This window comes from Camarhynchus parvulus, chromosome 2, assembly GCF_901933205.1.
Source record: "Camarhynchus parvulus chromosome 2, STF_HiC, whole genome shotgun sequence".
Lineage (NCBI taxonomy): Eukaryota > Metazoa > Chordata > Aves > Passeriformes > Thraupidae > Camarhynchus > Camarhynchus parvulus.
Window position 1 is genome coordinate 122,378,610 of NC_044572.1, and position 72,089 is coordinate 122,450,698.

General features: G+C 38.9%; 2 protein-coding genes across 2 annotated transcripts; one reads left to right on the forward strand and one right to left on the reverse strand.

The window, feature by feature from the left end:
* Nucleotides 1-9,889: 9,889 nt before the first annotated feature.
* On the forward strand, nucleotides 9,890-45,129 carry ZC2HC1A (zinc finger C2HC-type containing 1A). Its single transcript, XM_030971155.1, has 9 exons — nucleotides 9,890-10,004; nucleotides 22,235-22,308; nucleotides 23,038-23,154; nucleotides 23,330-23,465; nucleotides 26,450-26,598; nucleotides 27,384-27,483; nucleotides 28,175-28,283; nucleotides 38,919-39,026; nucleotides 39,687-45,129. Exons 1-9 carry the CDS (start codon nucleotides 9,989-9,991, stop codon nucleotides 39,871-39,873), a joined length of 996 nt encoding a protein of 331 aa, XP_030827015.1. The 5' UTR covers nucleotides 9,890-9,988; the 3' UTR covers nucleotides 39,874-45,129.
* A 3,397-nt stretch (nucleotides 45,130-48,526) lies between these two features.
* On the reverse strand, nucleotides 48,527-58,066 carry IL7 (interleukin 7). The gene is made up of 5 exons (XM_030943606.1): nucleotides 57,993-58,066; nucleotides 54,101-54,243; nucleotides 50,921-51,007; nucleotides 50,004-50,156; nucleotides 48,527-48,673 (listed from the first exon to the last, which is right to left on the reverse strand). The coding sequence occupies exons 1-5, from the start codon at nucleotides 58,000-58,002 to the stop codon at nucleotides 48,527-48,529; spliced, it is 540 nt and encodes a 179-aa protein (XP_030799466.1). The 5' UTR covers nucleotides 58,003-58,066.
* Nucleotides 58,067-72,089: the final 14,023 nt, after the last annotated feature.

Consider the following 72,089-nt stretch of genomic DNA (forward strand, 5'->3'; position numbering starts at 1 on the left):
TAATGGGAACATTTCATAAATAAGCAATGCTTTTTGTTAAAATGGCATTTCCTCAAACTAGGAATGGCAGGAGTTTCAAAGGTGCAAACAAAAGCCTTGAGAGGGTACCAGGAAAAAAAGAATTTCTCTGCAAACAAAAATTTCTCAGCAAACAAAAAAGGGGAGAATTTGCCTTAAAGGGTGTGCATATGCTATGTTGATAGCAAGTCCAGATTTCTGAATTCACAGTGCAAACAGAAACAACACAGAGCTCTTGTAAATCACTGTATCAAGTAGAATACTGCATGCTGATCCATATCTCCATAGATATGAAACAGTGACCTCATCCCTTCTACTAGAATTATAAAATCTGTTATATACAAAAATAGCTACACAGTAATTGTAAGCCATTGGCAAAGAAAAACCCAATTACCTCAAAGAATGTCAGTGGTAGCATTTGCTTCTAATTCTTGTTTCTGTTTATGACAAAAATAATAATCATTATGTTAGGAAACCAGATGTTTATGCATCAAGCATATTAACTGAACTGGCACGCACACAGCTATAGGATAACATACACAAAAGATGACTGATTAAGATAATGGATGAATAAACACATCAGCTGATGGAAATTACATTTGAGATTTCTGTGGAGGACTTTGAGGGAAGTACAGAACTGGAAAAAGCTAAAATGACAATTCAAATACAAGGTCCAACATCCAAAAAGTTTGAGGTCTGAACGTAAGGAAACTGAATGACCTAAGAAATATCTACTCATTCATATAACACTGTAGTTCTGACAGAGAAATAATAGTACAAGGGGATGTTCAGGTTCTGCCAGGAACTGTGCTGGACTTTTGTGTTTGAAATGAATTATAGAATCACAGGATGGTTGAGGAGGAAAGGGACCTCTGGAGGTCATTTGCTCCAACCCCCTTGTTCAAGCAGGGCCACATACAGGAGGCTGATCATGCCCATGTTCAGTTGAATTTTGAATATCTACAAGAATAGAAACTCCACAACCTCCCTGGGTAACCTGTGTCAGTGCTCAGTCACCCTGACAGTAAAAATCTCTTTCCTGATGTTCAGAAGGAACCTCCTGTGTGCTGGTGTGTGCCCACTGCCCCCGGTCCCATCCCTGGGCACTGTGGATAAGAGCCTGGCTCTGCCCTCTTTGCCCACTCACTTGAGGTATTTCCACACATGGATAAAATCCCTCTGAGCCTTCTCTTCTCCAGGCTGAGCAGCCCCAGCTCTCTCAGCCTTTCCTCATCAGAGGCATGCCCCAGCTCTCTCAGCCTTTCCTCATCAGAGGCATGCTCCAGTCCCTTCAGCATCCTGCTGGCCCTCCACTGGAAGGCCCAGTACATCCATATTTCTGTGGCAGTGGGCTATCCAGGATGGGATGCAGTACTCTAATGCCGGTATTCACTGGTACCGAGTACCAGTGCTGAGCAGAGCAGCAGTTTCCTCCCTTCTCCTGCTGGCAATGCTTTGTCAGTGCAGCCCAGGACATCGCCCCCTCTCTCTGCCATGAGGGCGAAGACACCAAGACTTGAGGTAACCTATCCTGTAGGACTGGTCAGCAGGGAGGGCATGCCTATTTGTAAATATGGGCTAAAGGCTATATCCAGCAGGTATGCAAAGTGCTGACTTGTAAGACATAAGTGGGGCTTGCTTTACGGTGACTCAGTCACCATGCTCTAAGCAGATCGCCTCACTTGTCTGCTTGTACTGCAGGCACTTTGAAACCCACTTAGTCACACATCTCTCTGAAGTGCAAACAGCCCCAGCCCCTCAAGGCATGGCTGAACATCCTCCATCTATCCCAACTGCATACGGTGATTTTATGTAGGACGCTGGATGGGTGAGAGAACTTGGGGTACTTTGAGATGCCCAAGAATGTCCTTTCACAAGGTCAAATCACATTTGTATGCATCAGTTTAGTTTCAGGAAAAGGTAAGTAGTTTCTACTGACTCTGCTGTCCCAAATTTTGTTTATGGTGCATAAAATGCATACAAGGGATAATACAGACATAGTCATCCAAGCCAGATCAGAAGTGCAAATGAGGCACTGGCCTCATTCGATTCTGCTTACAATACAGAAATCAGTGAGGGAAATAATAATGAGAGGGAAGAACCTGAGGTTGCAGGAGCAATTCTTGAGAGCAAAGTTCTGGAAACAGATGTTTGAATACCTGGAGAGAGTACTTAGGAAATAGCCTAATCTGAAATACTGAGAGAAAATCAAGCCATGAAAGTAACACAAGAGACTGATTTTAAAGTGTTCAGAGGAGTAATAGAATTCAGTGGGGTTTCTCCCTGAACAGCCAGTTGCACAGCATTGCTAAGCCAGGTCTTTCTGTTCTATTGCTAATGAATTAGGGCCACCAAAAGCAAGAGTTTCACACTGGTGGAAATTTAATTAAGTGGCCCTAGAATCAGAGGGAGGTAGACAGAGATGGAGGTAAGAGGACTCTATATTGCAAATTTTCAGGAAGTGTAAGCAGTATCCAGAGCTGTAAAAGATTTTTGCTGGCTTAGTTGAAGTTAGATGCACACAAAAAGTATATTTGAAAATACAAAATGGGGCTTGAAGCTCAGTTTCAGTTCCTTGTTTCTCCCTTCAGTTTTAATTAGACTTTTTATAGAATTAGTTCTCCAAAAGTACTTAAAGAAAAATCAAAGGGAGGGTTCATAAGGAAAGAGACAACCAGCAGTGCCTGCCAGCAAAACACTATTCTTTCATTACTCCCTATGTTTGATCTCTGACTGACACCTTTGCATTTTAATTGACAATACTTGGCACCACCTGATATGCTTATAATCTAAATGGCCTTCCCAAATGGACACAAAAATCCACTAAACACTTAAAATGTGTTTATGTGTTAAAGACTAAGGAGAGGCCCATAAGAAATATTGATGTACAGAGACACAAAATAAAAAAGTACTTATTGGAGGAATTTTGCCCAGCCCATTTTATCTTATTTTATATATAATCTGTTGAGAAAATAAAATTGAATGCAACTTAAAATCAACAAAATTCTCACAAATATCACAGAAATGACATCAGGAAAATGAAAGAAACAAAAATTCCCTCTTAAGGTGTTATAGTCAATGAGGAATACATTGATTCTCAAAATCTCCTTTGTTAATAATCTGCCCATTATTCAATGAAAGCCAAAATCATATACTTGTTTTTATTTTGTAAATATTTACCTCTCTTCAAGCAAAAGGAAGATGATAGTGAGCAAGAGGCAGATGGGACAAATTCACCTCTTCATTCTGCTTGTGGTTTTTTATGCCTTCATTTCCTCTTTCCATATCTTACTCAGCCAGTGTCAGTAATGGCTTGAGATCAAGAAACTTCCATAGTCGCTGGATATTATTTTCACAAGTAACAGCTTCTATATATAAATAGTGGTTTTTTACACTCAGTATCTTAGAGCAAATATTACTTTAAGCAGGCTCTGATTTCAAAGTGTGTCTCATGCTGTTGAATAAAAGCAGAAACCTTGACTCAATTTCTGAGATCAATGTATGTAAATTTTTTAAATCAATATGAAATATCACAGTAAGCCAAAGAAGAATCAAGGAAAAGCTATGTCTAATCAAATACTAACCAGTGGATCAAATAATTAAAGATTTTTTTTTAATCTTTAAATTCTACAGCTTGATCAAATGGCATGAAATATTTAAAAATACATTGTGAAAATTATTCTGACCTAGCATATGTCCCCTCTGTTTCTGAGATTAAAAATAGAACTATGCCACAGCCCAGTTGCTGATATATTCCAGTGTGGTTCAGTTTGATGGGCCCATTCCCCAGAGTGAAAGCATGGACTAATATTTCTGTGTTTCTTGCCCAAGCCTGTGTATATTTGGTGAGTTTCATAAAGACATGGAAGACTTCCTGCCAGATGGCAAATTAGAAAATAAAATGCAACATTTTTTTCTTTATATTAAAATCTACAGTAATTATTAAAGTCACTCATGAGCAACCATTCATCACCACAAGTAATGTTTTACAATCTACTACGTGACAAATGTGTCAAGATTCTTCCATAAGTACTCACATGAAGCTGGAAAGATCAGTGGAGTTGTATCATATGGTGAAATTATTTTATCCAAGCATTTAATTACACAGCAAAGCAAACATATACAGGTGAATCCATCTCACAGTAGCTCAGACTGGGGGCCACCACATTTGCCACAATTATTTTCAGTCTGCTGCAAACTTCTAGTGTATTGATCTATACTTAAAAAGAAATTGATTGCAATACCCTGTTGAGCTGGGTGTTAGAGAGGCTGGAGCATCAGTTTTCATCCCACACTCTTAACAGATGTAATCCCTGACACATTTTAATAAGGGATGATGTGCACTGCATAATCTGTTCAGGTTGTTGTTGAAGAACAGATGGATCACAAGATCACATTCTGGGAAAGAAGCTGAGTATCTTAGGTGATAAAAAAAAAAGGAAACTTTTCCATCTACCCCTTCAGAATATTTTATACTGAAAAAAATCTAAGTTCAGCCAGAATTTCTAGCCTTACCATGATCTAATATGACCTGTTCCTCTGCATAGTGAAGAAATAAGCCATCAAATTACAATATAAATGTAGATTAATTTATAAAGCCATTTTAATTTCTTAATTTAAAAAATTTGCCTTGAAGGGTGAAATCACCTCATCTCATCAACAGAATCATGGTATAATATGTATAAGCTTAATTTTATTCACCGTGCAAGTCATTTGGAGGGTTCCGAAAGAGCAGAGTATTTCACCAGCTGGGTGGTCAATTTGGTCATAGAGTACATACAAGCACCCAAGTTTTACATGTCTGCCTAGCAAAGTCCATCTTCTAAGTGAGCATTTAGGAAAGACAAACACATAAAGTGCTTTGTGGAATTCTCTGGCTTTGCAAAACCAACTTTGCAGCATTGTTTTGTTTCTCAGTAATCTCTCACTTTTGGCTTGTGTTGTGCCTTATAAAACAGATTGTGTCCTAAACCAGCAAGCTGAAGCATGGAAGTGTGTTGGAAAATAAATACAGTCCAGGGGATTTACCAAAAGTCAATTTGTTTGACTTACACATTCTGTATTCTGAATTTCCCTCTTATTTTTTAAGAACTACCCTGCTAGTAGAATTGTAAAAGATAACATCCCAACATATAAAAGACTGTTATACAGGTTGCAAAAGCCAATATATGGAAATAAGAAACCAGCAGAGATACTACATCCAGTGATAAAGTCACAGTCCCTTGTCTTCTTCTATTACTGGCTACTCAGTTTAGGAAGACCTGGCCAACTAGAATTTAAACTCATATTTTCTTGGTCTTTTGGGCATTACTATAACTCATTTACTCTTATTTTTTCAGTTTAGAATCAGCTTTATAAACTGAGCAGTTCATGTTCTGAGAGAGCAAAAACTGTTTACTCCAGTAGTGCTTACCAAGTTTTATTGTGGTTTCTGCTGTCGTTCTGTCTAATCTGGGACAACCACACCAAACAAAACTATAAAACTGTACTAAAAAAAATTGGGTAGCTAAAAAGATTGATCGCAAAATCACAGTACTCCATTCCTGAATATAAATTCTGACTATAACCCACAAAAGAACAAAAGGCATTCTTGCAGGAATTCAACTGAGGAATTATTTTAGTAGGAGACTAATCATTCTTGTCTGTAGTCCTCAATTAACGTTAACTGTAAGAAAAAGCTTATTAGGAATATTTAAATTTTAAAGTCCCCCTGTGCAAGCATATCTGAATTCCCAGAAGCTAGTTACAGTGCTAAGTGTATTAATTAAAATACTGCTCTGGGAGATCCTTCTTTATCCAGTGTTCATTATTAACATGAAAGATAGTGGAAAGGTTTTGATTTTTTATAAAGATTTTAGTCATTGTGACAGGGATTCAAATGGTGAAAAAGAGCATTTGAAATGTTAATGAAATTCTGATCGTTTTACAGGACTTAGTAGTTTTTTGGCATTTCCACCCCAAACAAATTATTTGCGCTGCTTTGCAAAAACCAGGAGCAAGGTATTGTCAAAACTCTGGATCCCGGAGTGTTTTTCAAAAGTGACTAAAGATTTGGAATAATATAGTATAGGGATTTTTCTATATTGATATATACAGGGAGACATATTTATTCCACAGCTCCTCTTGGCCTGTCTAAACTGCTTATAAGATTCATAGCCCATTTCCTACAGCAAACCCCCTTTATTTGGAGTGACTGTTGAACGTATGATTATTTCTAAATGTCAGAGTTTTTGCATTGCATTTTACCAAATACATCCTTTACCTTTCCAGGCATCTCTCACACAAGAGTGGTTACCTGACAAACAGGGCTTACACATAGGAAATCAGTTGAGTTTATTGTTGCCAGTCAGGCTGTGCCAGCCATAAACTTCTGCTGGTCACAAACAAGCAAAAAGACAACTTTATGTCTCAGTAGTACACCTGGACCTGTGAGGACAGTCCTCCAGTTCTTCTTCAGGAAGCCTTGACAGATTCTGGCAGAAAGATTTGGTATCACTGCTTCCCTAAGTTTTGAAATTCAGGACATTTTCAAATCTTAGACCACAACTCCATGTCTCTAAGCACTTGAAAATGACTGACTTATGCAACCAATGATCTAGACTAACCTGTAACTTATATCTGTGCCCACAAACCATAGGGGAAATGGGTTTTTCTAATATATCACAAACTCATAATTTATCTCTTGCAATTTATCTCTTTTTTATCAATAAAAAATGAAAAACTGTCCCTTTACTGGCCAGCAGAAGGAGACCTGAGTATCTTTGGAAACTGTGTCACCTGCTTAATATCTGAGCAAACCTCAGATTGACTTTTACCTCTCTTCTTTGGAACTCCTTCTGGAGTTTGGGCACGGGTGAGTATGGCTGGGCTAGTGTTTGTATGTCAATTCTTTGAAACAAGTTTGAGTAAGGAAGACACAGCTTTTGCATTTAGGGCTATGTTTTCCTGATTCTTCTCAGAGACACTCAGGACTCTGAACACTCAGGATGGAAGGCATTCAGACTGCACTACTTTTTAGAGGCAAAAATTTCTATCACTATTGCTGACTCCACAAAACAACTGATACGGAAGCAGAGCTAAATATATACTGGTGCCTACAGGCTTACCATAGCATAGCAAATGTAACCTAAGATGTATTCATAGAAACATTCCCAGTAGAGGCAAAGAGGTCTCATGATGTGATAAGATCAGCTCTCCAGGACAGTTTAAGATTTTGATCAGACATGAAATATGAACTAACATGGAATAGGCCCAATAAAGGGTACCATGGTGGCTATGGAAAAGGGAAGCATAGCTTCTGAAGACAGTGCAGAAGTGTTCTATTTTGTTTAGGCTAACAAGCCAATACTGAAACAGAACGGATGCTAATTTCCTATAAATGTATCAAAGAGACAAACAATAAAATACGTAAGCCAGAAATAAATGTTGGCACAAGTACACATGATGCTAACTAGCAATTAATAAATTTAGCATATGGTTTGGAAAAAAAATCCTAAATGTTATAGGAATATCATTGCATCAAAGACTTGAGTTTGGCACAGTAAGTCTACAGAAGGAAAACATGGGCTTGGGGTTTTTTTCAGTGAAAGGTAAATTATGAAGGTAAATTTGTGAAGGCATTCATGTAGCACAGTGGCTGTGATCACAGAGGACTTGTCCCCTGCTCCCCACACAGTCACCACAGCTAAAAGACAGCTCCTTTTCAGCATCAGGAGTCCTTTAAACTGTGCTGTCCACAGTAATAGTTGCATAACTCATGTTCAGACACCAGCCACAAGAGCCAGAAGAACCTTTTAGTTTTGCAGAAGACTCCTGCTCTGAGGCAGGTATGGATGATTCACTTGTCTCTTACCCTGGAACAGACGATAATTTGGCAAAGCAGATCCCATAGACCATATCAACAACAGGGACAAATCTCTACAGACTGTCCTGGGGAAGTTGACAGTTACGTCAGATGTGAACACCACACTGTAGACACTTGAAGGTAGGTGGCCTGAAGTTATTATGCCCCTGTTATATATACATATATAACAAAAATAACCTGAAATTTCAAAGAGAAACAATAAAAAAAACCAAACAAAATGCAGCTCTAATAGGAAACCCTTTGCTAAACTGAGAACATCTCCTCTGGGTTTGAATTTGCAATCCACATATGGAAATATCATGAAAAGAAGTGCACTTCTGATACACATTCCAAATTGTAAGTTTATCAGGAAATGCTTGCTAGCTATAGGCTTATTGAAGTTCTGTGTCAAAGATTTAAAGGATCATTTGCAAAGTTTAGAACTTTGCAACTTGGTGGCAAACTAGTTACTTCTGGCATGGCCTGTAATTTTATAAACATAAACTCTAGAGACCAAAGGCAAATCTGAAATGTACTTTTACTAAATTAACTAGAAAGAATTGCAGCTGGAACTACCATATGTACCCATGCTTTTGGTCTCAAATGATGATTTTAATCATATATTAGTCATGATTTACATGCTGGCTATTTGGCATGCAGCATCTGGATCTATTTGTTCTGTGCTAAGGGGATACAGAACATGACCATAATCTCCAATTTAATGTAGTTTTAATGTATTTGTTTCTTTGTGCTGCATTCACAGATGTGCTGTGATAAGGACGGTAACTGTGATTCTATGGACAAGTGAATCTGTATCAACCAACTTGTCTAGCATAAGAAGAGAAATTATTTGCATGTGCCTATAAAGACAGCAGTAATTTCTATAAGATTTATTGTACTTTAGAAAAACGTTATTAGTTGCTCATGGCATATTGCCTCAAGAAGGACAAATAAAAGTTCTTAAGAAGTAATTCTAAAATAATGGCTTGAAGAAAGAAAGATTGAAATGCTTTGGTTGCTAAAAATGTGGAGACCTTTTGTAAAAGAATCAGAAAAATTTCCATATCTATCAAGCATTATTTATATTCATTAGCCAACGGCAATTTAGCAGCACTATTTTCCAAAAACATCCATACTCAAATGTTATCCTGTAGCAGGAGATTCCATCAAGATAACTAATCTTTAATTAGCATCTCTTTCAGTTAAGAAAATAACAGGGGGGGAAAGAGTGGGGGAGTGCATTGTCTGCAATTATTTTCAGGACATGAACCTGAAAACATTTTTTTCTGTGTTTTTCCTGTAGTCGTCCTAGTTTTCTCATTAGCAAGGGGACACCCAGTAAGGCCATACATCAGCACCCATCTGCGCTGCTACTGGGTGCTGAGGGTGGAGGGACCCTGACGCCATCCGAGCCGCTGCCCGTATCCATCCAGAGACGCTGGATACTTTGTCGACTGCACGATCATTTCTCCTCATGTGCTTCGCTTTGGTCTTCGTGTTCAGGGAGGGTCGGGAGTATCCCTCTCTGGAGATATTAAAAATCCACTTGGACTCGTTCCTGTATCACCTGCTCCGGGTGATCCTGCCTCGGCAGGGGTTTGGACAGGATGACCCCCAGAGCTCCCTTCCACCCTAACGGATTCTGTGATCCTGTATTTCATGGAAGGAGATCCCTGATCACAGCATAACCTCAACAGGAGGCTTCAGGACCCGTCAGATCGCACCTGAGTCAGAACACGCCAGGTTTTTGCAGGGAGATGCCCGGACCCGGTGCCCTGCTCCCTTGGGAACCCAACCACGGGCGCAGCCTAAGGGCGGGTGACATCTCCCGGGCCCGGCGAGGCGGAGCGGGGTTGGCGACCCCCGTACCGGGCGGGGGGCGGCGGGGACGCCGAGCGGAGCGAGGTTTGCGATCCCCACACCGGGGCAGCAGGCAGCGGGCGGGGCCGCCGGGGCGGTGCCGGGGCAGAGGCAGAGGCCGCCCGCCCGCCGGGGCCGTGGCCGCCGCCCGCCCGCCTGCCCGGCCAATGGGAGCGGCGGTTGTTGGCGGGCCGGGCGGTGGCGGCGTTGCCACAGCAGCGGCGGTCGGAAACCGAGCCCAGCCCCAGCCGGCGGTGGGGGCGCGCCATGGAGGGGCTGGAAGGTGAGCGGCAGCGGCGGGGCCGGGGCAGCCGGTGGGCGCCCGGGGCCGGGCGGGTCCTTTGTGCTGCGGCCGGGGCGTGCTCGGGCGGTGGCGGCGGTGGGAGCGGGGCCCGGGCGCCGCCTTGCCCGTTCGCGGAGCCCCCGCGGCCGGCAGTGCTAGGGGCGGCGGGGCTGAGGCGGGCGAGCGCCGCGGGAGGGGGCAGCGGGCAGGGGCGGGAGGCGGCGGGGCCGGGCGGCGGCAGGAGCGGGCTCCCCGCGCTTTGTCTCCCCTCCGCTCCGCTCCGCAGCGGCCCCGCCGGCCCCTCCCTGCGGCGGCCGCGCTCCGAGCCCGCTCGCCGGGGCCCTGCGGGCTGGGCTGGGTGCGGCGCAGCGTGCGGGCATCTCTGCCAGGAGCCCGTGGTTTGTTTTTTTTCCTTGCTAACAGATGGCTAAGGTGGGTGTTGAGATCCGCTTATCGTGCTAGGGAAATGTTCGGTGCGGTGAAGAAAACTAGGTATGAATTTGCTGACAGAGTATTTTCAACTTTATCCTGTGTCGGTTCAATTCATAGAAACGTTCTTGCTCTCCAAAATGATAACATAATTTTCACAGATCATGTTATCCATCACAACACGGATATCAGCTTGGAATTCATGAAGTTACAACTTGCAATCTGAGCATTTTTGTAGGCCTGTCGTTACTGCATTTTGCAAGCTGCTTTAACCATACTGCTTTAAAAAATACCTGTTCTGAATAACTATACAACACAGTCACTAAGTCTTCCATGCTCTACTTCTCTAGAGGTATCTGAGTGCTTAAATAGGAGTAAGCACAAGCTAGCTTTTGTTCTTCATCCCTTCTAGAACAGTGAGAACTGTTCTCCAAGATCCCTTGGAGAACTGAAGTAATTTTCACAGAATACCTGTGTTCTGTCTTTAGTAGATTTTACAGTAATCAGACCCTGTTCTTGAGCCTAGTGACTTCATCAAGACTCTAAATTTGGACATAACTTGGCGTTAAAATCCCAAGAGCTTTCTTGGATTCACTTGGCATTCTTTGCTGACTATTAATGCCTTTGAAATTTGAAACATGGTGTCCAGTGTTTATCAAATAATGCCTTATCAGGCATTCCAGCTCTCAGGACAATGGTATGTTACCTCTCTAGAAGGGAAGAGCTTGCCTTTCGTTTTGAGCAAGCTGTGCATTTGGCTGCATTTGAGACTGCACATCATCTGCAGCACATCTATCAATTGATTTGGCTGTGGGCTAATTTACCAAGACTAGCTATGCTTGCTGTGTTTTGTAAGCTCTAGCACATTAATTACAGGGGGTAGGAGAAAAGTATCTACAGATAACAGAAGAATCCTGAAAAAACTTGTGATTTTTTTCATAAAATTTGTCCAGTTCCTGACTTTATTGGAAATGGCTTATATCTTGTTTGTATTTCAGAAGGTACTGGGAGTGGAGAGAACTGCTAAATCATAGGTGAAATCTCATGTTTTACTGAACTTTTTCTTGAAAGTTCTTTCAAAAGCTAGAGCTTGTCAAAGCATTTTTTCCATCATGTGAAATTGTTCTTCTGAATGCTTGAGATTAGTTTCAGACTATCACAGGACATAAGTTATGTCTAAAACTCCAGTTATCCTTGCCTTGTGAACACTTATATCTCACACTGTTATCCACTGTCCTTGAATGCAGAAGTTTTTGAAACTGAAGAACAATTTTCTGCATTTTATGGGTCATTTTATGCAATGTTTTTATTTTTTTTAAACCACCACAAAATAAAATACTTCTCTTTCTGCTTCAAAACATTTGAAGCAAGTGGGTTTGCTTATATTTGCAGTTTTTCAGTTTAGGCTGTCTCTGTTCATGTATATTAGCTTAGGCTCAGATTAAGTTTTTGTAGAAAGGTTGCCCTAGGACAGATGAAATGTAAGCAAAGCCAATAACAACAGTAATAAATTATTTCATTGGATATTACACTTTTATTCAGTCGTTGCTTCATTGGCGACTCAGAAGAGCGTTGCTGGTTGTCATCTTGGATTAAATTTATATTTGGATGTGCAATTGCACAGTCATACCCATCTGACATAGAAGTATGGGCAGCTTCTGAAATCTGGCTCAGCCTGCTGCCTTGTTATATTAGTGCTTAGTAATGTCATTTCCCAGAGCTGGCTGGTGCAGTAGGTGCTTGGCAGCTGTGCTTGTGAGGGTCGTGGTCATGGGGAAGGGCAGGACTTTGTTGACAGCAATCTCTTGGTGTGTCTGTGATGGTGGCAGATCCCCTCAGGCTCATGATGCTTGTCCTGGACTTTTCAGCCTCAGAAAGGCGCTGGTGCTTTTCGCTTTGCTGAGGATCAGCATTATAGATGAGAGATCTGTTTTACTTCGGTTTATATAAGCATGCTATTAAAAAGAAAGAGCTCTACCCAGTTTATAATGATCTTTCCAAAAAGTGGAGAGATGAATGTGTAATGGTTGGCATGTGGGCCTGCATTAATGACATTTAAAAAGCTAAATAATATTTTCAGTGTCACCGTTGCATTTTCTCACTCTGTGCAAGTTTAAATGTTCTGTGAAATGGCAAAGTATGTTTCTATGTCGCTTTAAAGTTCCTTCTAAAATTTACTTTTGTTGCTCCTTTAAGGCTGTTGCTCTATTAGGTTATTTTTTATCAGTATTGTTATATAACTAGATTGAGTCAAATTTGTACCTTTAAAAGTTTGTAAAAGTAATGAGTGCATACTTATCATTAGACATGACAAATCTGATATTAAGTCTAAAGTTGCTACCTCAACATTTGTTACTTCGCAGTTTGCATGCTGTTTGGTTTTTAATTTTCATTTAATTTACTGATGAAAATAGAGCCACAGACTGGCTCTGTCTGACAATGTAGTGATCTCTAAGGTGAGCTTAAAAATCCGTTCATCAGTAGTTCACCGTGTGGTGAATCTCAGGACCGTTTTTGATGGATTAACATGTTCTCGTTGCTTTCACTGCTGGATGTCAGGAAAAAAGCTGTCACACTGGCGTGTTTATTGCTCTCTGTTTTGCTTGAGTGAGATGGAACCAAGCACTGAATTCCTGACTTAGTCCAATGGTGGTGTTTGATCGGCTTCTCTCCAGTCTGTTGTTTTTGCTGGGAGGATGCCGACAACAGCTGCTTGAGCCAACTAAATTCTGCTTCCCACACTTTTTCACAGCCCATCCCAGCCTGAGGAATAAGGGGCAGAGGGGCAGCCGTGTCCGAGGGCAGAAGGAATAAGGGGCAGAGGGGCAGCCGTGTCCGAGGGCAGAAGGAATAAGGGGCAGAGGGGCCGCTGTGTCCGAGGGCAGAGGGGCTGCTGTGTCTGAGGGCAGAAGGAATAAGGGGCAGAGGGGCTGCTGTGTCTGAGGGCAGAAGGAATAAGGGGCAGAGGGGCAGCTGTGTCCGAGGGCAGAAGGAATAAGGGGCAGAGGGGCTGCTGTGTCCGAGGGCAGAAGGAATAAGGGGCAGAGGGGCAGCTGTGTCCGAGGGCAGAAGGAATAAGGGGCAGAGGGGCTGCTGTGTCTGAGGGCAGAAGGAATAAGGGGCAGAGGGGCTGCTGTGTCCGAGGGCAGAAGCCCAGCTCTCTGTGGTAGGTGATGGCAGTGCTTGCCCAGCCCCAGCTTGAGCAGCCAGGGAAGGCTGGTTGTGGTTGGAAGGGGCTGGCTGGCTGCTGGGTCAGGAAATAGCCTGCAGTGTCAAAGCCAGAGCTTTCCCTTGCTGATCTGCCTAGGGACTACACCCTGAGCAATCTGGGTGTGTTCTCAAAGTCTCTCTGTACAGCGTCTTCTCCTGAGAGCTGGGGTCTGTGCTGTGACAGCAGTTGTCCCTACACCCTTCCCTGATATGGGGAACGTCTGAGGATGCCTTGCTCCACCCCTAACAGCACAAGATAGAGATCTTTGGGGGTTTGTGTTAGTAATGTGACTCTTGACAGCAAGTGCTTATTCTTGCTTTGTCAGGATTTCTGAATGCCCAAGCTTATTTTTTTCCTTAATAGTGTAGAAAATTATTGGTTTTTAAAACAAAAGTAATATTAATGTGAGTGTTCTTTTCCTTTTAGAGTTGATCTCTGTCTTTCCTCACTGGATCCATGCAGCAGCTTCCTTACTTTGGTGGCCATTTTCTTTAGCTCCATTTGACTTCAGACTTCAGCTTTTATTTTTCGTAATAGGTGTATCTTTTGTCCAATAGAAGAAAGAATTTGTTTTGTTGTACACTGTTCTTAAATCAGCAGCTTGGAAACTATGAAAGATTGAAATGCAAAACTGATATTAATGTACACAATTTTTAATAAGTTTTTTTTAATAAGTTATTTGTCTCTGTTAGCCATTAAAACACAAACATAAATGTGTCTGTACTGAACTGATGCTTCACTGGGCATACTTGAACCTCAGTTAAGTGATCTGAATTTGACATTTAGCACTCTATAACTGGTCAATTTATTTACTCTTTTTAAAGCCATCATGGTTTTATTTTTTTAATTAATAGTTATTTTACTTAAGGAAAAATCCCAAAAGCTAGTTTAGGCTGATACGATATGGAGAAGTGCACTACCAGAATATGTTTCACCTTTAAAGGAGAGGAAGGAGACAGGAATGTGTGTAGACAAGAATTAGAATGTTTCAGATTAATTTCTTCAGTATCTTAGAAGTAATAGATTTTATGCCCTTTTCTATAGTTTTTTTAGATTTCTTGTATTTTTAACTTAAATTGCAGAAGCTAGATTGATCTACTAATTGACTTCAATTGGTTGAATATAGTGGAAAGATGAACACGTTTTACCTGCACACAACATGGTGTGGTTGTCATCAAAAGCAGGTGTTGCATCTCAGTGAAACCTGGTTTCAGGAGTATGGTAAGCACTTGACTGGAGCAGCTGAGGACTGGGCTTACTTTCTAAAGAAATCCTGAGGGAGGGGGAAAATAGGAATCAATATATTATAAATTAAGTTTATTATCAGATTTTTTTAACACATCATATTTTGCCAATTAAGATTCTGATAAGCAAGCAGAGTTAGGTAGGGATTGCTCTGTCCAATTACGCTTGTGTTGTAGAGTGCATGAGCCCAGATTTGCTTTGGGGATCACTATGGCAGAACAGTCTTGGTTTAAGGCTGGTGTGAGAAGGCAAGTGTTTGCCTGACTGCCCTCACATCAGCTCAGTGCCTGTAGCCTAATACAGAACAGTGTGTTTATGAAGCCAGAGCAGAACTGTGTAACATTTACATAGGTTTTGCAGGTCACATGCTTTCTAGTGCTTCTAGTTGATCTTAAAGCTTGTTAATAGAAAGCCAGATGATGTATCTGGAATTCAGATCTGTCAAATAGTGCTACTTCGCCTTTGGTTGAGTTGCATTTCCTTAGGCTTTGCAGGGGAAGGTTTCATAGATTTTTCTGGATGACCGTCACAACTGAGTGACTCTAGAATGCCTGCACATTAACCCTCAGTATGGGAACAAATGGGAGCAGTCAGAGGTCTGCTCTCTGTTGCAGGGCTAGGATCTGGTTGGGATCATGTGTAGGTGGTAGGACAGCTCACAGGACTGCAGTGCTGTGGTGGATGAGTACAGGCTCTTCAGGAAGAACCAGCTGGACAGCATGGGACGAAGTTGCCCTTTATGTGGGAGAGCAGTGAGAATGCAATGGAGCTTTGCTGTAGAACCACCTAGGGGAGTATGAATCAGGGTTGACAGGCAGACCAGTGTGGGAACAGCTGTTGTGGCTGTCTGCTAAAAGCCACTTGATCAGGAAAAATATGAAGTCTCCCTCATAATTGGAAGGATTAGTGTATTCACAGGCCTTGGTGCTCATGAGAGACTTTAACCTGTGAAGAAACTTTTAATCTGCCGGACGGACAAATCAGTAAAAGGTGCAAGTAGCTGGGAGGCTTCTGGTATGCATTGATGACAAACTCCTGACCCAGGTGATAAAGGAGATGGCAAGGGGAGGCAGTCGTGCAGTACTTCATATGTACAGATATGTGAGATGTAAAGGTGAGGGGCAGCCTTTCCTGCAGTGACTGTAGGTGGTTCAGTTTAGGATCCTGGGAGGAGGGAGCTGGGTAAATAGATCTCAGCCCCAGAGTTCAGAAATGTTGTCTGTGACTTTAGGGATCTGCTTGCAGGAGTCCCATGAGAAATGGCCATAGAGAGAGATGGTTATTTTTAAGGATGTGTGATGTGACTGGCACGTTTTCACATTAAAAGTTACACTTCATATGAGGAAGGAAGCAAAGAAGGACAGACAGTTATAGTAAAAGGTATAGTAAACTCACCATGATGTGAATTGTGTGTGCTGCTGTTAGAATCATTCTTGACTGCATGGAACTCATTTCTCAGTCACCAAAAAAACCTATACAGAATCCTCCTCCAGGCTGTCACTTTGAGGCAATGGGTCTCACCTTGATGTGTTATTTTCAAGAAATGCAAACGAAATTTGCCATCATCAGACTCATTCATGTTCAGTGCAATAACAGGGTTTTTGAAATATAATGCATTTTCATTGTCAGACTGAAAAGCTGGTACAAAAATGTGCAGAGGTACTATGAAAGTCTTTTCAGCTTGAGGGAATGGATGCTACAGTGCTAAGGTGTTATCTTTTGGAAACAGAAGTGACAGGTTTATACAAGATTGTCAATGCAGGAGTACAGGAGAATTCATGAGGCTTTCCTATAAAATTGGGAGTAGATAGATAAAAGTAGATTGATTTGCTATTTGTTAGACAATTGTCAAAACTTAGCTGCTTAAAAATTTCAAAGTATATGGGTGGTTGAATACTAAGAAGCAGGACTTACTATGATTTCCTCTTCCTCTGTCTCTTTCCTGCAAACTGCAGAATAGCACAGGTGAGAAGGGATGTGCTTGGTGGGGTAAAACATGCACAATATCATTTATCAAGCAGACTTGACCAAAGTATAGTAAGTACTGCCTGTTGTTAGGAATTACAGTCAGTGCATTCGCTTTACTTGCATTTTCATTTCAAAATTCGTTTTGGCAAAATAATGCAAATTTCCAAAACTTTGATCGTAATTGGAATACTTTTTTCCTACTTTGGTACATTCATATTTCCATTATGTTATTTAATTCTCTTCAAAACTGCTTTTTAAAAATTAATGCTATAATTTTAAAAAATTAATGCTCTAATTTAAAGGAATGTTCAAGGGTCTGTGCAGCCTGATCTAGTTGAAGGTGTTCCTTCCCACAGGAGGGAGGTTGGAACTAGATGATCTTCAAGGTCCCCTTCCAACCCAAACCAGTCTATGATTCTGTGAAGTGTTCCTTACCTGTGTTACTGCATTGGTTTAATTTTTAGGTGGCTCTTGCTTGTAGTATTTGCCATTGGTTAGGCTATGGTTACTTAGTGTGTTGATTAAAAAATATAACCCAGTTGTTATTGATTATTGGACATATGTTAGAGACTAGGCAGTCCTCAGAGAACCAGACGCTGTGGCTTGATGATACAGATTCTAACTAATGTGGGGAATGAACAGCATTTTTTTATTGTACTATAAATAGGTGGAAGTCTTCAGTGACAAATACCTTGCTTTTGGAGATGAGAATAGAGTTATGCTAAAAGCAATAAATACAGTTTAGTAGAATAATTTGGCAAGTGCTCTTCAAGTGATGACTTTCAACACTTGCAGATTACTTGCTGGTTTCAAATAGTCCCAAGGCAGGGATTTGTACCAGACTGTTTCTGCATGTTTGAATTCAGAGAGGCTTGATGATTCTGATTATCACTGTTGTCTGGCCTAAATAGTTTAGTACTGTCGCTGCTGGGGGTAAATAAAAGGTTTTGAAAGGTACTCAGATTTTACAACCTGATGAAATACTGTTACAAAGTGCAGTCTTGTTTTCTGCAATTTGTATCTAAGTTCACCCACATTCTTGGGTATATAGAGCTCTCCAGATGAGAAAAGGGTAACAAAATTTCAGTTATTCAGCGATACTGGAGGCTTCTACTCAATGTAGTGTGAAGTCTATTTACACAACTCCTTTTTCTGTAAACATGACATCAAGAACAAGCCACTGTGACAGCTATGGCTGTGACTGTGTCAGATCAAACTGATATGTATTGATGGGTCCCCACGTTGTACTGAGAAAGATAAATAGAACTGGCAGCTTGCCCTTTCTGCTGTAAATCAATTGTGCTATTTGAATATGAGAGAAGAGAAAGAATGAAGTTGTTCTCTTGAAATCTTGGTTTCAAGGAAGTCTGAGCTTATCTATAATTCTGAAAGCGCCGTGATACTGTATAGCTGTATTGTCAGACTTAGTGGTCCACCCAGACTTTACAGCTGAACTCCTAACTTCAAGATGAGAAAGTATAGGCAACTAGACAGTAGCCATACTCAGAAGGGATGTGTGCAGTAACTTGTGTAGGTACAAACCCAGTGATTTGGAAGTAGAGCTGGAGGAGGAGGAGCCCTGACAGGGGCAATTAACAAAGATGAACGATAAGATTTATTGTGGTCCTGCTAATAAGCTTCCAGTCTGGTTAAGTTGGATACCCAGCATCATAGTAGGTTGTTCACTGTGTTTTTGTCTGAGACCTGGTCTCAGGAAGGCAGTAGAATAGGATGTAAAGATCAGCAACTTCTGAGCTTATCTTCTGAGCTTATCTCAGTATTCTGTGGTATTCACATAACAATTTTGATAATGTTATCTTTTCTCTAGATGTGTTTTGATTAGTAAACAGTAATAAATATTTCAGTCTTTCTCCAAGTTAACTATATTCATTCATGTTTAATACAAGCATCTAAACTGCTGGTGATTAGTGGTATTAAAGCTGATAAAAAGGAAAAGAAGTGTAGCTGCTGTATGACTAAAATGATTTTAAAAAGCCTGCATTGTTGCCAAATTTACAGACTGAAGAAAAATGCCATGACACTATCTTACTACCAATTTCTATTCTCAGACCAATTTCTCAAGCATATCTTCCTTCTGATTCTTGATTTGAGTGTTCCTTTTTTTTTTTTCCCTTAACCTCCTCTCTGCAGGGCATCCCAGATAAAAACCATTTCAGTTAACTTTTTCAGGAAAAAAATTGTAGTAGATATCACACATAAATGTCTTTAAAAAAAGATAAAGCCAAAATTAACTCAATTGCAACTTTCACAATTTTATTCACATGCCTTAATTTTAAGTTGTCAAATTTCATGTGGATAACATTGCTAACCTGTCACAGACATTTCTTTTATGAAAAATCCTCTCTTAGGATTTTTCCTGCTGAAGCTGAGAGTTTCAGCAACAAGACATAAACAATAGATTGTCTGCTGCTGTGGAATGCAACAGGTGGATCTGTGATTGGTCTGGTGTGGATGTTTTGGTTCAGTGACCAGTCACAGCAGAGCTCGCTCTCACAGTTTGTCAAGGCCAGCTCATTTGTTATCATTCTTTACTTTTCTTACTTAGCTTAGCAGCTTCTGGAAACTCTCTTTTTCTTTTTTAGTACAGTATAGTATATGTATATATCATAAAATAATAAATCAAGCCTTCTGTAATGGAGTCAAGGATCTCGTCTCTTCCATCACCCCAAAAACCCTTGTGGCAACCACCACACTAACCCTTCTGTAAGGAAAGACTCATGGACTCCTGGATTTGTGGTTTTGATTTGTTTGGTTTTTGGGTGTTTTTGCTTTGAAAGCGAGGAAAATCACAGAGGAATTAAGCTGAAGGGGTGAGTGTGCCCCTTCATAAAGCACACTTGGCTTCCCATTTTCAACAAAACTTCAGGAACTTTCATTTTTTAAAAATAACTTCCTTATGTGCTTTGGGTCAGTGATTTGTGTTACATGGGAGGTGTTGGCAGTAGAAATAGCTCTAGGCAGATGTGATTACCTGCCAGCACCAGGGGAAGGTGGGAATGCTGTGAGGAAATCCAGCTCTGTAAATGTAGCTGCACTAAGTGGTAATTGGCGTTCCTTGTGCTTTGGTATGTCGCATGTAAATACTGCTCATTCAGGTCAGCAGGTCTCAAGTCTGCCTCTTTTCATGTGGAATTTAAACACCAGCTCAAATTCTAGAACACAGAAGAAAACTGTGCCATGTGTAGCTTCTTTTACTAAGGCAGATATTTGAAAGAATTCTCTTCTCAGCCAAATTCTTAATCGCATACTCTACACCTTGTGTCAAGACCACTAATTCTGATTTATTTCAGCTAATTTATTGGAGACACAAACAGTGTCACTGCATATTTTTGGAAAATGTCTCTCCCACTTGTTTCTGCAAAGCTGAGGGTTGTATCAGAATGATGTCATAAAAAGAAGTTGAACTCTTTAGCAGAAGTGAGTTTGCAGTGATGTAGGTTATTTTTAAGAGTGCTAGGGACTCTGAAGAATGAAGTAATAAAATAAACAAATCCGTGCATATTTTGTATTTTTGAGTGGGCTAATCGAGAAAAGGTTAAAATCATTGCTGCTTACCCTTCATTCAGATCAGTGGTGAGGGCAGGTTCCCAGCCATCTAAGCTTTTTACCAGTGTTCATGAGCTCAGGCTTGTGGATTTAAGAAAACAGATCTATGGAAAAAATTTCAGACACGATTTCTTAAAAAAGAGTTTGAAAAAATACAGTTAAAAAACAAGTTCATAGTAAATCCTTATTGCATTCAAGCACACTTAAAATGCAAGAATAGAAAAAAACCAAGATTCATCTGCATGTTTTGCATTTTTCCTACTTCTTGTACTTGTGTAGTTACATCTAAATGCAGAGATATTTAGATGGTACGAAAGGAAACTTGATTATGGCTTCCATTTGTAAAACTTGGTTACTGTAAAACTTGGTTACAGTGCAGTCCTGCTGTGCTGTGGTAAGGAGAGATGTATTCATATCTACATGGAAAAGGTATATAAATTAATTAAAGGTATGAACTAAATGTTTTAAACTGCACTTTTCATGTGATTTATGATTCTTAAAATGCATTGTGCTCCGTAGTATGTTCATACAACTATTACATTGCATACAGTTAGTTACTGGGGATGAATTTGCTTTAAGTAATTGAAATAATCAGAAATAAACAATAATTGCTTATTGGTAATACAGATTTCACTCAGTTTTAATCTTTGTATTTGGGCAAAAAAGGTTTTCAGTGAGGAGAACCATGGCTACCTGAATCAGTTTGTTTGCTATGAAATATTTAATTAAATTATTTTTTTAGGACTGGTAATACACTTAGTTAGCAAGTGTGCATGCTTAGATGGAAAACAGTTTTCCACTGGGAAGCTGGGAACAAAAGCTGATCAAATCATTGAACATTGCTATGTTGATAACTTTGTTAGTTTAAGATGCTGTTTCACCTAAAATACAAGTCAATTTGAAGTGGTTTTATTTTAATGTGGTGTAAATAGAGGCAATTGTATTGTCTGCAATAGTCAAATTGAGTACAGAGAAAGCTACTAGTACATCTCAAACATAATCCAAATTTGCTGCTTCTTTCTTGATGTATACATGATATAAAAACATCCCTGTATTCCTCTGGTATACTACTAAGTATAATAGATGACTTTTATTGGGAAACCCTGCAATTTTTCCTCTCTGCCATGACTCTGTTGCATAATCCATGCTCTGTAAATATATTTGCTTGCATAGGCCTTGATACTTAGACTTGTTGGTCTTTTGTCTGGTTCTATGGATCTGCTGTATGTCAAATGCGCTGTTTACATTTTTGTTACCAGTGCTTGAATAGCAACATCAGAAATACTGTAAACCATCAGTAATAATCTGAATAAAATATATAGTAAAAATAGCATCAAGACTGTTTTCTTTACAAGAGAAAGTGGAATAGTTTATCTTAGTAGAGCAAAATAAATAATGGAATGTGTCCTTTCTATATGTGATAATAAATTTGATCTTTTCCAAAGACACAGAAATACCCACTAACCAGCTTTATTCTTGGTGTGTATTTGAGCTGTCATTGGGACCTACAAGGGATTTTTTTAGTTGCATATTGATATGCATCCTTTTAAGGGAGTGGAGTTTTGTATTATAAATAAACAGAATTGCTGGTTACGTGTTGCTTGGCCTGACAGCTTCCAAAAGTGCCTAAGGACGTTGGTATATTTTTTGCCTTTCTCATCTGCGTAGCCTCTGCATGAGTCAAGGATGTATACTTTTACAGTAACAAATGTTATTATGGCTAAGTGTATATGAGGTTAGCATTTTTTGAAATAATGTTTAGTCATTAATCAAATTTTCTTAAAGAAGTATGTTTTGTGGTTTTTTTAAGGTGAAGTTCCAGTGCAAACTGGAGATCTGTTGCCATGTAAGATTTGTGGAAGAACTTTCTTTCCAGCAGCGCTGGTAAGTGGTGTGAGCCCTGTTGTCTTTTAGATTTGATAAGCTGATATGAAAGTTAAGCAGGACTTAATATAGCTAAATAAAATAGATCTAGGTGCTTTGTTTTGGTAGGGGTTTTGTGTTTTTTCCCCTCCCAAGTAAGGACTGATTCCAGTTGGCTCAGGTTTGGAGCTCCTTAGAAGGGGTTTAATTTTCTTTTAAGATCCCATCATTTTCTGAAATACAAGCCTCTAAAAGCATCTTTTTTAGGGTTACAGAATCAATCCTTGTCTTCTGCAGTTTTAAGTCTCTGCTAGTAAATACAGTGTTTTGTTTGCCATATCCAAAACTGTAATCTCCATTGTTAATAGAAATCAGTCTGTCCTTAAATGTGAATATGAACTTCAAACACCTGTGATTTGTTTTGCCACTCAAATGGCCAGCAAAAGCTGCCTACCTATAATCAGTTTTTATGTGCAAGGAGCAAATGTAGATGCCTTCAACTTTTCTTCATTATCACATGTATTTTTGTGACTCTCTATATACATGTGTGAATTCCTGTAGTTCTGTTTTAAGGGTAGTGGCTGGCATAAGTGTTTGAGGGAAAACAGTCTGAGCTTATTCATCAAGAGTTGAGGGTTTTTTGCAATTTTTTTTATCAAGAAAGAGGGAAGTAATGTGTTAATAAGTTCAATAAGTTCTGTTTTCAAAACTAAGTTCTGTATTCTCCTTTTATTTTGCTTCTGCTTACAGAAAAAGCATGGACCCATTTGCCAAAAAACTTCTGCCAAGAAAAGAAAGACATTCGATTCCAGCCGACAGAGAGCAGAAGGAACTGACATTCCCACAGTAAAACCTCTTAAGCCACGGGTATGTTATAATTTACTCTGAATATGAGCATTTTAGGCATACTATATATACATTTTAATAGATCAACTAAGATTTGGAAGAAATCTTAACTATGATGTTATGTGCTAAAATAAGGTGCATACTTAGCTTCAAGTAAAAACTTCAAATATAGAAAGCTTTCTTTTTTGCCTCTTAGCCAGAACCACCCAAAAAACCCTCTAACTGGAGACGAAAGCATGAGGAATTTATAGCAACTATACGAGCAGCCAAAGGACTTAATCTCAAAGACGGTGGAAAACTCCCTCCACCACCTCCACCATCATATGACCCTGGTATGTAAAACAGTCAAGTTCCTTAGAGATTTTTCTTTAAGTTTAGACGAAGAAGTTTGAATTGAAAAGAAATTTGTTGGAATGCAACATTCACAGGTTCTTGAAGATGACTTACTATCCCTGTGCAGATGCTGGATTGTGACTTTGGGTCTGGCTGTGTAATCTACATGCTGTGTAGATTTCAAAGCCTGTGACTTTGTTTTTAATGTGTGGGAAGATAGCTGGGGCAAATTTGCAGGTTGCTACTGTCTTGTAAACCACAGGCTGGACAAAGTGTTTAATACCGTGTTTGTGCTCACAGCAGTAGCAGATTGCCTTTTTGATTAGCTGACACACACAACATATTTACATTGTGGGAATGCACTTTTGTGTTCTTCAAATGTAATCTCTACCATTTCTTGCTGAATTCACTTTTGGTTTAGTTTATGCCTTAATGCCTCGTGTTTTTGGTATGTGAGATGTGTGGAGTTCATGTTAGCAAGGGCAGGATGGTCCTTGGGTATCTTTGAACTGAGACTGGGTAAAGTGTTCAAGCAGTTTGATGTGAATGAGAAGGAAATATACCTTTCATTTAACTTCTGAATAATATATTTCTTCCTCTTGTCCTAAGAGCTAAACCATTTGATTAGCAGAATGGCTATTTCCAGAAGGATTGGGAAAAAACATATGTTTGCTTCTGCCTGTCTCTGTGGTCAAGTGAGGATGTGAAGTGTTCCCTACCCTGTTTCTTTGCTGAAGATGTGTTAGTCCAGCATCAGGATTGTAATGATGCATTCATTCTAAGAGGCTGTATTACTCAGCATTTTGTACTCACAATCCTGAAAAGCCATATAGCTAATTTTACAAAGGCCATCTTAAAGCCAATAGCAAATGCTGTGGATAAGAATCACAAGGCTTGATCATGGAAAGAATCACTAATAATCTATGTAGCATATCTACAATCTGTCTAGTTTTAGCTGTTAGTCTCCTTGCTTCAATCCTACTGCAGTGGGTTAGACTTAGGAAGAGGAAACCTGGAATGAAGAGACCATTCACAAAATGATCAGTGCTTATCCTTCTTACAAATAGAGTAGGAGCTGCTACTGATGCTCCTTTTCTACTCATCATGTAGGAGTGGGAATATTGTGAACATACCATGTGTATCCCTCCTCTCCTACTCAGCTCTGTCTTGGGCATGCTTGTCTCTAACAAGCAGCAAGGCTTTTTCATTTAAATGGAAAGAGTCTCATATTCATACTTTCGACTTAACTGCTCTGAGCTGGCAAGTATTGCTGCTTCTTTCATCTCCTCTTCCACTTTTTCTGAGGAAGTGCAGAATGGCCTCAGATTAAGGACCTTAAGTCACCCTGAGCTTGACTGTGTATGTGTACTGCTCAAATTAATTACAAATTAATTTTGATTAATTTTTGTTTTATAAAGCTTACATTGAATCCTAGAGGCTCTTATGGACAGTATGAGCAGTACTTTCAGAGAGCCAAGTGTCTGACTGGCACTATATGTTTTACAAAAGGATGAAGATACAATTCTTGATTCCTGAAAGTATACATTCATCCTCTCTAGTCTGATACATTTGTGGGCTTTGAAAGTTTTCTGCAGAAATTGAGCTCTGCACTAGCCAGAAATGGCATATTATCTAGGGGCTTTCACAGCTGCTTAATTTTTTTTTCTTTTTCTTTTAGTTTCTTTTGAATAATTTTTGTTTGACTACATAGCTATTACAGTTCTGTTTCTGATTTTTTGTCTCTTAAGGTGTAGTTGATGTTCAAGTGTTCTGGCAGTAGTAGAGTATATGTAAAATAAATAAATAAAAAATCATTGTTGTTACCCCATGAGATTCCCATACTTCTCTGTGTTCTTCCTCTGTACTTAGCTCACACTTCTAGGGTCACAGTTTGTGGTTTGATGGCCATTACGTCATTTAACTTACTCAAAACTGTTTATAAATATTTAAAGGAACAAGTATTTAAGCCAGATCTACTGCATTTGGACTAGTAACATGTAATCCAAAACCTATTTTAGATTTTATTATACCTAATTGTAATTTTGGAGACAATGACTGTTGAATTTAATCTCATTTTCTTCAATTACGTTTCTAAAATGACCTAGAAATACACTAATTTAACCTGCTTTACCGGTGTCAAGCTTTTTTGATGCTTGCATGGTTTTGAATGGTCTAATCTGGGGCATGCAGCATTAATATATCTGGGCATTGAAATACACAGTTGTTTGAAACTGTAGCCTAAACATATCATTTTCCAAGGGCACTATATTTTAAGGTGTGTATTTCCAGCATACTGATGATGTATCTTTTAATATTTTAGGCATTTCTGTAGCCCTTTCTGTTTTTTCCCCAATGAGAGTAATATTTCCTGTATGTAATACTGATTGCAATGTGACTAAATTAATCTTGCAGAGGTAACGTGGCCACCAGTTACTTTCTTTTGCATATCTCTAGAGATAGCTCCTTATTTTGGCTGATTTTCTTCTGATTCTTTTTATTTGTTAAATTTCTGATTTTTTTTATAATGACCACTTCCAGTATTGCAGTTAGTATTTCTCAATTCTTTCAAATTTGTCAGAGGAAACAGATTTGTTGTCTTTTTCTGCTTGTGTGGGAAAGGTTTTAGTGTATTCCCTTATCTTGAACAAACTGAACTGTTTGTGATTTTTTTTGATTGTTTGTTTGTTTAGCTTCTTCTCTACTTCCTTCCAGCTGCTCTCTGTGCCATGTCCCTTTACCTCTTTGGCTACCTTCTCTGCAGAATAGCATCACTTAAAGTGTTTCTGATTTTGCTTAGGTTATTTCTAATCCTCAGCTACTCTTATCCATCAAATGAGAATATCCTTTTACCTAGCAATCTGTATTTCATTTTCAGATTCAAAAAGCCATCATTTCCCCTGCAAGGGAGGCTGGTCTTTAAAAGACTTTAAAACACTACCATGTTTAAAACAGATCATTAATGTTATATTTCTATGTTTTTAAGATTACATTCAGTGTCCATACTGTCAGAGGAGATTTAATGAAAATGCAGCTGACAGGCACATCAATTTCTGTAAGGAGCAAGCTGCACGTATTACTAATAAGGGAAAATTGGCAGCTGATACCAAAGGGAAGCTTCCTACTCGAACTCAGGTGAGCTATAACACTTTTCTTAACTTGTAACTTGCATTCAATATCAAATTAAGCTGGTTAAATAGTGTGTTACTTTTAAAAAGAATGAACTGTTTAATTCTGTAATTTTATTATTTGCACTCACTGAAATTAGACACGAAGCATAGATGAGGCTTTTGCTTTCTTAAACTGCAGGGATCCATAAGTCAGATGGCAGCAGCTGCAAAATAAAACCAGTGATAAATGTAATTGAGAAATGTGTAAATGACAAGTAAAGATAGCAGGAGGAAATAGAGATGCAGTTTTTGTAAAAGAAGTTGAATTTCTGTTGTGCTAGTTTCTAAATTCAGTTGAAGACTTGCTTAAGGGGCAAACAAAGGTACCTGACTACAGGACAACTGACAGCAGTATTGTGGCTAATTAGAGGCTTTAGAAGGATTCAGGTGTATTACACAGTATTTTGAATTAGTGCAGGGACTAGTCCAGACCACAGGTGAAAGTAAGATTTGGATTTGAAACACAAAAATAATTCTACCTTTGAGTATTCGCTTTTAAATTAATTGGTAATGAGATGATTCTTTTAATCTTAACAAAGCCACTAAGTTAGGGAATGTTTCCTGCTAGTATCATCTGTAAGCATTAGAAAACTGACTATCAGAAACCATTTGCATGTTCCCATACCAGAAACAGGTTACCTGGTAGGAAATCATCCTCTGTTCTCCCTCAGTACCTGAAAGAACTACCTGTTGTGTTATATAGATAGCTTGATTTAATTGCTTAAATTTCTAGGTTGTATTTTGTTACAGTACAAACCTGCTCCAGTTAAGAAGATGCCTTCTGTAGGATCCACACCATCACCATCGTCACGCTTACCACAGCCAAGTGGTGTTAGCAAAACCGTTGTAGGTATGAAATGGATGTTATGAATTGTTCCATGTCTTTTCTAAATAATAATTCTCAAACTATGCAGTAAAAATTGATCATTTATTTGATATAGTGGTCTGTAAAATCTCATTTAGAATAAATTTGGAAGGGGCATTGATTGCCATCTATCTAAAAAGACTCTTGAGCACTTAGGATTCTGGTTTATATACCGTGTCTTTTTTTTTTTTCTGAATTGGATATGAAAAATCATTTGGGGTAGTAATGCATGATTGTATCGAAAACTGATCTCCCTCATGCTTAATTCTGGAACTAATTTGTCTGCTGAATGTGATCATAAATTGGTGAAAATACATAGTCAAGGCATGTATATTAGAATGATGCAAACAGCAGTCTAATTTGGGTTTCAGATATCATTGGATATCAAACACGTTCTATTTGTACATACTTTGACTTTTCTTCCCCCTTTTTTTCTGAGCAAGTAATTGAGATACAGTATGTTTCCTTAGAATAAAATACTATATCTCAATTACATATTTTCTGTACATTTCTTGAAACTTTTTTTTTGTATTATCTTGATACTGACTCATATCTCTGTATTTCTAAAACTCTTGTTTTGAATTTTGCAATTAATTTTTTTAAATAAATTGTATAATTTCAACAGCAAAATCTTACATTTTCTTTATATTTTTATGCTTGCTGACACAACTGCAAGGTGTCTCTTCAAGTAAAGCACTGTCTTCATCTGGATCCAGTGGGAGCAAAATTCAGACGTTATCACCAGCTCATAAAAACTCACCGGGAACGGTGAACCCACAGGCAGGGTGAGTTCCATCTAATGTTGGCATTTGTGCTTTATTTCATATTTATGCTGTTCTAGTTCTAGAAGTCTCTGTGGTTTGTTTCACTTACTTTTTATTTTTTTTCCTATAAGCTTCAGAAGTACAGTGTTTTGTATTAATCCTTTATCTGTAAATATAGCTAATGTTTAAGGAACATTGGAGAAGGCAAAGGTTTTATCAAGTTGATATAACAACAAAGGACATCAAGAGATAAAAATAAAATATACTAAAAATGACAGAATAGGCAGAGGTGGTTGGAGTAATGAATTTTTTCTTGGTGAAAGTGAGGGGTCTTAAAAAAGCAGAAAACATTAGGCATAATTTCCTACACTGCATGGAAATATAAGAGGTTTCTGCCATAGACTACAAGGCAATTGTGACAGGATCTTCTCTCTTAGCACAAAAGGATGGAGACTTTCTCTTTTCCCTTTCCTGAGAGGCAGCAAATGAATGAGCACAAATAAGACAAAACCAGTGCACTTACAGCAGCAAGGAGTGCTACATGAAGATTATTGGTGTTCAGTGTAAGTGCTGGTGTGATCAAGGCTGTGACTCATGCTTTGCTGGAGGGGTAGACATTTCACAGCATGTCATAGAGAAATCTCTGGAGGGGATTGAAGAAAAGTAGTGCAATTCTGCAGAAGTTTGAAGAGCACTAAGGAGCACTGAGAACACAAAACATAAAAGGAAGTGATTGCAGTTGTAACATTGGTGATTGAAAAAGATTTATTTCTATAAAAATGAGTATCCAATTGATGAAGACAGTATAATGCAAAGAAAACCAATGTCTTAAGCTCATGAGGAATTAAAAGGACATTTTGAAAACTCTTGGGGTTGGACAACAGTTACACAAAACTAGAGATTTTTAATTGATCACTCTTAAATTTTACAGGTTATGCATGAATATGAATTACAGCTCTGTCATGCTTCCCTCCTAATGTCCTGTCGGATCAGGATTCAATTCTGTCCCCCCCTGCTCTGTCTACTCATGATAACTCTTTCAGACACAGGTCACATGTAGAGTCCATGAGGTTGACAGATGTCTTTCTTTTTTTATTTCCCCCCTCTCCTGGTGTCTCACTAGTCTTTGGTCAGCTTCACAACCATTTTTAGGCATCTGTGCTGTGACTGTCAGAAAATCTCAGGCCCTTGCTCACTGATTTTCTTTATTTCTCCATTTTTTACAAGTTGAATTAGCACCTACTGATGAGTGGCAAGCAAGCAGGTCTGCAAATCACAGTAAAAAAAGTCAGCTGAACTAATTTGAATGCATGTTTCTGAATCCAGTAGTGTAACCCAGCTGTCTGGGAAAGGTTTTTTCCTGTTGAACATTCCTGATTGAAGTCTGTATTTGTCAGTGAGGATGCAGCAATTTTGGTCTTCACTTGTTAACAAGGAAGTTCTCTGTAATTTTACCAGTCAGTTGTTTTGCAATAAGCATATGAAATTCAGTAGAAAACAAACCCTCTTATGTTCCAGCTGTTCCTCAGAGATCAGAGGGGCTGAGTGCAGCTTGGCTTAATTTCTGATCATAACCAGTTAGGCACTATGGCTGGTTATGTTCAATAAGAACTTTTGCAATTCCAGATTCACATATAATGTAGCTTATTGAAGCAGCAGATCATTGACTCTTGTTAGATTGCTGGTGATAAATACAGTAGATCCACAAAATGTTGTATAACTGTTCCCAGCTATACTCTTGATGCAGCCAGAGGCACAAATCTTGCCAGAGAGTCATCCCTGCTTTGGGGAGGGGAGGGAGAAGCAAGGCCATTGTCTATGAAGTAAGGTCATGTTCTCATACTCTAAAAATGGAGGATTTCAAATACTAATTTTAGACTTTTTGGAAAAGTGGAGGTATGACTATAGTCAAATATAATTGCTTACCAGTTACTGTGATCCTAGTTGGTGGAGAAGCAGCTTTTTTCTCATTTTCATATTGCTGGGTGCATTTTTTCTATATATTAATTACCTTTGGATACCTTTGGCTGAATTGGTTGTAACAAAGGCAGCACAGATCCCTAATAATTCAGTATCATCCTCCACCCAGGTGAGGGAGTAGTGAAGACCACCTGACATTACTCCTGTCAGCATGTTACCACCTCACATCATCTTCCCAAAGGAGCAGGTTTGTTACAGAGGCTGGTTGTGCATGGCTAAGGTGGAGTGAGGCTGATACCAAGGTCTGGGTGCACTCCTTTGCTTCACTGAGATACCATTGGGCTGTGAGACCTCTGCCTCACCCCAGCATCATTCAGTTGTTAAGCCTTGCTCCAGCCCAGTGCAAGATAAACAAGTGGCTTAGCTCACATTTGTGCTCAGACAGCCTTATGAATTCTCCACAAACTTACAGCATCTCTGTTTCTTGACATTATAAATCTGGCAATTTTCCACAGTTGCTTACTGGACTTTGTTTTCAGTAGTCTTCCATCTTCTCCTCTGTTGCTTGGAGAAGAATCTGTGACACAATGAAGCCAAATAGCAGCTGGGGAGATGTTTGCCCGGGTTCTCCCTGTTTATGTATTCTGCTAAGTGCAAATAGATGGCTTCTGGCTGGCACAGCTCTCAGATAATGATCTCTGCTGAAAGACAGTAAGTGTTAGCTTGGCTTACAACCTCAATTGCCTACAGAATTTCCAGATTTTAAGAGTATGAGTGTGATGAGTGTGTTTCTGCCTGCAGTCCTTCGTATTGCTCTAAAAAACTTGTTGTCTTCTGTTTTCCAACTTGCCCTTACGGCATTTGCTGCTCATACTAACCAATCTTCCACAGATGGCTGTTGCATGTGCCTCCTTCCTAAGTGTTATATCTGTGACCTGGCATTTCTTTTTTTAGCTTCATTGTATTCACTTCTGGGGACAAATTTGTCAGAAGTTATATTGAAGCAAAGAGGTGTAGGAGCCAGTTACATCATGAAAAAATTAGATTTGTCAGATTGGTCACTGGTTACAATTTTGACCTTAATCATCTCAACTTCTGCCTTAGTATTGGGGCATGAGGGGGAAATACGTTGGGTTCTGTTGAAATACCTACAAAATTATACCAAAGCAGGGATAGAGATGCTAACAGTCAATGTCCTGCATGAGAGTGAAAATAATTAATACTGCAGTGACAGATTTTAAACATTAAAACATCTTATAATTTAGGGTATAGATAAATGCAACTAGAATTACGTTCTAGAATAGAACAACTTCTGAACATTACCCTTCAGTAGGATTAAATAAGATTTATTTCTTTTACTACATTTATGATTTAACCAGTAGAATGAAGCCTTAGTGTGAGATCTGGGATTCTGTTACACTGAAGTCAGACAGAGCTTATGCTGGAGAATAAGATGTTGTGCTCTTTTGAATTGTTAGTGAAACAATTTGCTGAGCAGTGTTGTGTGGAGTTATTTTTAATGGCAATCTTTTAAATGGAATGCTAGGAAATAACTTTTTTATTTTCTCCTTAACAAATATTAAAGAGCCTACACACGTTATTTTGACCAGGTTAAATTCCAGGTTTTCCTGTAAGAAACAAGTTCCTGCAGGTTGCAGTAAGGGAAGCTGTAACTTCAGTGGTTTTTTAGATATTACTTCAGTGTGCAACCTTCTATCTTTGCCCAGATTCTTGTAATTCTGGATTTTCCCAGAGACGTAATAGAAGAAGGGCTTAACAGTAGAATTACAATTCTATTGTGCAATATGAAGGATGAATTCTGTGTACCAAGTGTTGGGGACACCGCTGCCTTCTATTGGGCCGTGGTCGCTGCTCGTGCAGGGACGCGCGGAGCGACCGCAGGGGGCGCTGTGCTGAGCGCGTAGTGCCGCCCGCGCCCGGCAGGTGGCGCTGGCGCAGCGCGGGCCGGGCCGGGGGCGTTCGGTCCAGGGAGGGAGCTCGGAATTACCCATCCATGGCGTGTAAAGCTCGTGTGCAGCACCGCAGCAACAGCAGCAGCAGCAGCAGGCACTTTTACTGTGTACGGGCAGGAGTGGAACCCTCACTATGAATCCTCGCCTGTAAACCTCGTGTGCAGCATCACCGCAACAGCAAGCACTTTTACTCTGTATGGGCAGGAGTGGAACCCTAACTTATGACCTCAGTTATTGTAAGTTATTTTCACTGTGCAGTGTCCTTTTTAAAAAAAAAAATGAATTCTCCCATTCTGCTCCCCAAGTAAAGGACTGCTGAGAGAACACAGCACAGTATCATCAACACAAGCTGTGTTAGTAGTGCCAGTCAGGCTTACTTTGTACATGTAGATCAGGATGTGTCAGCTGAGTTCTGCTGTGAGTTTTCTTTTTCTGCCTGGAGAGAGTAAGGACACAGACAGTCCTTCCAGTATGAATCAGATGTTCAGGAATAAAAATTGGGTAGGTTCTTCCTAACCTGAGGGTAAGCAAACAGGTGAACCCCACACCCACATGTAAACTGTTTTGCCCATCAGAACCTGACATTGTTTGTGGCCAGACAGGGATCTTTTGTGTGTACAGATTGTCTGTACACATTTCATTTGTGAACAGTTATGTTTGTTTGTTTTCTTTTTTTAATGGGACTTGGAAATTATATTTTTTAATATGGCAAATGAACCCTTAGAACTTAATTTTTAATTTTTGTTTTATTTTGGGGATGAAACCTACATTTTAATGTTAATGTTTTCTTCCTGGGAATCATGTCTGCTAGTGACACATCCGCTACTTTCTTACAGCTGAAATACAATATGAACAGCACACCAAATCAATAACAGTAAATTTTAAATTCCACTTACGTGTTTGCCATAAAGCATTTGTAACCTTTAGAAACATTATCTTTTTAAAGTGGTTTGTTCCTTTTATGAAGACTGTAAATTACAGGGCTTTGTTCAATTAAATCAAGATATGTAAGTAGTTGTCTTCAAGATCTTTGCATTTCAAAAGATTCCTGTAGTCATGCTTTTTTTTTCATCAGAATGTGAAAGGGCTTTCAACTTGGGGTTTTTGGTTTTGTTAAGCTGTGAAAGAATACTGTAGTGCTTTGTTTTGACAGTATTATGATGACTTCTAGGATATTTCTTTGATGTCTTACTCAGTATATGCCTGGAGTTCACAGATTATGCTGATAATTTGTTAAAGTTCAAAAATAACTAAGAAAATCCTGTTAGGTTGGAGTATGTGTCTTGCAGTGTCAAAGACCTCAGTCTTGCTTCTCAGTTTCTTGGGAGTATGTAAAGAGTATGTATTGGGTCAAACAGGAGTCGATTAGTTTGAACTAGAACATCTGTTTGGGAGGCTATTTGTAGGTTTTACTTTATGATGATAAGATGATAAAAATGCAGAACTTAACTTGAAGATCTGATTTTTCTAATCTAAGTTGTGATTTCTGAAAAGCTGGAAGTTTTCCTTATGATGATGTGAGGAATTTTTTATTATTATTTTGTTGGTTGCCTTTTTTAAAAATGTTTTTAAAATTGATTTTTGATTTTTTTTTTTGGTTTGGAAATGTTATCCATAATACTAAAAAAAAGAAGTGTTAAAGTATTGATTGTGTGTATAGTACTATCTATTTTGAATGGGGTTTTTGCTGTTGAAACAAAGCTGGGTTTCTTTCAGGCTGTCCTCTATTCTGCCTTTACAAATTAAAAAAAAAGAAAAAGGAAAACAATTTTCATCTTGCTAATTCTAGAGTTGCATGTATATATCTGTTAAACATTTCTAATGTTTAAATTTATTATGACTTGTAATTATGAGCCCCCTTTTCTAGATGTGTTGTATGACATCATGGAGGCTGTTCTTTAAAGAAACGAAATGTGAATATATTGTGCAGAGTTTGAGAATAACTGGCATTAGTGTTTTGTTTGAAAAAGAATTTTTAAAAATTTATTGGAAACCTAATCCAATGTCTATGAAATCCATTCCTCATCAAAGCAAGAAGAAACCATTTTGCTTGCTGGATAATTAAAGTCTGATTTTTACCTTTTTTTTGTTTTAAGTTAATGGGATTTCTTTGGTAATACAAATATTGAATTTTGAGTATTTTTAATTTCTTTTTTTGCGTAACTTGAATAGCAATATAGCACTGTCCTTATGAGCACCCCTTTATATATTTTAATAGTAAGATGGACAAGTTAGGCCCACCACTGCGAGCTGGAAGAGATGTACAAAGGTTTTATGACACTGATACAAAAACAGACAGTACCATCAAAAGGCCAGATGAGTTGTTGCCTGTAAAGAAGTGAGTATTACAAATCAGTGTGGTTTATCTGATTTGCAAAAATGTTTCTCCTGAGGAGAAAAGTGTGTCCTTGACGAAAATCAGGTTCCCAGTATGTCTTCCATATAAATGCTGTGGGAGACGAGTAGATGATATCATTAGTATCAGAGGTAAACAGCTTCATAGGACAGGGTAGATGAAGGTTTCCCTCAGATTTGATTTCTTCTGTCAGTGCTTGATTACAGATTAAAAGTAACAAATTTGCGTCTTGATTACAGATTAAAAGTAATTTACCTTTCTAAACCCAAGATAAAACTGATTTGCATGGTGCAAAGCTGAAGTAAGCATTTATGTCTGATAACTATACCGGTTTTTGACAAAGTAAAATTGTAATTTTATTCTCTTAAGGTCAAATATTTCTCTAACTCCTACATCTGTAAGGTAGCTGTGATGGTCCAAAAATATGAGGAAGGCAGACTTTGTAATGAAAGGTAAAGTCTTTGGTTAAGTCCAACTTACCTCATATAAAATTTCTGAGTATTCAGAAGTCTTTATAAGATCTAAGTTTGGAAGGAAGGTTATTCCAATTATTCTAACCTTTTAAAAAGGAAATAGATACTAAATTGTATTTAAGCCTTTGTTGTATTTTGGAAGATGCCAAATACAAATAGGCTGTGTTTTAATATTCTGAAAGAGAAATAAGTAATGAATTATGTGGCACATACATGGAATATATTGCTTTACATAGTAGAAATGTGTCTGAATCTCTTAAAGCTGTAACCAAAGCTATAGTATCTTTGAGACAGGGTCTTTGGTTTTGAAGAATCAAAAGCAATAAAAGGAATGGGAGCTCTTCTTAGACAAACAGAATTTCTTTGTTTTTATTTGCTCCTTTGCATGTTTGGTTAGAGTTATAAATCCTGTGCACCATCAAAAATTAGCTCAGTTTTTCATTTTGTAATACATTATTAAGATGTTGAAAATTTACCTTTGTGGATCACTACAATTGCTTAAAACAGGCCCTATCCATAGAGCAGTGATTTGATTTTTCTTCTCAAGAAAAATTCTTTAAAAGTTATAGGCACTTCTTCTGCTCTTCATACAATCCTGTTGTTACTCAAGTATCTACTTAGTTCAAGAATTAAATCTGCCTTCCTGGCAGTAAGTTATTCAGTATATTGCATGCCAACAGCATTCAGCAAGTGTGAATAGTTCCTAAACTTTCTTAAATTGAGCATAGCAGTGTGGATGGTTGCAGTTTATGGCAAAGGTTTCTGGACTTTGGGACGCATGCCATTAGTCAGCAGAAAGTTATTTATGACTTTGCACAGAACTATGAGCTGTTATGGGTAACACTGGCAGCCGTCAAGGATATCTGAAAACACTCTGTCTAAGAGGCAAGATTTATGTATCAGTGTTTTATGATAGAATTCAACCAAATCATACATGCATGCATAGAAAAATACAGGCTTCTTTTACAAATTACTTTCAGATTTTTATTTTGCAAGCAGTGGTAATTCAACTAGATGTACAACGTGAGCTACCTTAGGAAGGGAAGTCACTTTCAATCTTACTTCTTTTAAAATAGAAAGTGGATAATAAATTTCTTTGGATTATGTCTAGATTTTAAGAATTCCAGCTGGTATTCGTACACAGCCTCATCTGCTGTCCGGCTCTATTCATACTTCATGTGATACAATGTAGAGCAGGAATTTATGTATCTTTTCAAAAACAAAACACAAAACCCAACCAAACGGGAAAAACAACAGAAGTGGACAAGGATATAGAAAAGGCAGAGATGGAGCAGATCAGAAAAAAACAAGCTGTGGTGGGACAAGTTGAAATAACCAAAAATACCTGACTTTGTTGGAAGGCATGTGTCTCTAGAGATCAGATTGCTACTTAAGGATGCAATTTCAACATTTGTCACCAAACATACATGAAATCTGATGCTAATTTTATGTCTAGATTTAGGCTGAGTAAAGTTGTAGACAATGGCAGCCTACTCCTTGTGTTCATTTGCTCATCAAAAATGTCAGAAATCACAGAATATGTAAGATCGGAAGGGAAGTTTCTGGTCTGAAAATGTATTTTAGGCTTCTTCAATATTTTTAGAAAACTTGTTGTGGAAAAAGACTGCAGAAATATGCAGAAAGCTGTTTTTAACGATCTTGAAATGAAGATGTCCAGTTAAACCTTTAATGAGTCATGTTTTATCTGTTCATGAGACTTTGCCTCCTTTATACAGGGTGGACTGTGCACTTTGAATGTGGCTTTTCAGTATTTCAATGTCCTGCCCTCCCCAGCTCAGTCAGTGGCCTGAATGCTGTATTAAGACACTGATTTCTCTGAAATTTATTTAGTATACACCTAGTACAAAAGCACCATGTCAATTTTCAGAGTACTTAGTGAGATAAGGGTGTTTGATAGTTGAAATACAGGGAAGAATAGTGGACTGTTTTTCACATCAATTTCTTTCAAACATCCGGAACTCCTAACATGATGTTCAGAACTGATTCAAAGTAAACTCTGAAGAGACTTCAATTTAAGAAATTAATGCTGTTAGTTTTGAAAAAGTCGTATGCTGATCCCAAGGTGAAAATGCAGGGAAAACTGAGTCAGGAATAATTTTGAATTTTTGTTTTCCAATTACTTTAAGCTGTCTAAACAGGAACTGAGACACAATTCTATTCTTAGCTTCATTGCCTGATCATCCCTGATCCATGATGATCCCATAATGTTTCTGTGTGTGCAGCTGATTTGTTCTTTATATGCTTTTCTGTCTTCCATAACAGGTAAAGTTACAGGCTTTCTCCTATAGACCTCTAATGAGTTTTACTGTTATAAGCAAAGGTCTCTCTTCGCTGTATAATGAGATAGGGAAAATAGCACAAAATGAGTATTTAGCATCTGTACATCATAGCGGTGTAACTTAGGTTACATTTAGAACTTTTGTTCTAGAATTCTGTAACTTCTGAAAGACTGACAAAACTTCTACTAAGTTTAATTCTGATGTAGCTGATGTAGTGCTTTTCAGTCTGCACAATATTTTTTTTCAATTAAGTTCATCTTTAGAATCTCCTTGCAAAATAAGGGGCCAGACAGGGAAACTAATGGAGAAGGTTAAACTTGAATGCTTTAGTTAGATATAATTTCAATTTAAATAATCTTGCATTTAGTTGCTGATTTCCACCTTTGTGCTTAATTATTTTATCACTTCTCCACTGGTTGAAGTGATAGAAGGAGCTGAAAAGCTGTCTTTATTCCATGTGCATGACATGAAGGGAGAAATGTTTTATGCAGCATGTCTATAATTAAGGAGTTATTACATGTTCCTTAGTTGTGTCAGTGTTGCATTTGAAGTTACTGGAGTTGAATGTATTTCCTTATATGTGGTTTGAAAACCAAACCAAGACCAGACAGTTTATAATTCTTAAAGGAGCAGTTAGGTTTATCTGAAGGGACCAAATGGTCTCTTGGTGACTAATTTTTTTTATGGAGTCTTGTTTTAATTTTTTTTAATGTCCTGGAGTGAGTCTCAACTTAAATTTTATTTACGCATTGGTGTTCAAGAATGAGAACAGAAAGATTTGGTCATGCACAAGATGTCATAGTCTGAAAATTTGCCAAAGAAGAAGAAATCCCAGTGAATTGTAGTTCTTTTGAGCAATGATGAAAACTTCTGTCCTTGATCACTAATGATAAAATGATGCCCCTCCCAATTTATTTTTCTAGAACTCCTCAGATTTTTCAGGGTATTCTGGTGTTTCTGTATTCATCAAAGCCAGCAGCAAGATGTTCTCAGTGTTTGGGATGTGCTGATCATTGTATACTGACTTCTCATAATACTCATGAGTCCTGAGGGGAGCAGTTTCCATATCTGTGTGGTCATACTATTGATCCCAACTTCATGAACACTGTGACAGTTTAGAAAAAATTGAGGCCCTAATGCCCACCTGGATACACTTTCTTTCTTCTTCTATTTATATTCATAAATATAATTGTTCTTTGAACAAAAAGGATTTACATCATTATCCGAGAAGAAAATAAGTCTTGTTCACTCACTTCACATTGGTCACAAAGTATTGAAAATATTATATCCTTTCTACAGATCTTAAACTATTAAAACCTGCAGTCATCTGCTGTCTATTTTCCTAAAAGACCTGCCAGTCCTAAAAAGCGACTTACAATTTGTCAAGGTAGACATTAGAATGTACTGAGCAACCAATAATGCAGGATCTACCTGTTAGGAAGTGAGATGAATGAACAGGAAGATCCTCGGTCTGCTGTTGGTAGGAAATGAGTTATTTTTCATACAGTTAACTAATGTGTAGATTGATGCACTTTTATGTATGTGTATATATATACATATATATTTGAACATGCATATTCTTGTATGTATTTCTCTGTGTGTGTATAAAGCATCAGATATTTCTTCTATTTCAGAGGCGCAACAAAAACCCGGACATCAACCCCTCCTGGTGTGGCAAGAGCCATGAGCACGGGTGCTTTGACAAACAGAAGGAAAACTAGTAATTCAGACCTTCACTTAAGGTAGCTTTTGACATTGTGGACTTTGTCATTGATAGAGCCTTCATTAAAGGGGATTACCTCCTACAAAAGAGGTTAGGGAATGTATTATTCTCTGCAGTTAATAGATGATCAATATTATTTGGCTTGTATAAGGTGCTCAATATATTTTGCATGTTTATCATCTGACAGTGCACCTTTCTTATCAGCTGTCTCATATGTGCATTTCCCTGTTGGAAATGTGAAAAACTGCTTGGGAGCTGTTGAAAAAATAGCCAAATATTATTTCAGTAGGAAGTGAATTAAATCTGCATGCTAAGCACACAAATTGTCTTGCCCTTTTAAAGGGTAGAATGAAAATTGTATTGTTGGTTTAGTCTTCCTTTTTTGACAAGCTAAGTTTTAAGTTTTCAAGCACTCCAGGTAATCTTAAGTTGTCAACGAAATATTTGATCCTGCTCCTAAAATTCTGGTGTTTTTTATTTTCTTGCAGGGAAGGTGGGTATCTGGAGATATGTGTGGGAGCCTGGGTAGCATTGTATATGAAATATACCACTGTATATAGGAAGTGAAGGAATTAAAATGACAGTAACAATAACTATATTCATTGCAAGGATTATACTAATTTTACATTGTTATACTGAACTGATTTACAGAGAATGTTCTTCATTTGGGAATTTTCAGGTCCGATGGGAAAACTGGGTATGACAATGGAGACTGCCCATCCTCAGTGAATGGAGGAAGTGCAAAAAGCAGTGAAGGAATTTCACCTGTACAGTTGTCCAAGTTCTGCCATGAATGTGGAACAAAGTATCCAGTGGAATGGGCGAAGTTCTGCTGTGAGTGTGGAATTCGAAGAATGGTTGTGTGAACACATTCTTTACAACAGAAAGAAAACAAGAAATTGAAACATCTGCTATGTACTGTGCATGGAAAGCTTGAGTACTCCATCCAGTTAGAATTCATGCTGCAAAAGTCAAAACATCACTTTGTAATTTTCTGAGTGCAATCTTCTGGTTACAAAGTTATTTATAAACAATGATATATACTGTATATAAAATAGCAGCTACCTAAAACTGTGCCATTCAAAGAATTACTCTTTACTGTTTGTTGAAAATATTTAAAAGTAAGGTAAAAATGCTTTAAGTAACTTAGGTAGCAGAAGAGGTTCAATGCTATTTTTCTTTGTAAATCCTGCTAGGCAAAGGATTTTTTGAATCTCTTGTGTAGGGTAATGCTTACCTATGGGGAACTAGCCATGAACAACTTGGGCTTCAAAAGTTTCTCTGTGGAGGCATTTCTTTCATCTGTGACAGTAACTTAGATGCTGTGTTCTAAGTGAAAACAACATGAGGAACTCCTTATAAATTCCTAGATAAAAGTGTAAAAAGTTCAGGTCTTTAATAGTAGTATACTAATTGGACTTTCCAGTTGCTTCCTAGGATTTTTAAAGAATCAAAGTGGAAAGACTTCCTGAGAATTTTCTTTGCATCTAAGAAGAAAGTCAAAATTTTCTTTTTGTGGCTTTCAATGTTCTGTTTTTCAGTAAAAACATGTTAATATTTTTATGTATTTATAAGGAAAAATATGGTATTAATTTTATTATTATTCATTTTATTAAGTTCCTTTTGTTTCAAAATACTTGTCTTCCTCCTCCTGTGCTCCACCATGCCTAGCATATCTAAAGGTGTTGTGCTTTGTCCTGTTTCCAAAGGTCCTCCTAGTTTTTTTTCTTTTCCCTCATTTCCTCAAGCAAAGTCGAAGTCTGTGCTTATCCTACCTAAATGTTGAACTCTTATTTTGAAAACAGCCTTCTTGATGTATCCAATACCAAAAGAAAAAAATAGTTATATAAAAAGGAATGCTATTAGAGCAGTAGATCTTGATGTATGTAGTGAGTCTTTTTTATTCTTATTCCTGTGAAAATAGCACAGCTTACACATGTGAATGCATAGGGGAGTAACTGTGCTTCACTGCTATCAATACCTGACTTTTTTTTTTTTTTTGCAATTTTGTGTATTTCTGATCTCAAAACAGCAGTTTCTTCAAGTTAGTAATAGACTTCACATTAATCCATTGGGAAGAAGGGAGAGACTCAAAGTTGATGGGTTTTTTACTAATTACAAAGTAAATTAGTAAATTACACATTTACTAATAAAACCATTCACAAGCCAAATCACTTAATTTGTATCTTAATGTTGTAATTTATTTTGTGAAGTTTTGCTCTGAAGTACTTGCACCATCTTCATTAGGCATGACAGAACAATCTGAAATAACTCTGCCTTTCCCACGGTAAATGCATTTTTTGTCAAAAAACTGGTACTTTCAGCTCACAAACACCATTAGTTTCAATTAATTTAATTTCTTTCCAACTTAAATATAATGCAGTGTTCCATGGTAGTATTATGATTGTTGCTTACATTCTCAAAAATTGTGATTATCAATGGGCCAAATTTGGACAAAAGCATGATGGAAGAAGAACAACTTCAAAGCAGATACCAGTCTAAGAGTGAGTGATTTAAGAAACTCGATGTAGTCATGTTGCAGGCCACAAGCTATCGATGTTTTGAAATTAGTTCAGTGAATGTCTTGCACTTTTTATACAATTTTTTAAAATAAATTATCCTTCATTCAGTGTACTCTTTTCACAATTGGTATAAACTGGCTACTGAGCATGATAGGATGGATGACTGGTAATGATACTTAGAGCTGACAAATCCTAGCCAGCTTATTTTCTAGGAGTTTAGATTCTAGGATCCGTGTTATGGCACATTCATGTCTGTATTTGGAAAAACTGGAATTCTGCATTCCTTCCATAGGATAAGCCTGCTTTGGAAAATGTGCCCAGGACTTGGGCCATGGAGGTCTGCAGACTGATGTATTGTGAGCTGAGAGTCCCACAGCAAAGATACCAGTCCAGAATAGGTTTGATTGGATAGTGAATCTACTCTTGCCTGATGAATTTGCAGTTTCTTTCCGCTGGAAAATGCATTTTTCCATTTATTAAAAATGCTTTCTACAAAGGGAATGTTTAGTACAGCATTAAATACCTTTCAGATTTTCCAGGATTATTTTAACTGTAGGAAAAAACATATTGACTCTTTCTCTTTTGAATTGTAGGTGGCAGATCTCCTAATTTCAAATCAATACTCATACAGTTACTGTATTTCCTGCTTTGTGAGCTGTTTGTGAGATTCTTTGCTTTCGATGCAGCATTTAGTAAATTACTTGAGTAGCACATCATTTGCTTCATTTACACTTATGTGATTTATCATGAGGATTAGATAGGGAATTAACCTGAACAGAAAAAAAGGTTTTTAAGACTGATCTTTTTATCTGGCCCTAAAAAGAAGGTCTATGAAACATAATTGACTATTGATAGTAAAACTGGATAATGTGTATGTGTTGTAATCCACAGTAAATATAAGCAGACAATGAAATTCTTTTTGACTGTGTAGTTTGGTGCTGTATGGTAAGACTTACAAGGCCCAATATGTTTTGTGTTTATCAACTGGTTTTGTTACTGAATGACATAGGTTTCTGAAGTCTGTGATGTTACAGACCCTAGCCTGTATTACTCAAGGTATCAGCACAGATCGCTGTAATTCCATCTCAGTGGATGTTTGTACAAAACAGTGGATTGGTTTTCATAACATCCCCAAAGAAGCGAATGTGGGAAACAATTTTGTTATTTTTAAAGAAAAAAAGTTCAGGGAGTTGGACTGAATTTTCAATCTTTAGGGCAAGAGGGTTTGGATACAGATCACCAATAAATTAAATTTGGGAATTTCCTGACACATGTAATATACTAGTCTTCTCCACACCCTTATGCCTTGGTTTTCATGGGAGGAAAAAGTATGAACTATGCACTGTCTGTTTATAGTGAAATTTAGTGATGCAATCGTTGTGATGATTCCCATACAAATGTATAACCCAATGACAGATTGACTGTCTGCCATTTTCTCTTCCTAATGTTCTTACTAAGGTTCTTCCATTCTTTAAAGAAGGTGGGGGGGTAAAAGGTCAACAGTAAAATTCCATTTAAAGAAACAAGAAGAGGCTGGTTTTGATGTTTGGCCTGAGGGAGTTTGCATTCCCATTCTACTTTCGTGATTTTCTCTTTTACAAAGGACCTCTCTGTGCCAGGAAGTAGTGCAAGATCATTGGAACTATGCTGATAAAAGTGCAATGGAGTTATGAAAAATTCTAGCTTCAATAGTAAAAACAGCATAGCATTAAAGCTTAATTGCTATATGATGTACCTTACACAGGCTTATATTTATGCATGATGCCCACACCCTAGGTAGTTTCAGAACTGGAATCTCCAAATATGCAGCAATTAAAATATGTATTTATATGAATAGTTAGTCTTACACACCACTGCAGGGAGGTGGGCACAGGGAAGGGCTTCACCCCCATTTCAGGTTGTAACTATGAAATGAACATATAGGCAGAATTTTTCAAATTTGCCAAAGAGACTCAAAGAGCCCTTGAACTCCCTGGAGGGAGGGGGAATGCTCCACCTGAGCGTTCCCTGGCTGGGAGGGCATCAGGCAGGGGGAGCTCTCCTCGGTGCTCCAGCTCTGAGCCTCTCCTGCATGCTGGGGCAGCAGCTGCTCCAGTGCAGCCACACATCCTGTGCCTTCACAAGAGGGGAAGGCACAGGGTGTATTGTAACACCTGACCCAGGCTTTATGCATCATGGAAGTGCTCTGTCATTTGCAAGGGTCTAGCTCCTAATTCACCATCACAGCTGAGAGCTGGTGCCTGAAATGCAGGGAGAGCATTTCTGTGATGCCCGCTTACCAAGGCGGTGGGAGGAGGTATGACTGCAGTACTTTAAATAAACAAGATACGTGCACACTGATGTAGACTGTGTGAACAGTCTGCATATAAAATAGAATGGTATTGTCTATGTATTACAAAGGTCGCAAGAAGTGCTAGTTTCCATCACATAGACTTTGTATATCTGCAAAGAACAAACCTGTTATGAGTGTTTTTAATCTTGGCTGAAGAAATTGTGTTTAGTAAGAGCACTTTTTTCAATTTGACTTCTATCCAGTTTGACTAAGCTATGAATAGTTAAATGGGTTGTTTGAGAAGGTGGAATCTTCATCTTTGGTAAAATTTGTTTCAGTGACTGGTGAAAATAGTTTAATTGCCTTTCAAGTACAGCTTATTCCAACTTGTGATTGTTTTGTTGCTGGTTGATTTGGTTGGTTTTTTTTCCATCTTGCTAAGTAAGGTTTGAGTGACCTAATTGTGTTGTTGGAAGAAGTGTTAGGTAAAAGACTTCATTAGCTGAATTCGGTAGTTACTTGGTTGATATTTTCGTTCCAGTATTCACAGTATAAGAGATTACTCTTGCATACTAGTTAATTTTTTGGTTTGTTTTGGGTTTGGTTTTTTGGTGTTACATCAGTCCAGAATAATATACATTTCTGGAGGATCCTATTCAGTTCCATTCTACTTCAGCTTGCCAGAAAACAGCTTCTTCATATTTTCTCTTAATAGGTGTTCGTTCTTTACAAAAATAATCAATAGGGAAATTATATTTTCCTAATTTAAACATTTGAGTCTGCAAATCAAATGCTCAGTTTAATATGTCTGAATACTGAACACACATTCTAAAGAGAAGTGTGTGGTTTACTATAGTTCTGTATTTCAGTTTGGCTTTCTGGCACAGCCATGAATGGATTTGGGTGGGATCGGTAAAATGCTGAGTACAGTACAACTGTTACAAAACCTACTTTATATGATTGCTTTAACTCTTGGTGTTCATCCTTCATAGGACACTTAAATGTTTCCCTTCATAAGTTTATTTATTAATGTTCTGTGTTTTTAAATCGCGTGTTCATTCATGTGTTGGACGTGATTAATTTTTTCACCATTGCATTTATTATGTTTGCCTTGCGCCTCAATACATGGAATATTTGTTTGTGACCATCCAGTGAGTTGTTTTTTTTGCCAGAATTCCTTGATTTTTTTGCCTCTTATTTTGTATATTATGTTTATTTTAAAGTGTCAGTTCTGTTTTAATTAATAAATGTAAATCACCACCTAATGCTAATTTGGCACTTGTTAACAATAAAGCAAATATGCCAGTAAAGCTTCTTGTGATGTGCAATTTTTTGTAGTCAAATGTAAAATTATCTTATATAACATAGCATACAGATAGGTAATATAATTTCAGTCTTATTAATATTGTGATGTCTGATCTCAGGATCAAAGAATAGGGTTTTTTAATTGAGTGAGATGAGATTTGGATTCCTAAGTCACCTTGAAAAACATACCAGATATTGAAATCAGTGTGATCTGCTTATATAAAGTTAACCCTCTATCTCCTCTATTTCTCCAGCTATACTGAGAATTTACTTTATGTAGAGCCCATCACTGTGACATCTTTATTATTTCTTTTTTTTCTTCTTCTTCTTCTTCTTAATAATAAAACTGTAAAGGATAGTTAGCTTGGTCTGGGTTTGTTCTCCTTCATGACACTAGAGTACTGTTGTATTGATGAAATTATTAAGAAAAAAAGGAAGTTGTTTATATTTTTCTTTGGAGGTTCATTTATGTAAGCAGAAATTACAATAAGGGTTTGGATTGTGGTTTTTTTTTTTTTTTGCTAAATATGGATGAATATAGATCAATACCTCTTATCATTCATTTTTTTAGGGGAAACTTCCTTCTACTGAGCTCTTTAATGGACTTGGAGAGATATAGATTTGAAGGGTAGACTATTCAGTGGCAAAGGAATCAACTCAATGGATACAGCTGGAAAGTTGTGGTCAGCGTGTCCATGTGTCTATGTCCAGGTGGACGCTGGTATCGAAGTGCTGTCCCTCAGGCCTCTTATTTTAAAACTCTTGTTTTGGTGCTCTTTTAGTATCTTCATCAATGAGACAGTGAGATTGAGTGCACCCTGATCAAGTTGAAGGACAGGATGCCATCCAAAGGGACTGGACTGCCATGACTTCTCAAATATCCTCAGATATTCCCTCAGAACCCACAGATGTATTACATCACCTCCCATGGACTTGTGCACCTTCAGGTTCTTTAGATGATCTCAAACCTGAACCTCTTGCAACAACATTGTGAAAATCCTTTCAATTTAAATACCTACGTTTTTATCCTTGACACCTTCCCATAAATTCCATGTACTTCCAAATCATGGTTTTGGCCTACTCATTTCTTTTCTGTGGCCAAATAAGTAAAAAAATGCATAAGTGAAGGTGGCAGGGAGGTAGGCACGATGGTGATGATAACGTGCACAGTTTTCATTCTTTTGCCAATTCTTGAAAAGCACTTTAGTGCCACATTTGTAAGTTCAGGAAATCTGAGGAAGTTCTCAAATTGAAGGAACAAATCAAAGAGCACAAGTCAATGCATTTAGCAGTTAGTGTTTACATGTAAGTGGTTACAACAGGAAATTTGGCAAGAAGAGTCAGACAGGCAGGATATTTATTAAGTAATCAGAAGAAATCCAGAGTTTCATAATCGCTTCATTTAAATTTCTGCTCTGGATCTAACCTTGGTCTTTGGTCCAGGGTAGTCCTGGAATTGCTTTATTTCTCTCAAGACTTAAGTTGTGGACTGCTGCTTAAGTAACTCAAACTGACTGACCTTTCAGTTTTGTAGTAGCTAATACTGCATCTGTGTATTTTTGTTTTAATTCGCACTGCTCTTTGCTTGCCAGATGGTTATTAGGAAATAAGTGCTGGCTTTCAACTGTTCTTGAATTTCCAAAAAATATCAAAACAACTGTTCTTCAGTCTCAGAGACCAAGTGAATCTGCAGTCTCCTGGGTCCTCTTTCAGAAGAAAGGATTTCCAGTGAAGTCCTTACAATTGTGGTTACGTTCTCTTTATCTGCAGTGTGATACTGGGAAATGTTTCCTTTCCCTGTTCCATGAAGGATTTATGGGTTGGGGTTGGTTTCAGTTTTTTAAGGTGTTTGGAGTTCAAGTTGCTACCTCTTACACAAAGAGCTAAAGAGAATATGTGAAATTCTCAGTCACAGTTTAAAAAGTTACCACTCCTGCCTCATCGTCACCATAAATACATGGGTGGTTGGAGAGGGTGTATTTCAGGAAAGCACGGCATGCTTTGCTCTTAACCTCTTCCCTCTCAGATTCAGTACAGCAATCTTATTCCAGTCAAATACATAAACTAGTGCTGTTTACAATCAACTGTACAAACAGTTCTTTGAAGCACATCCTACTGGTTTTTTGGGTGTTTGTTCTGAATACCAACATTTTTACAGAGTAGTTTTACAGAAAAATTATTTTAGCACAGATAAGACAATTTATGTTTGCTTCAAACCAGGAAACAACAGGCTGACTTAACTAAAGCTTTCCTGAAATATTCAGTCCAGGGCAGATGGCTGGTATGAAAATGTTTACCTCAATTGGGCAGGTTACAAGCAGCTAAGAAATGGGTATTTTAAGACAGGAATTCCCCAGCTGAGCTTTGAATTATTATCTCTGAATAAAACCTAAAAAAAGAGTAATGGTAGTCAAAAAGTGAACAGCCCAATTTCATAGAAGACAAATATTTTATTACCAAAGGAGTTATATCAAAGTAAGAAACTGCAAAAGTGTAATAACTATAAAAATACTTCTATTTATTCAAAATAAAATATGAGCACTTTATTAGTTAAATGCCAATATATTATTCTCTGAAAATATTCACATATTTTAAGTCATGTTTGCCTAACATCTTAAAACATGTTACATAAAATAATTGCATATGAGAAATTACAATCTGAAGCTAAGGAATTCTAGCTCCTCCTGCAGGTAACTCTGGGTTGATCAAATGAATGAATGTAGTGCTGTTTCCAGTCAACTGAACAACTTACATTCAGGCATCTTCTTCCACAGGATTCAGTCTTGCCTGTGCTTCAGCCAGCAGAAGCATGCTGCATCTCTCAAAAATCAGTACCCTTCTTAAGTTTTTTGAAAAGCTAACTTTTTCCCTGTTTTTCCAAACCCAAATCAGTTAGCAGACCCATCAGACCCACACCAAAACCACTTCTGTGTCAGGAGAACATATCCAAGATAATCTGCTGCTTTGGTAAATTGTTATTTTTGGTCCTTGGTGTGTTTTGCATAGATATAAAGAAACCAGCTACTTTTTCATACTCTTTTTTTCTTCACCTGCAGATTCCAAGATGTTTTTGTAAAATCAAGTAGACATGTAAGTGGCTGCTTTCATATGACAGTACTATAAAGTTACTTGAAGAATCGGAAAATCCAGAGTAGTTTCCAGAGCACAAAAGTTAGACTGAGACTTCTGCAGAGTTCTTTGTTTCAAATGCTGGTCTTCTATTTCCACTTCTCAGACTTCAGCAGCTTGGTACAGCCATTTCTGTTTCTGTCATCTCCAGGAACAAGATACAGCAGCCTTCCATCAGAATTCTGGCATAAAGTGTTCATATAAGCGAGCAAGTTTACTTGAAGAATGCATATAAAATGCAAAGATACCAAGTAATGCCACTTCGAAAGAAAGAGCAGGATTCACCTGGAATCACCTGGAAATTATTTTTTCAAATTTATTCCAGCAGGATCGAAGGCTAGATATATTTTCTTTCAGTTCACAAACTTCTTGGTTGCATTTCTTTTTGGACTGTTCACCTGTCTCTGTATCTTCTAAACTAAATACATGTGAGCAAACCTGAAAGAGAACGGATTGAATTGTTATCTGAGAGCTGCTTATTCTATTCCTGTAGCCATCTTTCAAAGCAAACCAATTGCCTTACATCGGAATACTGGAGAGACCCTGCCCATGGGACTGTGAGAATGTGGCTTTAACTCAGAGCAAATAAGGACATCTGAAACAAGTGTGTCCAACCAAGAACATGTACATCCTCCATCACAGATTAAAATTTATCCTCCATTGTCTGAAGGACTGAGAAAATAAAGCCAATTAATTTGTAAGCCAAACTTTGACTATATGTGTCAAGACCAGTGGAACAAGACAGACCAGTTCCAGGGGCTGGTGCTGTGCCCTAATGTGCAAGATCTCAGCCAGACAAAAGTATTGTGGTTCTTGTTCATATTCAATGACTGCTCATATTTTTTTTTCTAAATTACTTTAATTAAAATTAAATCTTTAAATAAAAGCAGGAATCCATAAGGTTAGGCAGGAGTTGAAAGGGTGACATTGACTTCTATGACTTGACTGGCATACCTTTAAAGTAAGGCAAATGTTGAATTCACCAGAGGTGACAAAGCAAAATATAAACACCAACATTACTTTGAAGATCGTGTCCCAGGCTGTAAGTCTCTCCACTTCAAGGAGAAAAATAAAAAGCTAAATGAAACCTTCAATCCATCTGTTTAAGCATTATATTTTTGGTGCCTATGTGGAGACTTTTTGATGCTGGTTAATATTTTTGTGTTCAATAGGTAACACTGAGCCACACTTAAAAGAACATTCTTCCTTTGCTACAGTACTGGGTAGATCACTGTGCTACATTTAAGTGGCACCTCAAAAAGAAGATTCTGCCAGAGACTAAAAACCCAAATATTATCATACCCAATTGTTTTTGTTGAATTTGAGAGATTGTGGTTAAAATAAAGACCAAAGAGATTATAGAAAAAAGAAAATCTCACCCTAATTGTTTGTTGAGAGAAACCAAATTAAACATTACTCTTAGAGTTAGTGAGAAGTTACAACTCTGACAATACTCCAAGGAAGTCTAAATGCCTTCTTTGCACAAGTCTGGTCCTTGTCTCTCAATGGAGAATTAGTTAAATGAAATTCAGTTCACTACTGAACCAGAGCAGGTATCTTCACCATAGACTTCCAGATGATCTGAGTCTTTGCATTGGGCTTAATGTCTATTACAAGACAAATGCTATACAGAGGAAACTTCCTTTGGCATGGAACATGTGCAAATGGTTGTATCTTTTAGAGGCAGATGTGATAGTCTTTGTTGAAGAGCTCTAGAAAATAAAGCAAGTAGTTAAACTATTACTCACTAAAGTTGAGTACAACTCACCTTTTCTTTTTTAGGTCTTTCACATTTACACTGTAGAACTTGTAATGTCCCACATGAGACAAATGCTGCTTTCTGTCTAAAGGCTTTGTTGATCCTCTGCTTATTAAAGAATCTGAGCATGTTGCACGCCATGCTCTGTAGTGATTCTATTTCCTGTCAAGAGAACAAGGAAAGTATGTCCTGAAAAGTTTGTGCACCATTAATTATTTGCAATGTTAGTTTATCTTTAAAAAAACCCAAACCCTCCAATAATTACTATTGGTTTATCTTGCTTTCATAGTGCAAGTCTTTTTCAATAAAATACGTAACTTTATCTGACTTACCTGCCATCTTTTTGAGATATTTAAAGCAGCAATTTTTAGTAGTAATAATAGTAACATAAGGATGTTAGGGAGAAATCCCAGCTGTAATCCAATCAATTGATGCAGTTAGGAAAACGAATTATTTAGCCAGCAGCCCAAGTCACGATAAAATCTGTAGCAACAGCTGACAATTGTGCTTTCTGGCATTTGAGATCTGCCCAAACTACTATTTTAAAGCTTTCAGGTCTGAAGTGAAAAGCTTAGCTAATATAACTTTCTGTAGAAAAATTAAAAAAGCGATTGGGAAATCATAATGTTTACTTCCATTGGCAAAAAGAAAAGCATTTGTTTTGTTTAAAAAATATAGAAGAATCTTTATAGTAGGCGAAAAAAAACCCCACATTTCATGGACATGGAATTGCTTAATATTTAAATGTTTAAAATATCAATTTACTCAACATATCATATAATTCCAGATTCAATAAATAAACCATCTTGAATATTGTGATTTGACTTTTAAAATGCAATACTACCCTATCACCCTGTTCTATCCTGGACTGTACAAAGAATGCACTTGGGTTTGTATTCTCTACATTCTGAAAAGTTAAATTTTACCTCAGTATCATTGCAGAAAAACACTTTGATATTTTCATATTTTTTATTCTTGCAGCACCTGTCACGATTCTCTGCTGACATATTTACCTGTAAAATATCATACATGTTTAGACATGGAAGTACTGTGTCAGTGCTCAGTCACCCTGACAGTAAAAAGCTCTTTCCTGATGTTCAGAAGGAACCTCCTGTGTGCTGGTGTGTGCCCACTGCCCCTGGGCCCATCACTGGGCACTGATGATAAGAGCCTGGCTCTGCCCTCTTTGCCCACTCACTTGAGGTATTTCCACACATGGATGAAATCCCTCTGAGCCTTCTCTTCTCCAGGCTGAACAGCCCCAGTTATCTCAGCTTTCCTCATCAGAGGGATGCTCCAGTCCCTTCAGCATCTTCATGGCCCTTTGCTGGACTCTCTCCAGTAGCTCCATATTTCTCTCATACTGGGGACCCCAGAAATGGACACAAATCTATGCAATTGAAATCTTCATATTCTATCAAATTGCTTTGTTCTTTGGAAATTTTGAGACATGGAGCAATGTTTAAATCTTGCAATTGAATTGTAGCATTGAATACAGTGTTTGTCAGTCTCAATAAATACATGTCTCAGTTCTAAACAAATGGTAGCACTCACTTTGTATAGGTAATAACAGAAGATGACCTAAGCAACATCACATGGTCTTTTCCCTGATTATAATATTTTATCAATACTTTATCCTCTCTTGTAGTTTTTTCTTCCACTTTCACACTTGCCATCAAGATGACAATGGAAGCCAACTGAACAGAAACTTTGTCTTCTTCAGCCTGTATCCAGACATTCCAGCTAAGCCAAAGGGCTTTAAAATAGGCAGCTCACGACAGTATTGTTTTAGATCTCTTCACTTAGCCATGCATATGAGCACATCAGACAGTTAATTCCTAAAGTTTTTCTGCAGAAATTGCCTGTATTTCAGAAGCTCACCCAAGATAAACAGAACTTTATCCAAAAAGTGTTTTTAAAACCAAGAGTTTAGGGAGTCAAATATTCACTGACAAAGGAAAAACCACAAAACAGCAAAACCGAATTAAAAAACCCAAACCACAAACGTCAGGAAGCTAATGCACATCTTTTCTTGCACCACAACAGATATTGCTCCAGTCACAGCACCAAAATTTATAATTTTATATATATATATATATAAAATCATCCTAAAAGCTATATATCTGTCACTTCATTTGCTAACTGCTATGAGATTTTCCCATCCTCTCTAGTCTCCTCAGATCACCTTTAGTATAATGTACAGTAACCACATCTGAAGGCTGTTCACTGGCTGTGTGTAAACCAACCTAAGGGAAATCCTTAGCTCAGAAAAGGCATTAGTGAAAATTTATTATCTTACAGAGATCCAGTATATGACTCATTATCCTGCTCTGCAGCAAAGCCATAGCTGCTCCAAACATCTGGCTGAGGAGCTGAAAGCTACTGACTCCGGCTCTGCAGTTACACAAAGTGCCTACTGGGCAGTTGCTATCACCCACACAGCACGCATATTACTTGCTGTTAACTTAGAGTGACAATAAACTGATTACACATAGAAGACAAATTTCTCTTAAACAGTGAAAAGTAAAGGCAGAAAAAATAAAGAAACTTACACAGTAGTTGCTTGTGTATGTCTTCTAGGAAGTAAAATCTTCAGAGCTCAGTACATTCCCATTAGTTTTCACAAAAATTAATTAAATAAGGTTTTATTTATGTATTTATTTTGATATACAACACCAAGCTCCATCCTACAATAGGACAGTGGCAAGGCATTGCCCCATCTAGACCAGGAGAGCCACCCAGCCTCCCTGACCTTGCATCTTGAGCAGGGCTGGGATGCACCTCATGGATCTCCAGCACTAGAAGGCAGCAGGATCTGCCTCCCAGAGGGTGTTATTCCCTCATATCATTTTCTCTTTTAGGTCATCTATCTTCTAACTGGTCACCAAGAGAGTTTGGTTTTGTTCTCTAGGGAATACTTGTCTTTGTCAGAAATATGACAGCAAACTAAAGGGAATACTCATCTATTCTAATATGGCCATTAATATTCTCTCCAAATTTGATGCCTCATTCAGGATAAAGTCATTTACCTACAGAGAAATACCTTTCTCTCTTCATAATCTCAACCAACATAACATGATCAAAATGTTAAAAGATCATTCTCTGACCCTAAAGGTATCTTGTTTCCAGATGAGGGTTGATGTGTCTTGGGTTGAAGACCACTGCCATAATGCTCTGAAGTATGGTGGTAGTTCATAAGTGTGAAGAAATGCAATGACTCCTGATTTTTCACTTGGAAAAAGGCTGTATATTATTTGTATATGCAAATATATCTCGATTTAAGACAGCAACAGTGTGGTGAATTCTAATTTAGTGACAATTTGTCAGGAAAATAACTTTTTTTTGTGGGAATGCCTCTACTAATACAACTGTTTTCAGTGTTCTCCCATGGAAGTGTTCTTGACAAATTAATTTAATTGCTAATAATTCATGAGGAAGAAATAGACGGTAAATTTTGGGCATGGACTGGTAAACTGTTAAACTGTTTTGCAAAGCTATAATAAATGTGGCTGATAAAGCCATAATGGAGGAGATTTACACATGAGAATGTTAAACTCTTCTCTGCTGCCATCTAGAAAAGATAATTTTTGTTGGCTAAATAAGATATGTTAATAGGTACAAAGAAACCTATTAAGATACAAACAAACTTTTACTGTCATATGAATTTTGTGCCTCTGGGCATTTGTATTCAATGGACAACATAAAATGTCAGTCAAGAACTCCAATTAGCAGAACGAATTATAAGTGTAATGCTTTCTTCTCTTGATAAAAGCATATAAAGAGAAGCAGTCATGAAATTACTTTAGAAAAAAGTACTTTCTAATCAAATATATGATGTATGGCCAAATAGTACGTGTGTCTGTACATAATACACAGGCACAAAAAACTGTATCACAGTATTTGTACATGCAAATAGGCACCATCTACAGATTTCAGAGATTTTAGAGACTGAATTGTTGCACCCCCTCAAATAAAACGACCATTCCAGCATAATGTGTGACTTTAAATTGGTCTTTTATCATGTTTTAACATTAGAGCTTTTATTATTAATTGTTAGCATCTAAAAATAACCAACAGGTTTTGGAAGCCCAAGAGCTGCTACCTACCAGCTCATTGATGTCGTGACTTAGTATATTCTCGTACTTCACACGGATTTCTGTGGTTTTATTTCCCATTGCACAGGTAGATGCATTCACTGGAGACAGAACAAGGAGCAGTGGCAGAACTGGTAACGTAGATCTAAAAAAGGCTGGATTACAAGAAGAACAGTAAGGTACATGTTAGTTAACGTCACAGACTGTGTGCTGTATTAACAAACACATTCTGTAATCTGTTAAAATAGTTTGAAAGGGATCTTTGGACAACCAAATGACTTGTGCCTTGCTAGAAGGAAGGATTCACCTCCAGATTAAGACACTTTTTCGGTGTCTAAACTCCCCCATACCCCAAGATGATTCAGCCAGTGTGGATAAGTGTTGTTTTGTTGTTGAGGGTCTCCAGGATGACGTGAGAGATGAGAATTTGACTCAAAGTTGTCGGAAGGCTGATTTATTATTATATTATATTAATTATATTATATTATATTATATTATATTATATTATATTATATTATATTATATTATATTATATTATATTATATTATATTATATTATATTATATTATATACTAAAACTATACTAAAGAAAGAGAAAGGAGACATCAGAAGACTAGACAAGAATGAATAATAAAAACTCATGACGGACCAGAGTGTCCCACACAGCTAGACTGGGATTGGTCATTAATTAAAAACAATTCACATGGAACCAATCAAAGATGCACCTGCTGGTAAGCAACCTCCAGACCACATTCCAAGCAATAAGATAATTATTGTTTACATTTCTTTTCTGAGGCTTCTCAGCTTCTCAGGAGAAAAATCCTGGCAAAGGAATTTTTCAGAAAATATCATGGTGAAAGATAAGAGCCTACAGCTATTGAGCTGACCAGCTACTTGGTGATTGCTTGGGCTGAATTCATCCTCAGAGTTCACTGAATTCACATTGTATTTTATTGGACCATAAGCACATTAGACACATGTAGAGTGTTTTAATCATATTATGTTTAGACATTCAAGTGTCTTAACCTGCAGCCGAATCTCGACTGTCCATTTTTCCTTTGACAACTTCTACAAATCCCCATGAACACACCTCTATAACAAAGGTGTGTTTAAACACATTTCAGGCTGACCAAATGTACAAATCCATGCTACTGGCCATAACATGAGACAAAGCAGCAACACAACCTTCTCTGCAAGATTTCTGCAATCTTTTTGAGCAAACTTCACTGCCCATCACTTTTCTTGTCCCTGTACTGGACTGCCTTCCCTTGCTCTGGCCCATGGTCTTCTGTCTTTGCATGACATCCAGGAAAATATGAGTTCTGTGAGGATGGGCAGAGAGAAAAGACCAAAACATCAAAAGAGCCTGAAGAGACCGACAGGAGGCTGCAGGTGACTCACCTGGTGCTGGGAAAGAAGGAGACCAAGTACGTGATAATACATGATCAGGAATAATTGGACTCTGGCCTATTGCTAGTCTGGCTAGGATAATGCTTAAATTGAAGGTTTGGGGAAAAAAACAAAGGTAGAAATTTATGATGGAGGACTAGAAAGATCACAGCAAGTTCCTGGAGGAGTATGCAGTGTTTCTGCCCATCTTCACTACTGAGTAAGAACAACTGCATACAGAGTAGCTGTGAGACAGGAGCCAGGAAATGAAGAGGGGACGCCCTGGCCCCAGCTGCTGCTTTCCTTCCTCTCTGGCAAGGATTGTCTGTTGGGTACAGCCAGTTCAGCACCCAAGAGATGGACACCTCTGGACCTGGGCATCCCAAGTAAATCATGGCCTCAGAGAGCAATTTTGAGCAACTAAAAAAACAGCAATAAAACTTGACCATAATTTTCATTGACCCACCTATAATCTGCAATGCAAGAACCACAGGCACACCACATCCTCACTGCCATTAAAAGAAACATAGTCCCTTACAGCCCATCCCAGCCAACTCCCAGCACACACAGCAGACTGAATCCTCAAAGAGGAATGCATACTGACTAGTGAAGCCTTCTCTCTCTGATAGATTGCATGTGAACATGTGATTATGTACACCTCTGTCCTAGAAACAGGACTGGAAAAAATCTTCCTGTACAAGCTAAATCATGGAATTCTTGAGCAAGCTGCCTGAGAAATTCTAATTGGAAATTTCATGGGTTGAAAACCAGATTTTCTGACCTTTTCATATGCTGATCAACCGAGGTCTATTAATGTCTCAAGAAATCTAGCCTGACGAGCTAAGTGAATCTTAAATGGATGCTACATGTAGTAAATTTAAAAACTCTGTAAGGTGACTCTATTATGATCTTCAAGCTCCAAGTGGAGACACCTGACTTCCACAGAGCTTTATCTTTGTAAATCTCTATGCTAACTATATCTCTGTTGCATGATTTATCAGTTTGAAGGACGAAGATTTAGTATTTTAAAAGACACTTAAAAAAACATTGAAGAACTCAATTATAGGGCAACATTTTTCCAATCTCCCATTGCACCTCTTGATTCCAGTGCAAAAGATGAACTGCAATGCTTGTTCACCAGTAGGGTAATACAAACAATTTGGATATGCTGCTTCACAAACATACTTGAAGGGACGAAAATAGCAATCCCCTAAATTAAAACAATCTGACTCCATCGCTTTAAACTTGGCTTGTCTGGCAACAAGTAGAGATAAGATATTGGACAGATCACCAATCTTTTTTAAATGAGGAAATTACAGAATAAAAGTAAATCACGGGTTGCTTGAGCCACTGCAGGATGGTAATCAAATTTTTTCAGACATTCCTAAATGAGTCCTCTGGAAAAAATATTAGACAAGTGTCATAAAAAATTCTAGGAGATGCAGACTGAAAATTGAAAGGGATTTTCTTGAAGTTAGGTAACTTCGAAAGAACGGGAATTAATGGTGCTCCATATGGCCAGCAATTCAAAAGAAAGACAGCATTACTGGTAATAACCCATCTTTCCAGTAAACTCCCAGAAACTCCTAAGTCATATCTGGAAAGCCCCGAAAATTCTCCTAGAAAATCCAGGAAGAGCTAATTTTCCAGTATTTCCACATATATAGATAAATAAATAAATAAATGAAACAAACCAAAAAAAAAACCACCAACACCTCTTGTCTTTTTAACGTTAAAACACCCTCCTGTGCATACATCCCGAGGCACGTCCTCGGCGGCACCCCGCGGGATCTTCGTAGCAGCCCCAGTGTCTCACAACCCCAATCTCGGGGGAGGCGCTCCCTCTGCCCCCTTCCTCTCTCCGCAGCCCGCAATTCCCGCGGGGAACGGGTCACTGCCGTTCTTTTCCCTCCTGGTCCCGCTGCCCCCGTGCGGAGGGGCGGGCGGGCGAGCGCTCCCGCCCGGGGGCGAGGCACCCCCGGCGCCGCGCCGCACCTGCTCCGCGGGCACCCGCGGGGCTGCAGGTGCCCACGGCAGGCAGGTGCCCACGGAAAGGGAGGTGCCCACGGCAGGCAGATGCCCGTGGGAAAGGAGGCTGCCACGGGAGGCAGATGCCCATGGGAAGGCAGGCGCCCATGGAAAGGGCGGTGGGAGCAGCGCGGACCGGCGCGGAGCGATGCCTCCCGCAGCTCCCCCGCCCCAGGCTGTCCCGCTGCCTCTGCCACTCCCGAGCCGCCCTTCCCGGCAGCAGGCGTGATGGGAACCGGACTCTTTTACTTTCATTCTGCGGGGAAAAGAGGAAAAAGAAAGCAAACCCGGGAATTTCCCCAGCCGTCACCAAGGGTTTAAAAGGCACCGGGAAGCACCGCGCCGGCAGAGCGGGCGGGCCGGCTCGGAGGCAGCGGAGCAGGTGAGGAGCCAGCGCGGCCGGGGTGCGGAGCGGAGCGGGGCCGGCCCGGGGGCAGGTGAGGCGGGCGCCTCCTGCGGAGCGGGGCGGCGCGGGGCGCGCTGCTTACCATGGAACATGGTCCGTGCGGAGGCTGTCGGGGAGCTGCGCCGACGGGTCCGCGGTCATGGTGGCGGCGCCGCCTGGGCCATGACGGCCGCAGCCCGCGGAGCGCCGCGCAGGGGCCGGGAGGGGCCGGGCCGGGCTCAGCAGCCCCCGGCGCCCGCCCGCCCGGGGGCACCGCGGCGCTGTGCGGAGCGGCGGCGGGACGGCAGCGCTTTGCCTTTCCCATGGGGCTCCGCCGGCCGCGGTACTTTCACTTTCTGCTCCGCCGCGGCGGTGCTGCCCGCGGGCCGGCGGCGGGCAGGGGCGGCTGCGTGGCCCCCGGGGCGGGCGGCATCCCCGGGAGCGGCTGTGGCGGGGCCGGGCTGTGCCGGCGGGATTACATAGAGCCCCGGCTACACGCCCAGTGAGTGCCGTGTGTGCGGCCGGGGAGGGAAGGATGGATCTTGGCACTACGCGTGGAAAGACCCGCTCATCCGCGGGGAGGATATCCTTGCAAAAAAAAAAAAATCACTGCGTGCTGTGGAGTCGCTTTTTCAGAGGAGAGGGTTTAGCTTGAAAGCTGATGCGCTGCCCTTTCGCTCCCTCAGCTGCCCTTGGATGGGTTGTGGAAGGCGGGACTGCCAAGAGGGCTCTGTCTCCGGTCAAGGGTTACCCGAGGCTGTTGGCATGGGCTCAGAAGTGAAAGGTGGATGGTTTCTGCACAGTTTGTCGTCTACACCCTTTCTCTTCCTACCCTCCCAGTAAATGATTTTGTAGATTCCACAAAATGATTTTGCTCTCTTCCCCTGCAAAATCATTTTGTGGAATCTGAAAGGATTGAGAAAGAATAGTGGATGGCTCAGGAAGGTGTTTCAGCCTGGAAGACACCCAAATTCTATAAGGCAAACATGTAGAAAGATGTGCTTTTCTGGTAAATTCAAAATGCAAAAATTTTCATGTGCAGTTCAAAAGGCTTGGTATAAAACAGGGTATTAAATATCTCAGTAGAGTCCCCTTCGCATCTCCTGCCCAAAAACTTTCTGAGTTTCGAGTTCAGCGCCACTCTTCCTGCTCTGCACGAGCACAGAGAGCTGATTCCATAACCCCTCTTTCTTCTCACAAGAGTGCTTTTCTAAGGGGAGATAGCTAGTGAGGTGCGAATATTAAGGAGCAAATATGTGGAATGCTCAGGATGGTTTCCTCCCATTCTCTTGAACTGACATCGTGCTGCTTCCTTCCTGTGTGAGGAGGTCCTTCATCCCCTTTATTGTCTGTGAATTAGACTCTGCTTTAGATTGGCTATACATTTCTCATTTATTTTTCTTTGGAAAAGAATTTAGTCAATTCTTCTTCAGAAGTATTCTGTCAAGATTCAAGAGACAGGAGATTTTCCACGCCTTCAGCTTTGAGCTGATTGATTTCACTGATGATTATCCGTGACTACGATTTGGGCAAAGAACAGGGATCAGTATCAACACAAGGAGCTCCTGTGCTTGCTTGTTCCTTAAATGAGTGCCAGCTTGGATGTGATGTATTGTTCAGTTCTTTCATGGCTAAATTATCTAGTTCTTATTGTGTCTTAACTTGTCACTTTTCTGCTTGTTTTCATTTACTGTTTTGTTTTTTCTCTTCTGTCAAATATTGTCTGAAAACATCTCTGTGCATTTCAATTTGCCGGCATGTGTGACTCAGAAAATGCCACAGGACTCTTCTTATGGGGAGAGATTAGTACCTGGTGTAATGCAAGCAAATTTGTGACTATCTGTTCTATGGTCTGGTACTTAGAGACTTGCACTTTCAATAGTCAAATGTTTTGAAAAAGCTGCACTATGAAGCTCCAGTCTCACAAAACTGTGTCACCAAAATCAACTTTCCTTCTAGGCAAGTAGTTCTTCCAATTTCTTACAACAGTACATGTGTGTTCACAAAATGAGATCGTTTATGCAGATTGTCAGGGTGCAAAATATAAAGGAAATACTTCTTTAGCTTCTTTGTTTATGTTAGTTTTCTGGCTGAAGCATCAGGAAGACTGGTAATTGCTTCAATTTAATTTTTTTTCTTTAAATAACATAATTGATGGAAGAAGTCAGTATAGTAGCTTAATGCATTAATGGAAACATGACTGAAAGGTGATGCTGGAGTATTTTACAGAAGTTTTGCTCTTTTCTTCAGTAGTGGCAGGGTTTTTTTTTTTTTTAAGATGAAGTCTGATAAATGTATGGGAAACTTTTTATTCAAAGTGTCAAATAGATGGTGTGATCTGTACTTTGCCCCATATCGTGTGTTTAGATCCAGTCAATCCCTCTTATGTGACCTAACCCTGGACCATGGCATAAACTTGTGATAAAGATGTTATTTGATGTATTTGTATGTAAAATATTCAAACTTTGTCTGTAACTTTTATGTGTTTTAAAAATATCTTGAATCCCTTTTGTTTTCAAAGTGTTTCTTTTAGTGATTTAGGATTATTTTGGGGCTTCTTTCTGAAGAGATTACCTGCCAAAAGATCAAATTCGAGTGTTCAGAAGAATTCTGTGTTTTTTTAAAGGAAAACCAAACACCAACCAGTTGAAAAATTAAATGAAGGAATTTAAGATTGATTATGTGACTATTGTCTTAACAACCCATTTTAATCAAGAAATCATGAAAAGAGTCCTGAACACATAAAAGTCTATCCCAGCTGAGTCTTACCTTGTTTAAATGACTGGTGTCACTTTACTTGTTTTGCAAAACACAGTTAATGCCGAGTTGTAATAGAGACTTCTCCCTCTGGAGTGGAATTAAGCTGCAGCCTGTCTGGGGCTGTGGGTAAAACCTTTGGAGGCAGAATAAAACTGAAATATTTCTGTAGAATTTCCAAGACATTAGGTGTTCCACTTCACTTTCATACCGGGAGAATTTACAGAGCTGACTGTTTTAATGGGAGATATATTAGCTTTATTGTGTAAATAATTTGACTAAGTGAGATACCAAATAAGCAGCCCTTGGAAAGATGGAGTCCAATGCAGGTCTTTGCTGCAAATATGTGTAGTTTTCTTTTTCACGCTATTTTTGAAAATAACTTTTTAAACCATAAAAGAGAGTACTGGAAATTGTGTATCTAACAACTGAAAGGCACCAATAATTTTAGCTGTTTGTGTATGAACATATGTCACATTCAATACATTTCCTCAGGACAGTTTCTCTAAACAAGTTTAAATTTAGAGATCTTCCTGACATGGTCAGATTCATTCTTAGAAAAGCAGGCATTACATATTAACCTCTACCAGAAGATTGATATTGCTACACGAGAAATACATGATTGCAAACCACATAATTTCTTGTTACGATTCAGTTCTCCAAAGACTAAGTATATCTGGGATTGTTGCTTTCTTTCTCCAGATGTTGCTTGTCAGCTTGAAAAGCTCTTTTGATCATGGCTTTAGATTTGACTTTAGGCTTCTTGCGAACTTAAAGTACCATTAGTATTATTGAATAACATTAGTTAAAAGGCCACAAATATTTTTATGTCATTTTGGAATAAAAAGTATGTGCCCCTATTGCCACAAACTGGTGGAGTTCAGAGAAGTATGACCACTGTTATGCTCTTATTTTTAAGAATAAATATGTCTGATAAATTTTTTATGACTAACTGGGGAAAGGTAGGGAGAAAAAGAGACATATTGGCCCCAATTCATTCCACTAAATAAATCTGAACCCACAAGAGAATCCCTACTTAGCTGGGATTCAGAGTTATGTTTATTGTGCACCCAAAACTCTCACTGATGCTCAGGTCTCGGAAGTTCTAATCTTCTGCTGTATTTGGGCTAGACCAAGGGACCTAATATTATCATGGCACTAAAACACCCACTTTTTATACATTATTTTTGGTACTTTTTGTGTACAAATCGTTTCCTCTGTCACTGAGGTGAGCACTGAAAAAAAACACATGAACTGACTGATAAACAGGTTTTAATGTGGAATTAGGTCTTATGTTCCTTCAAATGTAATGTATGGATCTCTTTTTCTTTGGTGAGAATTAAAGAAAAAAAACGTTTCTGGAAAACTATTAAGATAAGATTTGTGGGTGTGTGGGAAACTCACAGGAATGTTTTGTTATCAAGCTGCAGAATAGAAGGGGTAATTACTTTCTCTTCCTGTCTTGCTGTGTAGGATGATGCCAATAAAGATTTTTATCAAGAGCAATATGCCAAATAAGTGTGTTTTGAGAAACCACCACTAGGAAGGGGAGGTCTCCCCTTCCTAGTGGGCAGCACTAGCAGTGTTGAGGAAATGGTGGCAATCAGGCTCCTCACTCCTGGCTGCCAGGGCACTGCCCCCAGCCCGGCTCATGAATCAGGCTTTGCCCCAGCCTCCCCAGAATGGTGTCTGCTGCTGCCTGGGGTGTGCCTGAAACCCAGCTGGGACTGTGCCCCTGGGTCACACTGTCAGCTCCAGCGGGACAGTCCTCCTCACCACGCCAGGTTTTGAGCTGATTCTTGCTTGTTTCAGTGCCTCAGATGAGGCTGAATGTGGGAGAAATGAATATTTCAGCCAGGAAAAATGATGAAAATCCTGTTCCTGCTTTAGAGAGGCACAGAAGAAAGAAGTGTTGGGTGTTGGTTTCTGTCAGTGCATATTCTTCTACTTTTCCTGCTTTAATAAGTGCCTTTTTAGGGAGGAGGGGAGATCTAGTAACAGCAATAATCACTGCAGGCATTAACCCATATTGAAATTATGTCCATTTCATTGTATTTCAGGGTTGTGAAATTTCGTTTGGGTTTGGTGTTGTGCTTTGAAGAGTTGCACTTTGGAATTATTTTCCAAAATTATAATAAAATATTTTTTATTATTTGAGTAAACCTATGTGTCTTAGTGGTCTTTTTACAATGTTATATATACAAGTACAAAAATGCATTTATTGAAGTTTTAAATTTTCTCCTCTCCTTCGATGCCCATTATTTGTTTTGAGAAAATGTGGTGAGCTGATTTCAGGCAAACTGACCCTGAAATAATACTCAATTTCTTCCAGTTTTTAGCTTTTCCTTTTTTTCCCTTTAATATGCTTTTAAATTTATTTTTTTAAAGAGAACTGGAAGTCTTCCTCCAGGTGGCTTTAAAGGCAGCCAGAAAATCACCCTGAAAAGTCACAGCAACTTAATTGGAGCCACTGTGGTAGGGAGTAAAATTAAATATCTCCAAATTTTTTTGAACCAGAAGACTACCTGAGGAATGAGTGTCAGGTCTAAAATCTTGGAAATATGATGCAGGTGCTAAAGGCTATTTTTATCCTTGCTTTGGATTAATGACTATCTGTGTTCGATTACAGTTCCAATGAAGGGTTTAGATCTGTTCCTAAATTAATTAAAAGACATTTTTTCTCCATCTGAAAGAGGTATTGGAGGGGAGGGTTTATTAGTTTTTCTTTGGTTTTTCCTGTAAAATCTTCTTTCTGATTAAATGTTTATTTTAGGAAGAAATATTCTGTGTCCTTCCTACATAACATAAAGCTGACTCCTTTATCACAGTGTGAAATCTTACTTAAGTATGATGAATTCTGTGAACTTCAGGGCTTTTTGATTTTTCTAATCATACCTTCCAGCCTTGATATGGTTTTACTTTATCAACTTTTACTTGATTTAAATCCATCCACTTGAAAAACCTTATGAGATGAACTCTTAACTATCAAGAAGCTGCATTTATTGCATGGTGGTAAACTATCCTGAAGAGGAATCCTGTTCTTAAAACTTAATTTTTAAATTAAATTCATTTTAATTTAATTTTTAATTAAATTAAAACTAATTTAACTTTAAAAAAACTCTATACAAATGGTTTGAATACAATGGTTTTAAATAGAGAACTCTTATTGTAAGTGTGGATTTTGTGGGCCTAATCCTGCAACCTGTGCCTGCTTAGCCCCAGTTTAACATACCTAGCTTAGATGCTTGTTTGTAAGCAAAAGATTAATTTGCAGATTTGAAACTTGAAGTTTGAGATTTCGCCTTTGAAGAGTTGAATTATTTCTTACATTTATTTTGCTGCTATCTGGAGTTGCCCTGAAATAATTCCAAACATATTTCTATTTTTGAAGATTACAAATTATGTTGTAATAGTAGTGGAAACCATTACAAATGGGCCTTTCTTCCTTGAGTGTGTGATCTGTGTGTGGTTAGAGTGGGAGGGGGTGGTTAAGAAAAACTACAATTAAGATATGATCTAGTAATGCAGTTTGCCCAATAAGCATCACCTGGCAAATCAAAACAGTCAGTGCACGCTGAGACTTGAATTTCTTTTTTTAACAATGTATACTTATATATTACATGAAGATCTAGCCACAGTATTTCGTAAGAACAGTGTGCAGGTTCTGCGTTTTTTGTTTTATGTATCCATTTTAAAGGGCTGAATTTCAAACAGTGAATGGATATGTGTATGCTTGTTCTGAGATGTTTGGGGCTTTTATTGCCTTTGGTTTCTGTTGTTTCCCTCAGCAGAGATAACACCACCAACTCTGAAAAATGACCTGAAATTATTCTAACCTACAGAAAATGGATCAAAAAAGTGAGTGCCAGTAGTAGATATTTTTTTTTGTTTTAAATTACGTTCACAAATTGTTCCCAAAATATTAAACAGTGACATCTTTCAGAATGATGATGAAGACTCAAGCTAAACATGACTGTTGAGACTCTCCATACCTTGCATCCACAATTACTACTGTCTAATTAATTGGTCTTTAATAGGCTGTTGTGATTTCAGAAACATACTCTCAAATGTCTCACCTTGTATTGAAGATTTGGGTCTCTTTCAAGGTATTAAAAAGGCATGTAATTATGAAGAAACAACACCAATAGGAGATGCAGCTAATAAAGGTTGGTATATTAATAGTAAAGGCTTCCTGACTTGGCAGTTCTTAACCCCTTCCTCTCTAGAAGTATTACAGAAATAAACTACACATCTCTTAGCTCTTATCCTTGGTTTATTTGTTGGAATTCTGGGCTGTATGGTTTTGGAAGGAAAAATAACTGACCTGTAATTTACAAATTATTCCACAGACAGAGTTCCATTTTGCCACATGTTTTATTTGATGTGTTTTTATAGGGGCACTGAGAAGCTGTGGCATTTCCTCTGTGTGTCACACCCAGCGTTATCTGTTATCTTTCCTGACCCAGATGATACAATTTAGTGCCTTTTGTCTGTGTATGGCTAAGATTAGGGCAAGGCTGTGAGCAAGGCAGCTGAAGATGTGTTTAGGTAAGACTGTGTGACTGGGACATTTCAGGAGGTGAATGGGGGTTTCAGCAGGGACTTATGGATCTCTTTGGGAATGCTAGTCCACCACTGGCGACCTGGGCCCCTAAATCAGGATGGTTTGTGGTGGAACTGCAGTATCTTCCACAGAGACAGAGCCTTGCAGATACTGTGACATCATACACACTGCCTTGAGCTGCTTCTGAAGAACACCCTGGCAAGAGATCCTGTGCCACAGTGTTTGCACGTTTATGTTGTGATCCCTTAAGGGGCTTCTGGCACAGCAAATGCAGCCTTACTTGGGGCACTCCCGGGAAAAATACCAGTCTCAAATCCATGGGACATTCTTCTTGCACATATCCTGCCCCAGCTTAATATTCCTGTGCCCTGCTCTGTTTTTTTTGAATGCAAATACTTTACCCAGTGGTGGTCATAACACAGTTTGTGAACCTGGACAAGAGTCCTCCCCAGTGCCAATTGGTGAATAAACTAGCACCTTTGCTTCCATGGATTTGGACTGAGGTGTTCAGGAGATGTAAGGACTGCTTCCACTAGTTGCAGATCTGGGACACAAGCTCAAATTGCTATCCCCTCCATTTCCCTGGCATGTAAGCCTCTCCTCAGTGGGAATCAGAGCTCACTGTTACTGTTTGGCAGGTAGAAGAATGGGAACTTCCTTGGTTTGTGTGCTTTTAGGAAGAGAGTTTCTATGTGAGTCTAGGAGATGGATGCAAAGAAAGTAACAAATTTTCTGATTCTTATAAAAGAATCAAAGAAATTTTTACTGTTGTATAAACCGAGACACCTCGGCTTGTTAGCACTTGGAGATAGAGAATGGATCCAGAAGAAGTTGCACACAGGGTCTCAGTATGGAGATAGCCAGGCCAGGTCAGCTGAGGCATTGACCAACCTCCTCTAGTGGAAGGTGTCCCTGCCCACAGCAGGGAGGTTGGAAAAAGATGATCTTTAAGGTCCCTTCCCAACCCAAACTATTGCGTGCACTCTATTGGTCCCACAGCAGCCAAGGACCCTGAAGCCCTGCTCCTGCTGCCTCACCCTAACTGAGTAAAATAGCAGAAACAAGACAGTGCTATCTAAATGGGTCACAAAAAAGTTTAAAAGCCAAGTTTGTCTCACCAGAAGTGTTTCAGTTGATACAGTGGAGCATATGAAACTGTGAAGACAACATTATACAAGAGTTTGGACTGGAATACCAGAAGTACATTCCTTTGATGCTGGATTGCATAAAGAACAACATGAGGACATGATGGTGCATGGGCATCACCGTCATCACCCCCAGTAAGACTCCATCTCCCAGGGTCTGACTTCTCTTGGGCTGGGTTCTCAGTGCACTTTGGCATGTGGCTATTAGTGTGTACACAGCTTACCAAGAGCTACTCGGTGCATGGGAAATGCTAGGGATCACCAGCTTTTCCATTTTTCTCCTTCAAAGATTATCAGTCTCTTCCTATTCTGCCCTTCCTGATCACTGTTTGGAGTCAATGTGTGGCACAAGGCTGTAACAAGTCAAGTCACAAGTGTCTTCTGGTCATCTAGAAGCCACCTGAGGAAGGATTCTGGAATAACTTTTAACCAGGTTAAAAGTGAACCAGAAGCTTAAGCTCCTGGAAAACTGCCTCTCCCTCATTCTGTCTGTGGATGTCATGGGACAGAGAGAGAGAAACACAAGCGTTTCTCACAGCAGCTTGTGAGAATTTTCAGGGAGTTGTAAGGATGTAATAACTTGTTAGTGTAAACAATCTGCAGGTCGTGTTTTCTACTTTGTCTCTCTGTTCTTCTCAAGGATGGAGTACGAGAAAGGTGTTTTTGTTAACTAGCCAATCAAACAGAATGTATTGTATCACTCTATAAAAACCACGTGGTTCATTAGAATAAAGCCTTCTTTGCTCTTTCTACAATACTGCCTCCCACCTATTCCTGTGTCATTCTCAACACAAGAGTGACACTGTCAAAAGACCTTTTTGGCCATTCACCTGTGAAGAAGCCCTCCATTGTCAGTAACTTCTGCCTTGGCAAATTACCTAAGAGCCTGTCAAGAAAACTTACATCCTACAGTGACCTTTCAAGCTTGTCTACATCCCAGATGGAGATCTACCCAGGCATTGAGCAGAAATCGCTGTCAGAAATTGATCAGAACAAGACAGGACAGCTTAGGGAGGGGGAACTGGAGGACATCCTTCTCCTCCTTGCCTGGGGAGGTGCTTCCAACATAAGCCTCAGAAAGTGATCAAGACATTTTCCACAAGGCACATCTATAGAAAATTCAGTGGGATGCCAGCTTCCCTCCCTTGGATGTCTGGATTCAGTGGGATACCTGCCTCTCAGATCCTTCTGGTGACAATGAAGTCTATTCTTTGCCCTTTTCTAGAAGTACTTCAAAAAGATGCCAGGTCCAGAAATTTTAGAAGTGCTCAGGATTGTCAAGATTGGAGTTACCCCTACCAAGCCCTGGAGCACAGCTTGGGTGAGTGGCTTAGGTAGCACCAGGAGGATTATCCAAAGACAAGGCAGTGCCAGACCAGCTGGTAAGAAAGCTGTCAAATACTCAGGGATTCCTTCCCTCCCTTTTCATTCCCGTACCCAGGGTGTGCACCAGGGATGGATGGCTTGGTGTGCCAGCCTGAGAGGGCTGAAAGGGAACTGGCTCCATGGGAATGATAGAATGTCCCATGTTCACAGGGATGTGACAACCTCCCCTTCCCAGATTTTCTGCACAATTTGTGAGCACGGGGGAGTAGAAGGCTATGGCATTTTGCTTTTTGCTCCAAAAACACTTTGTGAGAATACTTTTTTGGTTATTTTGCCTTACCACAGACATGAATTGAAGATTATAAATAAGGCAGATTCATATTTCTTTTAAAATAATGTTTAAAAGAAGAGCAAGGAGGTAAAGTGTACATGGTTTTTCTGGTGCAACATTAATATTAAAAAGTTGGAAATCTCCTTTGGAAAAGCTTAAGGGCTAGCCTGTTTTTTTCCATTATCAGTTCTCCTCACTCCATAGAGAGCCTGCCAGAATGAAATCGGTCTGGTGATAACTCCTTCTTCAGAGATAGCCCAAAACACAGATGTGAGTCTGGTTATCATGGCAGGAGATGGGCTGATGGCTGGGTGGCATGGAGGTGGGGTTGGTTCATGACTTTCCTGGGCTGGCTGCCCCAGGGGTAGGGGATGAATCTCTGTGGCCTGGGCCATGTGTGCCTGTCAGGGACTGAAGCAGTGCTCAGCACCTTGATCTCTTACAATGTGTTGGCATCGCTGCGCTCAAAGGAAACAAAAAAAGAAGTTGTTTGAGAATAAAATGACAAAGCCAAAGTGTGCAGTGTCAGCCACAGCCAGCTCCCACATAGGCTTCTCCTTGTTACATCTCCACAGTTGGTTGTTCCTGTCTGAACAGGGGCACCAAATAAAAGGGAGGAGGAGAAGGGGAAGGAGTGGGTGGTCTGGAAATGGCTTTCACCTTTCAGGCAGGCAGCTCTCTGCACGATGCTCTGGGTGTGGGACAGGCTGTGGTTGTGCCACATGTGAAACCCTGCCACGTGCCGCATGGCAATCAGACAGAGTCAGCAGCTAAACAAACCAGTGAGCCAGGGGAGAAACGTGCCCGGAGCAGGGCAGGCTGGAAGGGCAGCGTGTATGAGGGTGCAGTGGCTGCTGTGCAGGTTTCTGTGCCTCACAGGGACTTCTGGAGCAAGGCTGTGAGCTAAGCACTCTGAAAAAGCTTGAGGTGCAATCAGGAATGCAGGATACTTTAGCCGCAAGAGAAGGAAGTTGCTAATATGTTGCTTTGCTTAGGAGGAGAGATCTGCCTCTTGGTGCTCTCCGCAGTGCTTGTGCTTTTAAAAATTAAGTTGTCCATTTCTTACTATTTGAAAACACTTTTGGAAGTGACAACTGCGATTGACATACAGGTTTCAGTTTTCAATATCTCTGTAAAAAATGCTGAAGAATTAGGAGAGTAAAAAATTTGCACAAGTGCAATAAAAGTGAATAAAGTATGTTTCTCTAAGTCAGATGTCTTTATCTTCTATAATTACCAGGATATCTCAAGTGTCATCCTTTAGTAGTATCTTCACCAAAAAAGGTTGAACATCTTTTTTTTTCCAAGGGTACTTTGAGGGGAGGAATTAGACTGGAAGAGAGCTTTTAAGCTGGAACACCCCCTGAACCCCCGATTATTTTTAACATTAGTTATATGTAAAATTACTGATCCAAGATCTTTTTGGCTTCTGGTTTCTTCTTATGTCCCTTTACCTTTAAGCTGAATAAAGAGGTCTGTTCCCACCCTGAAAATACCATTGATAGATTATTTTAGGAAAATTTAAGTAAAAACAGGCTGGTTGACTTCTGAAAGGAGAAGCCAGAAGAAAAAAAATGAAAAATACTTGCTAGGATGGAACTTGTTCACTCTAGCTGCCCACAGGTAGGAGAAAATTGGCATACCTCACACAAAACATTTCTAACGTTCCAGTTAAAACTTGAAATGATCTGTCATCTGTAGTAAATATTTGTTCTGGCTTTTGCAGGTATCTGTCAGTGCTGGCTGGGTCTGCCTGTGTGTGCCAAAGTTAAAGGGTGGCCTTCCTTCCCTTGCTGTTTCAGGGTGCTTACAGTAAGGTGGGAGAGAAGGACCTGCTTTGGAGCAGCGTGGAAATTAGTGGCAAAAGCTTTATGGAAAGTGTTTCATTGTTCAGTGGAGTTAGGGCCAAAATAGAAGGTGTTGCATACAGTGGAAACATTTGCATGCTGTTTCTTATGTAATTTATTATTTGTTTTGTCCTTTATCAACAAGTGATTTGATTCCCTATCCTCCTTTTCAATAACCAATGAAGACTTTGTTTGCTTTCCCCTTTCTGTGTCACCTGTGAGACAGTTTTTTTGCCCTTGAATACAGGTTGCCCATGAATACAGATTTGCCCATGGATGCAGATTGATTTCAGAGGTACATGTTTCTGAGTAAGATGTGCAAAAATGTAGTATCAGTAGAAGGGCGAAGGCTGAAAGATGGTTTCTTTGATTTATAAACTGATAAACTGATAAGTGTATTGCTAACTGTATGCAGTGGCATTCACCACAGTGATTATTGTGCAGTTAACTGCTTCCTCCAAGTGCTGCTGTCAGTGAGCACCATCATTAAAAATTAACACTCAGAATATCACTGCTAAGTGTCCTCCTGATTGTTGCTCTGGCATGGAAAAAGAAGCATGCAGATAAAATTGTCTTTTATCTAATAGGTCATTTGCCTCTTGCTCTGAAGAAAATGACCCATTAGGTAGCAGTAGTGCTCTACATTTTCAAAAAGTAGGAGATAATTATGGGATACTAGTATGCTTCCATATGGGATATGGAAGGCTAGTTAGAAACCAGAAGAATTATTTCTGTTACATTTTTATTATCTGTGGTGGAAGTTCAAGTCAAATAATCCAGAAAACCAAAAACTTCTGAATTCTGTCACCTGGGCATTAAGTAAAACTGATGGTCATAAAGCACCTGATGTTTTTTAATTAGAATGAGTAATTGTACACCTCAAGATGCCTTGTTATTTCAGATGCATTTGTAGAAAAAAACCTGATTGAGCCCAGAATAAAGAAGAGTTATTGAATAAAAGTGCCTTTTTTTTGTCTTATCTGAAATCATATTGGAGAATTCTGAGTAGGTCTTTAACAAAGAAAGTTGCCTAAATTCAGCAACTTGCAAAAAATGAGAATATATATTCAGTCTCATCTCCAAAACCACAAAGGCCCAGCAGTCATTCTGTTTTCTGCCTCCTGGTTTTGGTGACTGGAGCACGGCTCAGAGGTTGTGCGAGACATGCTCTGCAATCCTTGCTTAGTCTGACAGATTTGGCCAACACATGCAGCTGAAACTTGGCAGTCCAGGTACCCTGCAAAATTAAATTCTGCATAGACATGTTTACCTTTTTGTTAGCTACAAAAAAAACCCCACATTTTAAGGATTAAACCAAATACTGTGCTCTGATAATTGGAGATGTAGCCTTACCAATTTGGAAATTTAAATGGCTGATGGTTTACACATCAGATTTGTACTTCAGTACAAAACTGCAGTGGGTATGAAGCTGTCCCTGTTGCTCATCTCTGGCTTAGGCCATGTCAATAAAACTGTCAATAGACAGTAAATTAAACTGTCAAAAGATGCCAGTTTAATAAGGTCAGATATGCTGTGTACTTCTAAAAGTTTCAGTAAGTATTCCTAGAGAGTCTGGTTAATTTGAGATTATAGCTTTTTTATGTATTTATCTGAAATTGTATGTGCTTCAAACATGGATTAAGTGACTTGTCATAGTAGATTAACTTCTAATTCCTTCCAAATGTTCTAAACTTTCCTAATGTGCCATATTTGTACAGATGTCTCTTTCTGGATCCATACTCTTCATTCTTGGAAAGATAGAGTTGGAAAAAAATATTAAAAAAAAACCTGCGCAGAAGTGGATTGGTTTCTGGGATACCTATTGTCTTCCTAATTATTCTAAATGTTCTGGGCTATAAATCTATACAGGCTACTACTCTGAGAAATGGTGGCATAATGATTTGATATGTGAGGGTGTAAACTGCTGACAGTGAAAGACATAAATTCTTCTTTTATAAACGTCAGTGATTCACTTATTAAATAACTTACTTCCTTGTAGCACCACATCACACTATAATGCAGTGGTTGTTGGACATAGACCTGTAAAGCTTCTTTCATAGTTAAACCATAACCAATACTTACTGTTTGAATATTGCAAAAGCAGTGTCTTCAAAACAGCAGAGGTTTTGCTTTCTCATTTGATAGAATACTTTTATGTGTAATGTATTCCAAGTTATTGTATAGTTGATTTTTAACCAATTACCAATGACCAGTATGCAAAACACCCTGT

Coding starts and splice junctions, on each gene's coding strand:
- ZC2HC1A (XM_030971155.1), top strand. Junction 23,466..26,449: donor TCCACCATCATATGACCCTG/GTATGTAAAACA, acceptor TATGTTTTTAAG/ATTACATTCAGTGTCCATAC. Junction 27,484..28,174: donor TGTTAGCAAAACCGTTGTAG/GTATGAAATGGA, acceptor CACAACTGCAAG/GTGTCTCTTCAAGTAAAGCA.
- IL7 (XM_030943606.1), bottom strand. Junction 51,008..54,100: donor GTCACGACATCAATGAGCTG/GTAGGTAGCAGC, acceptor GATATTTTACAG/GTAAATATGTCAGCAGAGAA. Junction 50,157..50,920: donor TTTTCTGCAATGATACTGAG/GTAAAATTTAAC, acceptor TTCTCTTGACAG/GAAATAGAATCACTACAGAG.